Consider the following 72,089-nt stretch of genomic DNA (forward strand, 5'->3'; position numbering starts at 1 on the left):
ACTGTTTCTATTTCCTTAGGGATTATAGGTCTACTTAAATTGTTTATATGCTCTTTATTTAATTTTGGTATGTGGCACCTATCCAGAAAATTATTCATTTCTTTTAGATTTTCCAATTTTTGTGGAGTACATGTTTTTAAGGTATGACTTATGGATTCTCTGGATATTCTCAGTGTCTGTTGTTATATCCCCCTTTCCATTTCTGCTTTTGTTAATTTGCATATTCTCTCTGCCTTTTGGTTAGCTTGGACAAGGGTTTGTCTATCTTGTTGATTTTCTTGAAGAACCAGCTCTTTGCTTCATTGATTCTTGTATTGTTTCCTTGTTTCTATTTTATTGATTTCCATTCTCAATCTGATTATTTCCTGTTGTCTACTCCTTCTGGATGAGTCTGCTTCTTTTTGTTCTAGAGATTCGGGTGTGCTGTTAAGTCACTAGTGTGAGATTTTCCCACTTTCTTTATGTAGTCACTTAGTGCTATGAACTTTCCTCTTAGTACTGCTTTCATAGACTCCCATAGGTTTGGAAGCACATGCAGAGATCCACAGATAAATACTGGGCAGAGCTCCCAGAGTCCAGTTGAAGAGAGGGAGGAGCAAAGGTGGCAAGACCAGTCTGGGGATACCCACAGGAAACAGTTGACATAAGTTACTGGGAGCTTGCTGAATCTGGACTGACAGTGAGGGAAACTGCATAGGCCCTCTGAATGTAGGTGACAATAGTGTGGCTTGGGCAGTCTGTGGTGCCACTGGCAGTGAGACTAGGATTTATTCTTGGTGCTTGAACTTGCTTTTTGGAGCCCATTCTCTTTGTTGGCATCCTTGCTCAGCCTAGATATGAAGGGAAGAAGGGCCTTGGTCCTCCTTCGAAGTAAGGTGCTAGAGTTTTTTGACTCCCCATGGGAAGCCTTTCCTTCTCTGAAGAATAGATGGAGGTTGGGGTGGGGAGAAGCAGGAGGTAGCAGGAGGAGGGGAGGGAGTGGGAACCAGGATTGGTTTAAAGGATAAAGAAAAATTTAAAAAGAAAAGTAAATAAGAAAAAGAAAATATGGCATTGTAAAAAATATATACATTAAATATCTGTGTCCCCAAAGTTCTATGGACATAAATGGTCAGGTGGATCCCAATACACTAATATGGGGTAATTTTAATACCCTACTCTCATTTCAAGAGAAGTCATCCAAACTAAAAGTAAAAAAAAAAAACAGAGTTAAATTATACTATAAAGTAAATGGACTTAACAGATGTGTACAGAACATTTCATCCAAAAGAACCAGTATAAACATCTGTTTCTGGAGCCTATCAGCCTTCTCTAACACAGACCACATTCTAGACCACAAATCAAATCTTAGTAAATAAAATCTTACTAAAATAATATCTTTTATCTTACCAGAACACAATGCAAAAAGAAAACCCACAATTAAGTAGCAAGGGCAACTACAGAAATGCCACAAATACACAGAAATGGAACAGTACGTTACTGAATGACAAGAAGGGCTGTTGAAGAAAATACACAGAAACGGAACAGTGCATTACTGAATGACAAGAAGGGCTGTTGAAGAAATGTAAAAACCCTAGAACCAAATGAAAATTAAACTACATTATAACAGAGTTTTGAGTACTTTTAAAAACCAAAACAATCTAAAGTAATTTAAGGTACCTCAAGGTCCTAGAAAACAACAACAGTCCAAACTCTAAAGTAGTAGGTAAATAATAAAGATCAAAGCAGAAGATAAGAAAACAGAGATGAAAAATAATACTATATAGAACCAATAAAAAATTAAAAAAAGATTGACAAAACTCTGCCAAACTTGTCAAAAGAGAGAAGACACCTAAACTGTAATATTAGTTAAATGCAAAGAATCATCAAGGGGTACATTACAAACTTCTCCCCAAACTGAGGAATACAGAAGAAATAGATAAATTTTACCAAAATTCAAACAGGAAGGTACAGAGAACTTAAACAGAACCATAATAATAATTATGAATCAATTTCTCTGATGAATATTGATCCAAATAGCCTCAATAAAATTCATGCAAGCTGAAATGAAGACTATATTAAGAAAACCACATACCAAGACCAAGTTGGTTTCACACCAGGCATGCCTGAATGTTTCAATATAAATAAGTAAGTGCAATTCAGAATGTGAGTAGACTTAAAGATAGAAAGCACATAATCATATTAATCAATGAAAAGAAGATCTTGGATAAAGTCCATCATCCCTTCATGATAAAACCCCAAAGAAACTAGGAACAGAAGAAAAGATAATCTCAAGACCATAAAGACAGCATACAACAAATATTAGTGTTATACTAACTGGGGGAAACTGGGAGCATTTTCTCTGAAATCTACAATGAAAACTGGATGTACATTCCTTCCATTGTTATTAAATACAAAATCTTAGCTAGAGCATTAAGACAAGAGAATTAGAGAAAGGGAAAACAAACAGAATGGAAAGAAGGTGTATAGAGGCTATATAGGGAAAACAATATATTTATTTACCAGAGAGAGAGAGAGAGTCACACTGACCAGGAGTCAGAAGAGTGGCTGGCTTCCAGGAGAAAAAAGGGAAGGGCCTTTTCCTTTCGCTTCCTTTTTTCTCTACCTTGACCACGCCCTGTTGGGCGGATAGCTCACTCCTACAATTCCCCTTTTAGTCTAAATAGAAGATAAAAACACATACAACATATATACGTAGAGGGTGATAATTAAGTTATAATCTACTTATCCTAAACTAAACATATCCATTCCACCTAAATTCTAAACTTATCTGAAAGGGATGCCTAAATCTGAACACCTCCTTCCAATCCCAACCCTAAAATAATTGCAAAGTAACACTAACAGGTGTAAACTATCCTCTAATGTCAATAGTAGGGAGATGGGACGTGGAATTCTCAAATTTACTTCCTGCTGAAATTGTTTGTGTAACAAGAGTCTTAAGTAGGTCAGTTAGTCTCTGTTTTGCAGGAGAGGCTTGACTGAAGTTCCGGATTAGATTTTTTATTTTGATTGAAGCCCTTGTCTGAAGCTCTGATCAGATTGTAGAAGATGCACTGTATCAGTTCCTTGGCCTGACGATGTGTCGAGTGATGTAGTTCCACGCTGGTTTCAGTATGGTGCCTGTCAGGTGGGGTCGATGATGTGGGGCAGTTTAGATGTATCCAGTCGAATCAGGCGGAGTCGGGAAAGTGAATCCACATTCTCTTTCTGAAGCAGTTGAAGATCGCTGTCAATAAATCCCTTTGTCTCTAGAAAACTGAAATATTAATGTTAGCACAGAAATTCTTGACTTCTATGTGTATGAATACTGGGAAAGGCAACCCTAAAGAAGATAATACACATGAAGGAGATTAGAGTTTTAGAAAAAAAATCAAATATACACAGATGACAGTCCCCATATATGTATATCTTTTTTGATGTCGTTGTTTCTGAAATATAGAGGCTATATAGGGAAAACAATATATTTATTTATCAGAGAGAGAGAGAGAGTCGCACTGACCAGGAGTCATAAGCGTGGCTGGCTTCCAGGAGAAAAAAGGGAAGGGCCTTTTCCTTTAGCTTCCTTTTATCTCTACCTTGACCACGCCCTGTTGGGCGGATAGCTCACTCCTACAAAGGTGGATTACTGCTATTGGCAGACAGCACAACCTTATACATAATAGATCCTAACAATTCCACAAGCAAACTATAAGCTCTGACAAACACAGCACAGTAGCAAGATATAACAATACAAAAATAGTATCAATAGTAAACTCACTGGGAACAAAGTTAGGGGAAAATTCCATTAATAACAGCTTTTAAAAAATAGTTGGGAATAAGCCTATCCATGAAAGTAAAAGACCTACAATGAAAATTTAAGAAACTAAAGAAAGAAATTGAGGAAGACACTAGAAGTTAGAACTACCTCTTGTTCTTTTGGGTAGGCAGAATATTGTGTATGTGGATGGCTATGTTACTAAAAGTAATGTACAGGTTCAAAGCAATTCCTGTCAAAATGACAATAATATTCATCACAGAACAAGAAAAGACAATCTGAAAGCTCACATGGAAGCACAAAACTCCTAGTAACTAATGTAATTCTTAGCAGAAAGAATAATGCAGAATATGTCACAATATCCGATCTCAAATTGTATTACACAGTTATTGTGACAAAAACAGTGTGGTACTGTCACAACCCAGATATATAGATCAATGGACTAAAATAGCTGACCTTGGGGTAAAGCCACATAGCCACAGTCATCTGATCAAAATATAAATTGGAGACAAAATAGCCTCCCTTACAAATGACTCCAGGCAAATGATTTACACTGTAAAAGGATACAACTAGATCTCCATTTCTCACCCTCCACAGAATCAATTCAAAATAGATCAAAGACATTAAAGTGAGACAAGAAACTTAGCAAAAGTTAGAAGAAAATCTAAGTAAAACACCTGAAGACGCAGGCAAAGGCAAGCATTTTTGAAAAAGAACTCTAATACGTAGGAAATAGTTCTAAGAATTGACAAATGGGAGATTACATGAAATTAAAACAACTTTGCCCAGCAAAGGAAACGACACTAGAATGAAGAAACAACCTACACATAAGAAAAGTCATCAATTTCTAAGGCACTGTTAAAAGGAACACATAAAAACAAAGCACTTAAATCAGTAAATGGGCCCATGAACTGAATAGACTTTAAATGAAGAAACACAAATGGACAGTACGTACTTGGAAAAGTGTTCAAAATCATCAAGGAGACACAAAACTGTTTTGAAATTCCAATTCTACCCAGTTAGAATGGCCATGATCAAGAAAACAAATAAATGCATGAGAGAATGGGGGAGTGGTGAGGGGGAGGAAAATGCTTATTCGTTGCTGGTGGGAAAACAAACCTGTGCAGCCACTATGGAAATAAGTAAGGGGGCTCCTCAAAAAATTAAAAATTGAATGACCACTTCAACCTCCTATGTTACTCTTATGTATGTATTTGAAGGATGCTAAGCTAACACAGCACAAAAATACCTTACCTACACTTCCACATTTATTTCTGTACTATTTATAATTGCCTGAACTAGAATCAGCCTAGATTTTCATCAACAATAAATGGACAAAGGAAACATGATTCATATTCACAGAAGAATTTTTTAAAGATTTATTTATTATGTATACAATGTCTGTCTGCATGTACCCCTACAGGCCAGAAGAGGGCACCAAATCTCATTACAGATGGTTGTCAGCCATCACGTGGTTGCTGGGAATTGAACTCAGGACCTCTGGAAGAGCAGCTAGTGTTCTTAACCACTGAACCATCTCTCCAGACCCTACAGCAGATCCTGTAGATAAAAATGAAATCGTGACATTTGTCAGGAAAGTAGGTACAATTGAAATCATTAGGTGAAATAAACTGAGTTCAGAAAGTCTAATACCACACTTTCTCTCAGATGCAGGACTTACATAAATCTGGTTCTCATGACACCAATTTCCCTAGGATCCAAGCCACTAGAAATACTGTTGTCCAACCAGAAGACCTAAAATATAGATTTATCCATGTTTCTGTCCTATGTTAAACCTTTCAAATGTCCCTCTTACTTTCAGCTCACAATGCAGTACACAAAACTTACAACCCGGGACGCAAGGCTACTGTGAGCTGGACTCCCATCTCTTCTCTGAACACATCATCCATACACTGGAGGCCACACTGTAGCTCACCACAAAGCACACTGGTGAAGCACAATTACACACTTCACATGCTGCACTCTCCCATTGGTGACATCTTGTTTATCTACCTATAAAGCCAACTTTGATGCCAGTCTTCTCAGAAAAGACCCACACACACATTGTCTTTTGTATTATTTTGTACTGTGATACTCTACAGTTAGAATTTGTTGTTGCTGTTGCTGTTGGTTCATACAGTATTCAGATGCCTAGAGCCCAGCTCAGGACCTGGCATGTAGCAAGTACTCAGTAGAGAGCAATTGGCTTGGTACATAGCTGTCAATTCTCTTTATTTTGCTCTTTGCTGAATGTTTAGGTCTTGGCACTTGTAGAAAATTGCCCTCGAGAGACCCAGTTTCACTTGGTGTCACCAAATACTTCTGCTTCTTTGGCTACGTGTGCTCTTTGCCATTCCATTCTGGGCAGTGGAAATCCCAAGGCCCTCTACCACAATGACTTTAACATCCTATTTAAACAGGCCTACCCTTGTACTTCCCCTGAGATGATATTTGGAAGAAAAGAACATTTTCTTTTTTGCTTTGCTGAGTAAAACTTAACAGAAAAGCTAATATAGTTTTGGGTACAATATCAACCTGAGTTTATATCAGGGCATACACTAAATACTCAATAATGCTACAGAACCCAGTGAACATTTACTATGTGTTTTATATGTACCAGTTCCTAAGCCAGGCCTTCCAGAGAAATCAAAGGTGAGATAGTACCACTCCCGAGAGTAATGAGCTTGTAGCTCAAAGCGTACAGTAGCTGCACTGTATGACTGAGCACAACACCTGTTCTCTGAATACCTACTTCCATCTAGCACATATACAGAGGTTTGTTGTGGGATATTTGGTTGCACTGTGAACCCAGAAACTGTGCTAAGAAAATCAACCTTGTGTCAAGAGGTATAGCCAGCAACTAGTTGACAGGAATTAGCCAGGCAGAGTATGGGGGAGCAAGGAAGATGGATGGAGAGACACACAGGAAGTAGTAGGAAGACTGGAGGCTTTTTTGCAGTCTTCTTGGTTTGAGACAGCTGGAGAGATACTCTTTTGCTGGGTCTTCAGCCAAAGAGGAAGGTTAGTTGTTGCTTCTAGGCCTCTCTGAGCTAGCATGTTTTCACCCTGGTGTCTGACTCCCAAGTCTTTATTTGCAAGAATAATAATAGAGACTTAGTTAAAAACCACATTTGCTGGCAGTGGCAGAACAGGTGCCAACCAGCAGGACTGGAAGTATGGGAACAAAAAACCTTGGCCAGAGGCCCACTTCCCCATCAGCATGGGAGCAGGCAGCTGTAACCTACTACAGAGAAGACATGTTTACTAAAAACAATATGGTGCCCAGAAGAAATGTTTACCAGAGCAATAAGTTCCTGATAAGGGTTCGCCCATGGAAACACCCTGACCTTGACCTTTTCCAATGACTAACTGCCTCTTCCTGATCCTCCACTGCCGCCTCTGGTGTTAGGGCATATAGTAACCAGCCAGGGTAAGAATAAAGTGGAGCCTTCTTGAGGGGCCTTCTGGGAGCCTTCTGGAAGACTTCTTAAAGCTTTCTTTGCACCACCGACTGGTCTCTATGTCATATCCCGACATCCTCCCCACATTCTCAGACACATGTTGCGCAGTGGGCATGGCATGGAAGTCCCACCAGGACACAACCTTAGCAGAGAGGCACCAATTGTGGGGACACATAGAATAGCTAAAATAGCAGTAGGTTCAGATGCAGCTGCTAAGCCAACAGTAAAACAGTAGAGGTTTCCTGACTATATCCTTAAAGATAACCTCTCTCCAGGTTCCCATTCCTTGGTTCACTTCATACATTCTTTCCCCCTTTCATTTCCTTTTGCCTCCATATCCTTAGATAACATTTTACCTCACTACCCAGGATACACAACACTTCCCTGCTTTCTTAGGTATGAATCCACCTACTTAGGTGACAACTAGTTGGGTCTCTCAGAAACCATCTTGAGGCTTCCTCCTGAACATAAGAAGAAAATCAGAGGAACTCTTGCTTGCATTTGTGAACACAGGACAGCCTGGGGTTTAGTCTCCTTAGAGAGAAATACAACTTCTACCAGAAACCTTGTCACTCTGAACCTCTAGTTTATTTTTTAAACAAAACTAAAACAAACAAATAAAAACAAAAACGAAAAACTAATAACCCAGGGAAATGGGGAGATGAGTTTGTCTCCAGTGGATTTTTCTGACTGTGAAGGCCTGACCCCACAGGACAGAAGAAGGTCACAGAAGACACACCAATGGAGTCTTGTGCTTATTTTTCTCTTTCGTGCTTCAACTGTGTTATTAGTGTGTCAGGTCCAAAAGAAAATGGGGACAATGGATAACTGTGGTTCATATTAGCATACCAAGAATATTTTGACTGCCAGACTCTCTCAGCATTGAAAGTACCTGTTACAGAGTCCATGGCTCTTCTCACCCCACTCCTTACACTAAACTCCCGCTTTGATCTCTTGGTTCTGAGCCCCTCTCTTGGCCTTTTCTGAACTTTGCTCTCTCTTCTCTTCCTCTTGTATTCCTCCTCTCCCCATGGACCAGTTCAGTCTACTGGTCATGTTTAGCCTACTACTCTCTCTCCTTGCTCTGACCTCTTTCATATGCCTCTGCTTGTACTCTACCTCATATCTACAATGAAAAATTTTCCTCAATCTTACCTTGGAGGGGTCACGTCCTCATTTTACATAAGTGGAGACCATCATTCTTGACAGAGAATTTGTCTTGGTCAGGGCTTCATAATAGGGAAGTAGCTAAATTCAGAGGAGTGAAAGGGCCAAGAAGAGTGAGAGCTTCCGCATGCAACCTCCGAGGAAGCTTCAAAAAACCCAGCAAAATTTCAGGTTCCTCCTGTGGAGAAAAGAGAAGTCAACCTCAATAGTATCTTTTAAAAGCTACTTACTTTATCCTGCAGCTTGCATCATCATGGGTACTCATCAGCTGGGATGGTCTTGGAGTTATGTCCATTTGTTTCTTATCACAACTATTGCTTCTTCTTGGTCAGAAAAGAAAAGAGTCCCAACTGTTTTGAGTCATTTCAGCCAAGTTCTAGACATTAAGGAACAAATACTAGTTAGCCCTATTGGGTCTTGACAAATGTCAGGGTCATGAGAAACATAGACAGACAGACAGACAGACAGACAGACAGACACACACACACACACACTGGATTACTATTTTAAACCTTGAGTTCTGAGAGGGTGGTTTATTGTAAGCATAGACAATTGGATATAGCAGTATTTATGCAAGTGCAATGAAAATAATACATAAGGGTGTGTGTAAAGGGAAGCCTTTTCCTTGAGAGAAGCCTTCCCGCCAGCCTGGTTCTAGAGCCGCATTAGTCCCAAATAAACACACAGGAGGCTATATTAATTATGAAGCTGTTGGCCTTGCTTGTTTCTTACTGGCTAGCTCTGACTTAAGTAATTACCCCATAATTGTTAATCTAAGAATATCTCTTACCAGAGAAGTTTCCGGGCTTCCTACCCCATGGTGTTACATCTCGACTCTCTGTGTTTCTCCTTTCCAGAGTTCTCCTGGACTCCTAGTCCCACCTATCTTGGTTCCCTATTGGCCCAACAGTGTTTTATTGACATATACATAGGACTTCCCCCATCAGGTGTGGACACTAATAATCAAAACATTGACAGCAAAAACTTTGTACAAAAGATGAAGTTCTTAATTCATTATTAAGATGACACATATTCTTGTTGTTCTCAGTTCATTCAGTCCTGACTGGGCCACCAAGTTTCTCCAATAGAAGCTTCTGAATAAAACAAACATGAAGAAAGTTTTAGTGAGGCCATAGATGTGTTTCTTTCATATTTGTGTCACTGGGGGGTTGAACCTAGGCAAGCAAGATAACCAGCTGCCCTGCCACTATGATAAATCCAAGGCCCTAAGCCAAAGGGCTCTTCAAGTATAGAAACATTGAAAAATCTTTTTTCATCATTTATCTCCCCAATCAGCCTCCCCACCTAATTCACAATGGATAAAATTCAGATCTTCAGAATTATTGTACAACCTCAGACTACAACCACCTTAATGTGTAGTTCATCTCTATACTTGAACCTCTTCTAATCATTACTTTCAGCAGATTCTTGAACTATGTATGGCATGCTATGTTTATCCTCTTTGTAGGCTTGAAAAATTCTTTTAAAACCTAGTAAACAACAGTCCTGGTACATTGTTCCTTGGTCTACATTTATTGAGTAATATAATAAATATATGGTTTTCAGTTTCCTCTACTGACTGGCTCTTCAGTTTGAGGCTGTCAGACAAGCATGGCTGAAAGGATATAGTCTTCTGCATATATGTTTCTCTTATTGGTTGATGAATAAAATACTGATTGATCAGGTAGGAAGGATAGGCGGGGCTGGGAGACAAGAATTATGGTAGAGGCAGATAGAGAGGCCAGGATCAGTTGCCATGTAGTGGAGGAAGGAGTAACAGGTCCAGACCCTTCTCTGGTAAGGCAAGACCATGTGGAAATACATAAATTTACAGACATGGGTTAATAATTAAGACAGAGCTAGCCAATAAGAAGCCCTACCTATCAGCCAACAGTTTAATAATTACTATGCCTGTATGCTTATTTGGGGCAGAAGCGGCTGTGTCCTGGCAGGACAAGAAAGAAAAACAACAGCAACACATGGTTCCTCATCACCATGCATTCATCGGCTGCCTTTACTGCTTTGCACTTATGTGAAGACACTGAAGCTCCAACCCAAAGTCTGCTACTTTGCATTAGCCACTGATTTCACCATTTCCACCAAGCTCCTCTCAGAATTGCTACCAAAGCTCAAAAAATGAGAGGTTTGCTCTTAACTTCAAATTGTGGACTTCTGAAGTTCTATGCTTCCTGGGTCAGGAGATGCCTGAGAAGTCAAATCAGCACTAGTTCATAAAAGAATGAAGCGCAGTACCATGAAGCACCTGTATCTCACCAGACACGGTGACCGGCACAAGGCCATCTCCTTTAGTTTTACCTCAACCCTCAAAAGTCAGCCTAGACAGCTTCCTTTTACAAAGTTCAGACCATATCCCAGTAAACAGGAAGAAGACTTGTCTACAACTGAGATCAGGCATTGTGATTCTAAGGCCATTGCTCCTTCTAAATTCTCCCATGATTTCTGGCCCAGGTACAGGGTAATATATATGATTTAAGAATATGTATTAAGGACAAGAAAGGTGGCTCAGAAGTTAAGAGCACTTGCTGCTGTTTCAAGGGATCCCAGGTTCAGATTCCAGCATCCATACCAGGCTGCCTGTAACTCTAATTCTCAGGGATCCAACGCCCTCTTCTGGTTTCCATAGGTACTGTATGCACATGCATAAAACAAAAGTAGATACATATTTTAAAAAGAATATGTACTACGTTTGGATTAAAGCCAGATTGTTTCCTATCAGAAATTACAAATATGAGAAGGAAGGGGCTGACTTTTTCTCCTCTCAACCTACATCTACATCTCAAGTGTGGTATTGCCAGAGCAACTTTGAATGGGCCTCTAGCTCCCAGGAACTTACAGGAGTCTAATTTCTCCACATCCTCTCATTAAATACACTTAAACTGAATCATAAGAGGAAGAGGAAGTGGTGTTGCTCTGAAACATTTTCCTCCTTCACAGTATGAACTTTTGCTTTCACACACAGCCCACACAGTGAGCTACATAAAGAGAAATTCCAGCAGCCTCCACATATTACCCCTTCATTGTCAAACCATCTTTAGCTTAGCTGCCTCTTTGACCTCCAGGTGGACAGCTCCAGTTCTCCCTGCCAAGGATAAAGACTAAATATAAGTTCATGTACATCCACTCTCTGGCTGAGGACTATCTTCAGTATGTCCTGCAGGTACCTGCTTTTGAATTGGCTCCAAGCAAAATATCCAGTTTGCTACAAAGAATTGCTTTCTCAGTTCAAAAAGAAGTCAAAAAGATCTGAAGCTATACTTGGATGATTTTGATGTGGGATCCATAGATACCGCCAGAACAATATTCAACCAAGTTATGGAAAAAGAATTTGAAGATGGCATCATTAACTGGGGAAGGATTGTGACTATATTTGCCTTTGGGGGTGTTCTCCTCAAAAAGACTTCCACACAAGCAGGTTGGCTTGGATGTGGGTGTTTACAAGCAACTTTCCAGTTTTGTGGCTGAATTCATACTGAACAACACAGCAGAGTGGATACGTCAGAATGGAGGCTGGGTAGGTGTGATGGCATTCTTTTTATGTTTCTATACTATAAAATTGGAATGGAGAGTCTCCTTACTAATGAAAAAATAACTACAAGATTTAAGTCTGTTTGTATTCTTAATTTTGATGCTTTTAATTAAACGTAAACCAAGCAGAAATCTCCTGGGTCATTTCCAGTGGGCCCTACAACTTTTTAGTTGGCAAACATTTGTGTCTCCTGCTGTTATCCTTGCTTTTTGAACTGCAGTCATGAGGTCTGGGACTGAGAGCAGCAGCTTTTGACTGCATCTTCAGAATCGGCAGTGCAGACCATCAAGCATCTGCCTTTTGCTAGGGTTCTCATGACAATGGAGAATTAGTACAGAAAGAGCTGGTATTAGATCTTGTCCTTTGTATATGGCTGTGTTGTAGTCAGCTGCACAGTTTTGTACATTCATTATTTACACATTGACTTTACCATTTTGTAATATACAAATTATGGGCTATTGAACTTTTATGATAAAAATAATGTACTGCCTCACTGGAAGGAACTCATTTCCTTTTTTCTTTCTTTTTTTGTTGTTTAACAGTATCTAAAACATCCAGGACTGTATGGAGAGTTTTTGGAGATCAGATTATCCAGAAGCCTTTGCAGCTAGATTTACATGCTTCACTTTGTGTCCCAATATGCTTAATTAGTATGTGGACTAGACATGCAGTGCACATCTGTAATCACAGAGCTCATGAACAAAAAACAAGAGGACCAAAAGCTCAGGGTAATCTTAGACTACACAGCAAGCCAGTAGAAGGCCAGATTGGTCATATGAAGGCCTGCTTAATCTCCCCACCCCAAATAGTACATGAATTTATTCTGTAACTATGTTTTTCAACCCAGGGTACTTAAAATAGCATTTTAAAAGAATACTGTAGGAAATCAGGAGGTAGATCAGTTGTGGAACTCCTGTGTTGCAATCCCTAACACCACAAGTAAATAAAAATCGAAAGAATTCTTAGTATGTTCTGCTGGATATACATGCTGTCAAAGAGCTGGTCTCTTCTGAGTAATGTATATGTGGGTTATTTCCAGAGTTTTCTGTCACAAGAAATGTTTCTTTAACTATACCAGTATGTACTGTCTCCTGTGTTCAGGTGTTTTCTAGGGTGGATACTAAGTCATAGTATTATTCACTCATGGTGTGTATCCATTTTGAAATTACTACATTATTCTGTCCCATAGCAGTTCTATCAAAATATAATCCTGTCTGCAGCATTTTAGAATACCCAATGTTTCCTGGGTACAAGTAGGTCCTAGTAATCTATTACAATTTCTCCACTTGGTTACACTAAATGCACACAGTTATGTTAAATCATTTCACCCTTGGTTACTAGTACAGTTAAAGTTCTCTTCATGCTGAGCTCAAAGTTCATGTTTGTAGAGACAGCCTTTTCCTTGCCAGCTGCTTTGGTTTTTCCCCCACCAGTTGCCTGGACTCTGCCATGTTGTAATCCCCAAATAACACACAAGAAGCTGTATTGATTATGAAGCTGTTGGCCTTGCTTGTTTCTTACTGGCTAGCTCTGACTTAAGTATTTATCCCATAATTGTTAATCTAAGTATTTCTCTTACTGGAGAAAAGTTCCAGACATCTTACTTCTCTGGCAGGCTACATTGTGACTCCCTGTGTTTCTCCTACCCAGAATCCTCCTGGACTCCTAGTCACACCTATCTTGCTTCCCTATTGGTCAATAGTGCTTTATTGACATATACCCAGGACTGCACCATCATCTCCTCTTTTCTGTCTAAACAAAAAGAAAGGTCTTAACTTTAACATAGTCAAATCATATATAACAGAACAGTTATCAAGTAAGAACACAGTTACAATATTTTGTTTATCACCATTCAGCAAAATTTAAAGAAAATATCATCCATCCCATCCTTGTGAGTCCAAAGTCCTATATGTAGCTTATCTTTTATCATAACTAAGGAAAACTACAATTATAACTATCTGCCTTCAACTCTATCAAAGACCACAGAAGGATATATATATGTATATACATATATATATATATATATGTATATAAAGAACTCAAGAAGCAAGTCTCCAAAACACCAAAGGATCCAATTAAAAAGTGGGCTACAGAACTAAATAGAGAATTTACAATAGAGGAGTCTAAAATGGCTGAGAGGCACTTGAGAAAGTGCTCAACATCCTTAGCTATTTGGGAAATGCAAATAAAAACAACTCTGAGATACTATCTCTCTCTCTCCTGTCAGAATGGCTAAAATAAAAAACACCAATGACAATTTATGCTGGAGAGGATGTGGTGAAAGGGGAACACTCCTCCACTGCTGGTGGGAGGGTCAACTTGTACAGCCACTTTGGAAATCAGTATGGAGATTTCTCAGAAAAATGGGAATAAACCTACCACAAGACACAGCAACTCCACTTTTAGGCATATATCTAAAAGATCCTATTAATACAACAAGGATGTCCGTTCCACTATGTTCATAGCAGTATTATTTGTAATAGCCAGAACTTGTAAGCAACCTAGATGCCCCTCAAACGAAGAGTGGATAGAGAAAATGTGATACATTTACACAATGGAGTACTATTCAGCAGAAAAAAAACAATGGAATCCTAAAATTTGCAGGCAAATGGATGGCACTAGAAGAAACCATCCTGAGCTAGGTAACCCAGTCACAAAAAGAGAAACATGGCATATGCTCTGTCATACATGGATTTTAGACATAGATCTGGGGAGTGCCAGCCTACAGTCCCATGGCCAGAGAGTCTGGGAAACAGAACTTTCATTCAGTAGCTGATGGAAGCAGAGGCAGACTCCCATGGCTAAGCACTGAGCTGAACTCAAGAAATCCAGTGACAGAGAGGGAGGACTGATAACCAAAGGCATTAAGACTGGGTTGGTTTAAGCCCCAGAAACAGCTGACCTACAAGGGTTAGCTCTTGACTCCCAGACTGATGCCTGGGAATCCAGCATGGGTCTGATCAAGACCCCCCTGAATGTGGATGTCAGTGAGGAGGCCTAGGTAATCTATTGAGCCTTGGGTAGTAGATCAGTATTTATCCCAGGTATACAAATGGACTTTGGACTCCCATCCAACAATGAGAGATGCACTCTCACCCTGAACTCTTGGGGGAGGGTCTAGGCTCTGCCCTGGATGAAATGACAGACTATGGACACCCCCATGGAGGGCCTCACCCTCCCTGGGGAAATGGGGGATTGGTGGGAGGGCACAGGAGGAGGGGAGGGAAACGGAGAGGGACCTGGAATTGACATGTGAACCAACATTGTTTCTAATTTAAATTTAAAAATAATATATATATAAAGAAAAAAAAGAATTGCCTGCTTATTGCCCAGATTTCAATTATTTTATTAACAAATGAATTCTTTGAACAACCTGAATGTAAATTATTTTTTATATGTGGCAGTTTCTCCCAGCATGTTGTAACCTCTATGACTGTAGATGTTTTCAATAATTACATGCTTAAAAATTTGATGCAATTGACTTTGTTGAACACAGACTTTGTTCCATTTATATTTTGTTGAAAGTCTGCTTGCCCAGTGCTATGTCTTGCTGTAAAGCAGTTCTCCTTGGTATTGCTTTCAACTACCTGTAACTCTCTTTTTAAGTTGACTTGACTTGTGTCTAGGTGAAACATGCCAAATGTTTGGTTATGTTTCTTCTGGTTGGCTGTGGGAAGGGCTCAGGAAACTCTGTGATGCACTGTGTATATGTTAAGTGAAGACAAGTGTCTTCTAGTGCAGAGGCTACAAATGAGCCTGTAGAGAATAGTCTTACAAGCTTTATAGGTTTACTCTATGTGCCCATTGTCTATCACAGCTTGTGGAAGACACAGAATACATGTTACTTCAAAATATAACTTCTTCATAACATATTGTGTTAATTCTTAGAATTCAAAATGAATGAAGGAATGGAATGCCCTCTTTGAATTTCTAGAAATACGTTGGCTTGGAAATCATAGAGATATTAGCATGTATACAGTAGGGAAAACTTATCTTAATGGAGATATAAAAGTACATCTCATGCACCATACATACATACATACATACATATATACATACATACAAGCATACACCCCCACACACACACAACCTTCATAAAGCTCCTATGTGGGTTCTCAGGTATTTTCTTTTATACCTAGCACATTATGCTATAGACATATTAGAAGCACTCTTTAAGACCATTTAAAGCAATCTCAATACTGTATTCTAGCCAATAGTAATAACTTATTCTGATAATGGCAAATAGCGCTCTAGTGATCCAGTATACACAGGCATAGCAAACTGATACCTTTTTTTCACAGTGTCCTTTGACAAATCCACTTCAATGAATGAATTTACTTTGAATGATTCCTTTTGTAGGAAATACACTTGTCTATGGTAGCAGTCAGGGGTCCCAGTAGGAAGGAGAAATGGTTAGTTCATAATTTTTCCTTTTTTCTTTCTGAAAGAGAAACCTCTAAACTGACCATAAAACATGCAACATATGGTCTTGTTACATTTGAAATATGCCTGAAACTTTATGAGAAGTTTTGGACCAAGATATGATACAGAAGTAAAGTATAGATATTAGGAGCAACAACTCCAGGTGCTTTATTTCAGGGTGCAGTGCTTACCATCTATGTGACCAGAAAAACTTACATAACTTTTCTATACTTTGTTTCCTTGTCTCTAAAACTAGGCTACATTGCAGCCTATCTGCCTTAATCTGGGTTAAGGATCATGAGTTATTTACACACAAAACATCCAGAGTAACTTCTATGAATGAGTTGCTCAGTACAATTTTAAGACCATTATTATTACTAATAATCACTAATATTAATACTACTACTAATAATATTGCATAGTTTCCATTTAGCAAATCTAAGTATATTTAGACTTCAAAAGTTGTTAGATATTAATAACTCTGGACCTCAGGTGAATTAAAGGGAAAAATGTAAGACAATGCATTAGTAATGGAATGCATAATGTCATTCCTTTTTTAAAAAATCAGTTTGAATCTTTCCTCCTTCCCTGCCATTCCTTTCCTCCTCATTTTTCCTCCCTTCCTTTTCCTCCCTCTCATATTTCCTCTTTCTCATATTCCCTTTAGTTTCCCTTGTCATCTGTTTTTCTTCATCTTCTACATTTACTATTATTTTCTCCATTTCCCTCTGCCAGTTTGAAGTGCACAGTTGAACTTATAATGCCTGGTAGAAGATTTAATGTGATTTTTCTATTAATGATCATGGATATTTGGGAGGAAAAGATAGTTCCTAAAGCCACTGGAATACATTTTAGTAGCTGCTGTCTATAGTTTCAGCTACACAGAGGTGAAGGATCCAGGAACATTGCTTGAGCACAAAAGTTCAAGGCCACTGTGGGTCATACAGTAAGACCCTTTTTGAAAAACAAGGAATGTGCTTAAGATGAAACTTGGAAATCATACCTTCATTTGACTAAGGTGACTTTCAGGGTTAGGGTTAGGGCGACTTTCCTACTTCCATGCTCTTTAATGAGCACTTTTCTGGGTCAGGTTTGTGGAATAAAGAAGAACACTTGGTCATTAGCCCCACAGAGGGGGACTGTATCTTCTACACGCATCACTGTATCTTTCACGTTTAGCATAGGGCCATTGCACAGGAGGTACCTGACACATAGCTATGGATCTCAGGAAGTGACTCTGAAACCTGAGGACTGAACTTGGAATTTTCCTGCTTATTAGAGACATGACTTAGATTAAGTTACCTAGGAAGGACTCCAGAATTCAGGTTTCCTAAATAATACATATAACAACATAATATAACATAATGTAATAATGATTACATTATATAATATAATGTAATGATACTATAGCATAAACATAATAAAAATTAGGACAATGATATCTATAGGCAAAGACCAAGAAAGCTTTCTCTTAAAAGAACTTTTGTGAAAATATAAATAGAATTAAGCAAGTATGGGGGTTACATGGGAAATTCCAAGAAATTTAAATATATAATTTTAAAACTACTCCAAATACAAAAAGAAATCCCTTTAGAAGTGGGGATACACCAAATTGGCCCATTCCAAGTAACCAGAATAGTAAGCATTAAGCTAAGTAAGAGTGAGTAACTATTTAATAACTCTTTAATAGTAAGAGTTAAGCTAAGAGGTCCTCTCCTCTTCTCCCAGAATTGCAGATGTTTTGTTCCCACTTTAATAAATAAATTACCAATATTTGTTTCTGTATGTGTTTCATGCTTTAGTTTTTGAGTTTGCCTGTAACTTCACAATACTCAACACAGGGACAGTGCCAGTGACCATGCCAGTGAGTTGTAATTGAAGTTCCAGGTGTCAGCCCACCAGAAGGGAATCCTCTGATGGGCCAATCTCGTTTAGGCACTTCCACGGGACTGCAGACCCTGGAATGTCTTTTGCTTCTACTGTGTCTTTCCATGTTTGCTGCAGCTCTCTTTCTCCGGTATCTAGCATGGTGTGAGTGGATGTGGGGAGATCTTCACTGCCTATAATATAGTGTGCTTATCTCTTGGAAACATCCTGCTCTACTAGGCATTTTTACCTGTGGACTGTCAAGAAGATGGCACCTCTCTAATTTGTACTGTCTAATTTGATAATAATAATGATAGTTTATACATAGTTTTGGTTAATAAATGCAAGGCTATGTTTCACAGTCAAAGACTGAGTTTCACCTAAGGAGCTGCATGGATTGTATAGCTCAAGTTAAGGATTAATTACTGAGCCCAGATAGTTGGAGGAAATATGTTAGTTGGGATGGGCTTTGAGGTTTCAAAAGTACATGCCAACCCCAGAATCTCTCTCTCTCTGCTTATGAATCAGATAGAAAAGCTTAGCCACCAACTTCATGTATTTCTGTCAAAGCCCTGTGCTGCTGGTGGTTGCCCCCCTAGCAGTGGCAGGACAGGTACTGAAGTAAGGACTGATGATGTCATGGAGGGTAGTATATTTTCTACCTCTACCATGAGGTAGAAACTCTTCCACAAGGGTGTGCCTGTTATCCAAAGCTATGCTGTGTCACTAGGCTAAACCATATGGGGGTTAAAATCTGCTTCCTGACTCTTTCCTGAATCCACACTTTTCTATCCTCAGGGTCCCTGGCTGCTTACCCTTCCTCACTGATGCTCTCTCCTCAACCTTTTCTTTCTGACTTTTCATTTGGGCTTCATGGAGAGGACAATCACAGATTCAGTGTTGGGGTCATAAGTGGTGCCCTAAAAGGAAGGTCTCAAACTATTTTTCTATCTGACCTTCTCTTGTCTTCTGTTCTCTCACTCCACCCAGCCAGTTTTCTCCCAAGGCAAGACCCAAAAAGTAGAATTTACTTTCCCCAAGTCAAGTCATAGTCAACAGTCAGACTATATATGATCAGTCTGGCTTTCTAGCAGCCAGGAAGGGATCATGTCTCTTTCTGCTCCTACAGCAGGAAACTGGAGGGGTTTGAATAAAAATGGTTACATGAATATCAAGACATTTTTAAACGTGTGTGTGTGTGTGTGAAAAATTGTGTTTTGTTAGGCCATGTTCCAATTTTTAGATCAAGTTTGATGGCAAAATAGAAATCCTCTATTTTAGTTTATGTCACTTGCATTAGTGTTGGGGAAGTCCTGTGCATTTGTCAATAAAGAATAAAGCACTGTCTGGCCAATAGGGAATCTAGATAGGAGGGACTAGGAGTCCAGAAGGACTCTGGGTAGGAGAAACACTGAGAGTTCGAGATGTAACGCCATGGGGTAGGATCCCGGAACTATTCTCCGGTAAGAGACATACTTAGATTAACAATTATGGGGTAATTACTTAAGTCAGAGCTAGTCAGTAAGAAACAAGCAAGGCCAACAGCTTCATAATTCATATAACCTCCTGTGTGTTTATTTGGGACTGAAACGGCTCTAGAACCAGGCTGGCGGGAAAGCGGCTCTGGAACCAGGCTGGCTGAACGGCTCCTTCTCAAGGAAAAAGCTTCTCTTAACACATTAGATTTCCCTTGAGTCTAGTAATAGGTCCAACAGACAGAGCCCTTTCCCCCAAGACCATCTCAGTTGTCAATACTACCTCTGTGGTATGATTCCTAACTGAGGAAATGAAGACATTAAACACCAGATCCTTCTGTTTCCACATCCAGAGGGCTAGGATTACAGATACGGTTATCACCACACTCAGTTTGTGTGGTGTGGTGCTGGAGGTCCAACCCCCAGGATTTGTGCATGCAAGGCCAGCACTCTAGTGATGGTGCTTCATCCTAAACAGCATGTTCTTTTATTTTATCACCACCTTTAAACTGGAGAAGCAAAAAGGAATAAGCAAGAAGACCAGGTAGGGAGTTACTTAAATCCTACTGAGGTGAGTCAGAACAAGGAACCATCTTTGAGCCCTGCTGCCCACAGTGATGTGCTTGTTAGAAATGTTCCAAAGCACCCCAAAACAGTGCCACCAGATGGGGATTAAGTGTTCAGACTCATGAGACTGTGGATGGGGAATTCACATTCAAACAATGAAACTGTGTTTGTTTTACACAGTCTCCCTGTGCAGCTTAGGGTGACCCTGACACCACAATCCTTCTGTTTCAGCCTTCCCAATGCAGTGGAGGCATGTGCCACCACTTTCAAGATATGCTATGTGGGGCTGCTTTGATTTTGAGTCAGGGTCTTCCTACATACCTATGTATCTCAGAATGGCCTAGAACCTTCAAGGTTCAGACATTAGCCTGTAAGACCTTTAACAATCTCTTTTCTTTTCTTTTTCCTTTTTTAAAATTTAAATTAGAAACAAACTTGTTTTACATGTCAATCCTAGTTTCCTCTCCCTTCCCTCCTTCTCTGCCCACCAATGGCCCCCTATCCCATGCCCAGTTGGATCCCCATGGAGGGTGAGGCCTTCCATGGGGGAATATCTGTTTTCTACATGAACACTTGGTCTCTTCTTTTATTTCAGCTACCCTAGTGTCAAGTGCAACGTCTTCTCCTAGTATCCGACAGACACCTTTATGTTATTGAGTCTTCCTATGATTTTGATTTCTGATGGAAATAATGGCTCCAGCGTGTTGGAAACATTGGGGATACCAGTGATTCTGTCCTGGAGCCTTACCTGCCAGAGGACACACAGAGACCACTGAAGATTCACAACCCTAAAGAGCTGTAACCTATTTTGCAAACATTCACAGGTGCAAATATATTCTTGATGAAATATACACATTGAACTAAAGTATTTTTTGTCAAAGACTGGGATTGAGTAAAGAAAATGCTTTCTCCCATGCCAAACTGGACAAAGCTATTATTATTTTTGCAGCACTGGTGATCAAACCACGAGCCTTGTGCATGCTAGGCAGGCACTTCACCCCTCAGTTATGCTGTCAGACGACCTACTTATTACAGACATGAAACCACATAGAACAACCATGGATACTCAGAAAAAGCCTGCCTCTAGAATTCAACAGCAGCAATCTATCAACAGTAACATATACAATTAAATCTTTTTCTGTGTGTCTGCCATAAGTGAGAAAACCTAGGACCACATGCACGCCAAGTTTAAAGCTCTTCCTGAAGATTAATGCTTGCTGCACACAATGATTTACGGTAGTAATATGGATAGAAATCACCGGAGGACCATTTGGACTCCCGGGATGGCTCAGGATTCTCCATACTTAACATGCTTTCAGGGAACACCGATCCACAAAGTGCATTCATGTTCAAGTATTGGTAAAGGCATATTACGTGGCCACACTGACCTGATTTGCTAGGTCTATGAGCATAAAGATGAGAGCACAGATGTCAATGAATTAATTCAGTGCTTGTTTTACTGCCCATGCTAAGAACTCTGTTCATCTTCGCTCTCCCTCTTCCACATTCCTTTGTCTTAGGCCCTTAGATCTTACGGAAATGAACTGAAACCGTTTTCCATGGGGGCTGGAGATCTGAACTCGGCTCCTCATGCTGTCGTAGTATTTTACCAAGAAAACCATCTCCCTGGCTCTGAAAAATTAACTCTTAAAAGTCAGTCCGCGGCTACTGAGTGGCAACATGGGGATGATGGGGAGATCTGTATAATCTTAAAAGTCAGTCCGCGGCTATCTAGATACTTACTTTATTCTTTGCTCCCCACTCAGTCAAACGTCCTGTTAGGGAAAGGCATTATCTGTCTCTGAACAGCAGATTCCAACAGCAGCAAAGGCAGCTAAACTCTTCCGTAATAATGAACAGGGTGACTAAATCCTGAATTCTCCAGAGATGGGACATCCATCTCCAGAAACGGCCTGCCATAGCAGCCCTACAAGTTTATCGGAAATGAGCCAACTGACTGGAAAAGGGAGAGGAGGGCGCTTTCTGGAAAAGCAGACTTTCCCCCGTTGACCTGGAGGAGTCAAGTGTCCACCGGCAATGACGTACGTGCATCTGGTTTGCTTGGCCACAGCGGAAAGGCGGATGAGTACTGATCCACCCTCTGCAGAAGCACGGCTACCTCCACAGGCTGTGAGGGAGGGCTAAACGGACTGGGCTGCGTGCACAATCCTCAGCTACCCAGCGGAAAAGGCCAAGGACGCCACAGCCCGCTGTCATTTGCTGCCACTAAAAGGGGGCCGCTCACAGACCTAAGCGGCCGCTGCGCCGCCGTGCACGGAGGCCACGCCCCCCGGCGGCCGAGGGCAATGGGCGTGGCCGGGGCGGTGCCTGACACGTGATGGCGGCGGTCGCAGCAAGTAGCGCCAAGCGGACCCTGCGGGCCGAGCTGAAGCAGCGTCTGCGGGACTTAAGCGCCGAGGAACGACTGCGCCAGTCTCACCTCCTCACGCAGAAGGTGCGAGAAGGCTGCGGGGAGTTAAACGCGGGGAAGCTCGGGCTCGGATCCCGTGTCTGCGCAGGCGCACCTCTCCCCCTTGCGCGCGCGTCCTCTAGGGCGCATGCTCGCAGCTCCAGTCTGGCCCGGTAGGGCGGGCGGCAGGCTCTGCAGGTACCCCGGGGCTTCTCCAGCGAGGCTGGGCACGTTTGCTCACTCGAGCCGAGTTATTTTGTTATTGTGAGGAAAGACGTTGCCACGAGCTTTAGTAGACGTGGAGAATATGGAACCACACCAGCACTTTCCGGTTTAGATTTAATTCATTCACATGTGTGTAACACCCAGCAGTAAGCCATTCTGCTGTGTATTGGGTTACAGAGATGACAAAGATGATTGTCACTTCTAAAGGCAGAGGAAGCAAGCGAATGAAAAATTTAGGGTTGGGGATATGGCTCAGTGATAACAACTATCTTTTATTTGTACATATTTAGAACATACACTTAATTTGGGTCTGTTTTTCTACTTTCAAATTGTGTCTTTGTTTTTGAGTTTATCTATGGGTAGATTAATTTTCACGTTGTGAGATAATTGCATTCGCACAGTCACCCCTTGGGTTTCTGCTTCTGAGTTAGGGTTGTTTATCTGGAACTCGTTGCCTTCTTATGTACTTTTTCTTGTCAACTTTTTTAGAGTACATCCTCAAGTTTTTTAAAAGGAAAACACCTATGTGATTGTCAACCTTTATTTTATTTTTTGCATGCATGTATGTGAGTGTCTTTAGAGGTCAGAAGTGGGTGTCAGATCCTTTGAAACTAGATTTAAGGATGTTGTAAGCCCCAGTGTAGGAACTAGAAATTGAACCCAGGTTGTCTGCAAAGAGCATTTAGTGCTCTTAAACTGCTGAACCATCTCTTTAGACCTGACTGTTTAATATATTTTAAAATGTTTTCAATTCCCATTTGACCAGTCAATCGATTTCAAGTTTTTAATTAGTTTTTTCTCATTCTCTTCAACACCTATGACTTCAAATGGAGAGAGTGATTTTATTTATGTATTATATCTTGTGGCTTAGTTACTGTTATACTGCTCTAAAGAGACGCCATAACCAAGGAAACTTATAAAAAGAAGTATTTCATTTGGGTCTTGCTTACAGTTTCCGAGGCTAGCCTGTAATCACCATGGTGGGAAGCATGGAGGCAGTCAGTCACCATGGTGGGAAGCATGGAGGCAGTCAGTCACCATGGTGGGAAGCATGGAGGCAGTCAGGTAGGCATGGTGCTGGAGAAGTCGCTGAGAGCTTACATCTTATCCATAAGATGGAGGGAGGGACGGAAGGAGGGATGGGGACAGAAAGAAAGAGAGATTTTGAACCCTCAAAGCCCACTCTGGGGTCTCTGTGATCATAGAGGTCTGCAGAGTATCAGTGTGAAGCAAGAAGGAAGTCCAGCTCAACACGACTCAGTGGCTGGTGTTAGTTCAAACTTCTAGAGTCTGACACAGGACATTTTAGATGTATTTAAGCACAGCGCATTTTGGAAAAAAAATTTCCTGCTGATAACTCAATCCTGTGTGTACAACAAAACTTAAGACACAGTTACATTGAAATTCTCTCCAAAGTATATGTGTATTCTCCCATAAAGTTGGATTCTGTAGATTGACTATATGTTAAGTGTCTGGGAGAAGATCTGGTATGGTATGGTACAGTTAATGCAAAAGTCCCATTTGTACAGTACATGTGACATCACCACAAAGATAGGCTCTACTGACTGAGAAACCATGGGTCTAGGGAGGATGGCTGAGACAAACGTAAGAATATGGGAGAACCTTGGTAGTCTAGCCACACAGATAGTTCAGAGGTCACTAGGCTACTAACCAAATCCATTGCCAGCCTTCTGGGCAGAAAACAGATGATACATCTCTTCCTTTGAAGAGACAGTCCTTAGTGTTTAACATTCCTGGTTCCCCTAGTGCTTATCTATGAGCACAAGGACTCTGTCCTCTACAGCCCACCCTGAGTGACACTTTCAACGTGAAGGTACACACCTCCTAATCCCTCCTAAATAGTTCCTCATCTGAGGACAACACATTCAGATGTGTGAGCCTGTGATGTCCATTCTCACTCGTACCACCACATCTTGAATTCCAGTTTTCCTTTGGATCGTGCAGGAATTCTTGTTAATTAGATAGTAAAAAGTCTAAACTGATCTTCTATGTCTCTTAACATTTTTTTCCTAATTTGTCTCCCCACTCAGAATTTCCTACTAGATTGTTTTCATTTTGCTTACCATGGTTTTAGTTTCCAATAATTATTTCTTATGTCTCTTACTGCTGCCTTTTTATAGCAGTCTATAAGATGTTTTATCAATTCAGTTCTTGTTTTCAGTTTGTGTGAGAAAACTAATTAGAGTTTAAAAATAATCTCCATTCTTTGTATTATCTGTTTTGTGCTGAATTATTTTTTTCCTCCCATTTGTCATTTTAAAAATCTTTCAGTTTTGTATTTTGGCTTTTCAAAATGGTTGAGAATCATTTATTGGTTATTCATATTTATATCCGTTGGGAATATTGGGCATCACCTGAGGACATTGTATGTGGTAGTGAAGGCTTCCACCACACAATGACGCCCTTGTCTATTAATGAAAGTGTGTTAGCTACAAGCTACAAGATTCCCTCTGTTTTTGTAGACACTGGTTGGAGTTCTAACAGAAGAATGGGCTTGGTCTACCTCCTGTGTTCGTGTTTTAGTGCCACTTTGTCTATAAATACTGTCTCACTGGGACTTAGTCAAATTTCTGCCTTATTGTCTTCTTTTTTATGATGGGTTTCCCTTTTCCTCCCTTTTTAACAAATAGCATGTAAATGGGCTTGAAGGAAGGCAGGTGAATGTATATGCATAGTCTCACACTGAATTCAGCTCTTGCTTTTCTATACTCTGCTTTAAAGAGATTAAGAGAAATAGTCTCATATAGTAAGTGCTGTCAAAGCCTTAGGCCTGCTCCAAATCTGGGTTTCCCCTTTCCATTTGCTTCACTTATGTCCCTAACAGCTTTACAGCGTTTCAGAAACCAGAGGTTGGCTTTCTTCCGTAGCCTGGGTTTGTAAGCTTTGTTTAGCTTATCTCTTCCCTTTGTACTAAGTGTAACTTGGCTTTCTTTACCTGTATCTTTTTCTGCCAGTCATATTTGTAAGCCTCCTTTCTATTATCCTTTTCTTCTTAGCTTGAAGGACAGGGGAGAACAGAAAAGGAATGGAGAAAATAAAGGGAGTTAAGGGCCAACTTCTGAGTCTGGGTAAGTTCCTAGGGTTATGAAGAAACTTAGCCCTTTGCCTGATGAGCGATTCCACTAAATAAGGATTCTTACACCAGGAGCCCCTTGGCCCCACGTCAATGAACTTTGTGAACACCCAGTTGAATGGAATAGTGTTAGTAGAGCTAATAGACTGTAATAGGGCATGTTCTCTATGGGAGCTTGTGGACTGATGCAGAATCCTTCATTTAGGACACATAAGCAGTGACTGGCTCACCTCATACAAACTGAAGTGCTGAGTTGTGTCTCACTCTAATGGAGTAAAGGTTCTGCAGACATCAGGAAGGTTAGGTCTTGGTTGGCCTTACATAGGCAAAATTAATGGGAGAAATACCCAACAATCCAAGGACTGGAAAATTGGTGAGATTCACGTTTCCAAGAGAAAATAACGCAAAAATCCTTAAGTTTCTGATGTGTACTGAAAACTGGGACCACATCTGGAATTCTGGAGCTTTCCTACTTTATGTCTTTTTAATGAGTTTCCATATAGGCAATAGGCCTACCAGAGAGGTAAAGGGATCATTAAATATGCAAATCCTGAAAATGAAAGCCAAGTATCAGGAGGTAGCATTAACTCACTGTATCACTCCGAGAACATTGTGACAAAAGGGAAAAATTGCTAAGAGGAGTTTCTAGTTTATGAAAAATATAGTCTTAAAAATTATAATTGTCATCATTTCCCACTTAGGTGATTGCTCACAGTCGGTATCAAAATTCCAAAAGAATTTCCATCTTTTTGAGCATGCAAGATGAAATTGAGACGGAAGAGATCATCAAGGACATTTTCAAACAAGGCAAAATCTGCTTCATCCCTCGGTACCAGTTCCAGAGCAATCACATGGACATGGTGAGATTAACATCACCTGAAGAGATCTCTTTACTTCCCAAAACATCCTGGAATATTCATCAGCCCGCTGAGGGAGATGTTCGGGAGGAGGCCTTGTCCACTGGTAAGGCATCATTTCTCACCTCAGAACACTTACCTAGATGCAGCCTATTTCATCTGATTTTGGATGCTAAGTGTGGTCAGGCTTGGCTAGTTTGGGAGAATTAATGTCTTTGAATGTTTGGTAATTTCATCAGATATTTTCCTCCACAACACCTTTGTGTATGTGTGTGTAAGACAGGGTCTCACTATGTAGTCAAGTCTGGCTTCTAACTCTCAAACTCCTGCATCTCCAGTGCTGAGCTCATAGGCATACACTACCTCTCTGACTTCTCCCAGATAGTCTCATCTATTTTATGTCATATCTATTGTATGTATAGGAAGATAAGGACTCACACTGTATCTGGGAAGACAGCAATTTTGTACTAATAAAGCATCCCAACTTGTACTATACATCAAATGTAAGTATTAAATAAAAAGATATTGAGTATTGAAAACATTAAAGTTCAGGGGTTGGTCTTGAAAAATGTGCATTCTCAATACTTGTTTATTCATTTTCATCCTCTGCTCTTTATTCACACTTTGTTTGTGTCCTCGGTGGCTTTTGCTCCCATGATACTTGCAAACCAAGTTGCAGTGGAATGAAGTATGACACTGTAGATTCTCTCAGTCGTGGTATGAGACAGAGATCCCTGATGTTGTTGGAGGAAATGTCTGAGCAGGCTGGCTCGTTGTCCGTTACCTCCTAACACCACATCCTCCTGGTGCAGTTTCACTTGCTTCAGCAGTTTAGAATGCAGCGAGTTTGGTGCTAAAGCATCAGTCAAGCTTCACAGGGCCTGAGACCAGCTGACTGGAGCTCAGATTGTCTTTGCCACAGCCTTTGTGGTCTATGCATCTTCCTGGTTGGCTTCTCAGTTTAGAAGGCAGTAAGCTTGTGTGCCCTCGGTTGCAATGACAAGTTCTCAAGCAAAAATGTCACATAAGGCATTCTTGTTTCACATAACAACCCAGCTGGTAAATGAAATAGAGGGGCTGTTTTTTAAATCTTTACTGGATTTAAGGTGACACCTGCCTAGACAATTTGATCAACTGGGAGTCCTTCCATTGAGAACTTACAGTCTGATTAAACCTTAATCAATTTGGCTTAAGCACAACTGGGATAATACTGGTACGGACATTGAAGACTGCACAGAACAACCGGTCTTAAATGTTAGTGTCCTTAGGACTCAGTCTGTCTTTGTTGTGATTCTGTTTGTATCTGTGATGGCTCTGTGTCTACTGTGGCCCATGGCAGCTTGGACTTAGACATCATCTTTTCTGCTGGAAATTCTCTAACAGCCTCAATAAAATTCTGGTCCCAACTCTCATTACCCCTATTGGTCATCTCTGAATTAACCACTCTGGCTAGATACGGAAGCTCAGGCCTGGGTTGTACATGACCATTTCTAACTGATTTTCTTTGTTCAGGGAAAGGACCTGTAGCCACCTTTCCAGCCCTCCTCAGTCACTGAGCTGAATTGTGGGGCTGAGGTGAGAGTGACATGTGCTGTTCTAGAACAAAAGAGAATGGATAAGATAATGTCAAAAGTCAAACTCTGCTATACTATTAGCCATTTCTGAGGTCCCAAAGAACAGACTCTTGCCTATAACTTCTAATGATAGTTTTACTGTTTGAATTTTTTTTGAGACGTCTTAAGAATTCATGTCTATGTAAGAGTACCCAAGACACAACTTAAATAGGTGGCTGCAATGATTTTACAGTGCTCCACTGTGACACTTTACAGTAATTAAAGAGGCCCCATCAAGGGCAAGGTCTTTGACTCTACTCCTCAAGGTTGAGCAGCTCAGTGCTTTGGGTGAGGCAGAATCAGTTCATTGAGTGTAATTCACATTTATTTGTCCCATTTCCTTCTTTACTAGGACTGTGTAGTATCTACAAAATTATGGTGAAAACTGTGGGCATGGCTTTCATCGATGTCTTTGACCAAGTCTTTGTTTGTGTATAATATATATAATATATTATGATATATGATATATATTGAGAACTTTATTATAGAATACTTGCAAGAAAAAAATACCACAAAGTCATGATATCCTTAACAGTAGATCGAAGAAATTTGAATTGTGTCACAAAAAATTTGAAAATGTTCTATCTTATTTATTTATTTATTTGAGATGGTGTGGTGATTTGAAAGAAAGTGGCCCCTAAAGGGAGTGGCACTGTTAGGAGGTGTGACTTTGTTGGAGTAGGTGTGGCCTTGTTGGAGGAAGTGCGTCACTGTAGACGTGGGCTTTGAGATCTCATATATGCTCAGGCCCCACACCCATGTCTCAGTCCATTTTCTGTTGCCTGTGCAAGATGTAGAACTCTCAGCTACCTCTCCAGCACCACATTAGCCTGTGTGCTGCCATGTTCTACCATGATGATTATGGAATAACCTCTGGAAGTATAAGCCTCCTTTATAAGAGTTGCTATGGTCATGGTGTCTCTTCGCAGCAATAGAAACTCCAACTAAGACAGAAGTTACTTCACTGTGCAGCCCAGGCTGGCCTTGAATTCACAATCCACCTGCCTCAGCCTTCAATGGTTATAGACCTACATAGCCATCTGTCTGGTAACTATTTATTAAGCACTTAATCCAATGTTGTCACCTTCCTAATGAAGTTCCTCATGGTGTGTTGACCCCAACCATAGAATTATTTCCATTGCTGCTTCATAATTGTAACTTTGCTATTTTATGAACTGTTATATAAATATCTGATATGCCAACCCTGTGAAAGGGTCATTTGACCCGAAAAGGGGTCACTAACCAATCACAGGCTGAGAATGACTGAATGTCTGTGAGCAGTGTGGTGGAGACCTAGTTCCCATAGTAGTGGCGTTAACTGGCCTGTTGTTCTCACAGAGGCAGGTTTTGCTTGCATGTTGTCATAGTTCCTCTTCTTTGAGCTGTCCTGTTCAGCTTTGTGTTAAACAGCAAGATGTCCCACCACGCCTTAATTCTACATTTCTAAATTTATTCTTTTTAGTGTATTTCTGTTTGTAGCTAGCTTGTGCCCATAAAATTACCCTTGTCTCTCCTTCTTAACCATCCAATTATCAAGTATTACCAGGATTTTCTTTGTAATGTATTTGTATGCAGTGCATGTGTGTGGTATGTGTATATGTGTGTGGACAGGTGTGTGTACCATGTGTTGGAGTAGAAGCCAAGGGAGCATGTTGCATGTCCTGCTCTATTGCTTTCTTGTAATGTGTTTGTATGCTGTGCATGTGTGTGGTATGTGTATATGTGTGTGGACAGGTGTGTGTACCATGTGTAGGAGTAGAAGCCAAGGGAGTGTGTTGCCTGTCCTACTCTATTGCTTCCTTACTGCTTTGCCATGGTCCCTCACTGAGCCTGGAACTAGGCTGGCATCCAGCAAGCGAGGTTTTTAAAGTAATGAAATGTCAGTAAATTAAAGTTTGCCTTCACCTCTGATGATCTTAACAGATACTGAATTCTTTTCCATGGGGTACTGAAGCCTACTGTATATGCTTTTCTTTAAATATTCTTGCAAATGGCACCTTACCTCAACCACATAGCATCACTCTACCTGTGGAAGTCGTTTTCATTGCCTAGAAAATAATTCTAGATTCTATGGCAAGGAAGAAGAAAAGGAGGGTTTTATATTTTCCCCATCCTTAGTTTTGGGGAAGGTCTCTGCCTTCATTCACCTGCTTACCTCAACTGAATGTCACCTTCTTTCTGTGACTGCTGGAGGCTTTCATCTTTCGTTTGTGGGGAGTCTGTATAACCTACCCTAGTCTTGAACTTGCCATATTGTCCAGATTGGCCCTAAACTTATAATCTTGAGCATCAGCTTCCAGAGCTGAGACTGACTGAGAACCACTCTGCCCAGGTCCTGCTCAAATCCTAACCATTGTTGTGGCCTTAACCTTATGGATTTCTGATTCTTTGTTTCTACCTAGAAAACACTTTGATTTCAGGTGTGTACAACTATTCCTTGTTTATGCCATACTGGGGATCAAACTCAGGTCTTGTCTTCATGCATACCAGGCAAGCACTCTTCTAACTGGGCTACCAGCTCAATATTTTTTTAAAAAGAATATTAGTTGTTGTCATGAAGTACTAACTGTATATGGCGTTTATTGAATGATCTCTTCTTCTGGTAGAGTCACAGCTTGGTTTTATTCCTAACATGGTATGATAGGCAAGCAATTAATGATGCCTAGCTCAGTGGTTCTGAACCTTCCTAACTCTTCAACCCTTTAATACAGTTCCTCTTGTGTGGTGATTCCCCCAACCATAAATTATTTTGTTGCTATTTCATAAATATAATTTTCTACTATTATAAGCCATAATATAAATGTCTGATATGTAAAATATCTGATATGTGACCCCTGTGAAGGTATTGTTCAACCTCCAGTTTGAGAACCGCTAGACTAACTCTATAGAACATTGAAACATCTGTGCTTTGTTCAATAGATTTAGTTTCTTAACTTCTTGCTGTGGTCAGTACGCTGAGGGGTTAAGGATGTAGAGGGCCAGGGTCCAGTGGATAGGTGGGCTGGGGAGTAGCAGCGTTGGTAAGGGTGAGGTGAAGGAAGAAAGGACTGGTCAGGGATTAGCTGAGGGAAACACAGGCCTTGAGCATTCAGAGCCAGGGCCAGGGACTATAAGAAATTCCTCATGTGGACAGGGATGTGGAGGGCACAGGTGATGCCCAGCTCTTCTCCCCTCCCCAGGGATCATCCTGTTCTCTCTCTTACTATCTCCTTTGTCCCTTGTTTTTTTTTATCTCCTTATTATCTATGTATTACCTACTGTTTTTACAAATCATTCAAACAGTCAATAGTTTTGTCTTTGTTATTACCTTGATATTAGTCTGTAATTATTTCCTGATTCCTTATTCATTTATTTTCATTCCTCCCTGTATATTAATAAAAAGGTAATAATAGTTAACATTTTGATATAAAATGTTTTTGATCTCATTGTTATCTGATTTATCTTAATAGTATTAAGTGTTTCATTGACACAAACAGTATTGAACATTATTAAATGTCCTAAACATTTTCTTATGTATTCCCCTTGAGTAAGAGAATATTGTCACAAATACTTTAGAACTTTTGGAATTTATTAAAAATTTCTTTGCAGGTTAATATATTTGATTGCTGCAGTCTGGTTAGTAATGGCATTGGAGTATAAAAAACAATAATCTTGTAAAGTACAGTTTAAACATGGAAGGGGCTTATTTATTACATGTTTTTATGCAATGAGAATAGAATTTCAATGGTATGTGATTGTTGACATTGGCCTCTCAGTTTAAGGATGAAGAGAGTGTGGGCTACCATTTTCTTGGCAGCTCTTTCCTACTTGTAAAATGGCTTCTGCAGGTCCAGCCATCATATCTGTAGTGAGCAAGAAGGAAAACAGAGCTGATGGCAAAGAGTGAATGTTAGCTGCCTCTACTGTAAGAAGCTTTTCTGGAAATCCTTACATCTCATTGGCTTTAACTATAACAAACCTAAAAATAAGGGGATTCAGGACTTTTCCCTTATTTATTTATTTTATACAGATTATAGAATGATATTGTGTCAGTAGACAACAGTTCCTATCAGCCAGAGTTCTGTCACTTGCAAAAAACACTGTGTGTTTTGTCTAGGGGACAAAGTAAGCTTTGGAGGAAGTGCGTCACTGTAGACGTGGGCTTTGAGATCTCATATATGCTCAGGCCCCACACCCATGTCTCAGACCATTTTCTGTTGCCTGTGCAAGATGTAGAACTCTCAGCTACCTCTCCAGCACCATTCTGGGCTTATAAATGACATCACCTAAACTGGCAGCAGCCACAGGAGGAAGAAGACACAGCCTTGTTGTGGCTCTGCCTAAGGATTTCTTCTCAGAGATCTCCATTCCAGTGAAGCCAGTATTCTTGACTTCATCACAGATACGATTTAGAGGATGAACAGTTTGAAACAGAGTTGTTGGAGTTTATTAGAAAAGTTTTTAATATACAGTTAAGCACTAATATTGAGAGAGTAGGGTGGAGAGGAAGAAGGGGAAGGAAGTCATAAACAAACAGACTCACTTAGGAAAATGATAACACACCCCCAAGTATGGACATGAACATCCAAATGGAGAGTTGCCCTTAATGTATTAGTATAGCTGTGTAACATTCTGGTGGTTTTTAAAGTTACATTATTCCAGGTCTAGAGAGATGACTTTGTGTTAAGAGCAGGTATTACTCTTGTAGAAGACCTGAGCTCAGTTTCCAGGTTCAGTTTCAGGCAGTTCCAGCTCCAAAGGGTCCAGCTCCCTCTGCTGGCCTACACAGGCATCTGTACTCACATGCACATACCCACACAAAATTAAAAATTGTAAAATAAATCTTTAAAGTTAACTTTTCAGTATTCAAAGAATTTAGAGAGTAAGTAAAGATGTTTTGGTATATTTGGTCCCCTGTCAGAAACTTTTTTTTTCTTTTGTAAATAAAATGGTTTCTGAGGTACAATGAACAGGATTACTGGCTGAAAAGATAAAGGGAAAAGTAGATCCAAAGAGTCAACAGAATTTTTAGCATAGTACTCTCCACGTGTCCATGTCCCCTTAACCTTGCTTCTGCACATTTTCATTAGTGTATTGTTAAATGTATTTTAACCAGTTTATACTTATTACTATTTTATGTGGATTTCCTCCTTTTTATATAAGGGATATATGTACATTCAGCGAGAGGGAGATAAAGTGGTGTGTGTGTGTGTGTGTGTGTTAGTGTTAGTTTTTCGGTTGTGATTACACATGTGCATCACAGCTAGTTATTCTATATTTTAAAGTGATTATTTCTATTTTATAGCAAATCATAGCATCATAGACTCTAATTTTCACATAGGATCAGGAGTCTCTGAAAGAATTTCAAAAATTATTAAATCTTTTTTTTTTTTTTTTTTTTTTTTTTTTGGTTTACGAGACAGGGTTTCTCTGTTTTGGAGGCTGTCGGTCCAGCCTGGCCTCGAACTCACAGAGATCCGCCTGCCTCTGCCTCCCGAGTGCTGGGATTAAAGGCGTGTGCCACCAACGCCCGGCCAAATTATTACAATCCTAAATTACTTCTCAAGTTTGAAAACAAACACTGAAGCTTTGATAGCGTAAGATGTGTATCCTTGCTGAACTGTTTTCAAAGCGAGGTGTGGGAATTATAGTTTTCACGACTGTGTCTTAGATGAATTGCATACTCTTCTCCAAGTCCAGCAGATGTCAGTGTTTCACAGAAGGATTAGTCTGAAGCAGTGACTTTGTTCACTTTTCTACGTCCCTTAGTCATTTAATAGTGCAGTGGGAATCACTCAAGTGGGAGTCAGCTAGAGCCCATCCAAGGCAATCTTCTACATTTCACAGGGAACGGGCCTCTGTGGGAAACCATTCATCAAAGTCGCAAAGTGAACAGTGAAGCCCAGCCAGGTGGTTTTGTTTCTAAGAGTTTCCATGCTCAGAAATTGATTAAAAATAGGTACCAAAATCATGGAAAACAACAATGTAAAATCCAGAATAAAAGCCCCACTTTGCAGGAAAAAGAGACAAATGCTGTTCCATTTGTGTGGGTGTAGAGACAACAGTTCAGTTGGGATGAATAAGATACTAGATTCTTAAACTGTGTAATTAGGTGGAGCCATCTGAAAACAGCTGGTTGAATATGGAATTACTGGATGTGAAAGTGACCTTTGAAAACCATTTTGTTCTTCATCTGATTCTTATGACACCAGTGTTATTACTTGTCTAATACCAGTAGAGTAACTCCCATATTCTCTCTGCACATAGCCTTATCCATTGCATTGAACCAAAATAATGCAAACCATTTAGTTCTACCTGTGTTGAAAACACTATTGAAGGATCTATTATCTTTTACATAAATGCATGGGATAATAGGCAAACTATGGTATTTTCCTTCTGTGTTATGACTAGAAACAAACCAGAGCAAATAAAGGAACACTTACACAAAGTCATAGAAAGGATGATGTCTATTTTAAGGAAATACTTCAACTTCAACCAGCCCACAACATCTTTTCAAAATGTAATTGCCAGGCTCTGGAAGGTTCTTCCTCATGTGATAAGCACCCGCTCTACCCCTGCTGACCCAAATTCCCTGCAGGGGAACTCCTTTAAGCTTCTAAGGTCTTGAAAGTGTCTTTAAAGGAGTCGTTGTCTGGTGGGCTACATGGGGGTACAAGTTACTGGGGTCTGATTACAAACCAGGGATTAGCCAATGAGGACCTTCCCGAGCCTTCCTTCAGAGTGCTCTGGGAATGTGGGAGTGCTATGCAGGTTAATACTACATTTTCCTTAGGAGTGAGTTTGCTTATGTAGGAATATGTTAATGTAGCATTTTTAAATGCCAGGAATGTTTCTAGGCTGTTTCTGTGTAGTCCCCAAGATGCTTCCCACTTGCCTCAGGCTTTCTCCACCTTGCAGTGGAGTTTAGTTTCCTTGGAGATTCAGTTTGGCCTCCCATGGCCACTCATGTTCCCCTGGTTTTCCTGTCAAGCTGCCGTGGACTTCACTGGTTCTCTCTATGGAACTTAGTGGTTTCTTTCCTAGGCACTGGAGGCACTTTTCCACATGGTTGGCATGTACGCCCCGGCTGGCTTGTTTTCCATCACTATGGTCGCCTGACCACATGCCCAGTTCTCCAAATCTATGCTTTTCTTATTTCATTTGGATGTCACAGGCTATTGCTGTCCCTAGTCCAGATCCCTGAAAGTGCTTTTCTTCTAGCACCTCCGTCCTTAATGTCATCTCCTGGACTTAACCCCTTTGCCAATGGGATACTATTATCTGCTTTCTGTTTATTGCCTTGGCACCTACACTGCTCCATCCTAGTATAGTTTAGGTGTTTCCTTACAGTCAACTTCTTGGGTGTGTTTTTAGCGGAGCAAGTTGTTAGCCCTTATTGGTATATATCTTTCCCATGCTCTTTGTAGTTCCTTGGGCAGAGCTGACTTTATATTTATCGAGTTAATAATGGCTGTTTATTGACTTGATTCCATTGAATTTCTGATAGAACATAAAGCTTTGAGAATTGTTTTTTTCTGCTTCCCCCTTCCTGTCAAGCTAGTTTTAGGGTACATTATGGGTTTCAAGATAGAGTTTTTTACCCACCAGACAAAGACATAGTGAAGCAGAAAAGCAAGGCTAGTTGGAGTGAAAAAAAATCACCCCAATTCAGACCCAGGTGATACTGTTTCATAGCCTTATCTTACTTTAACTTAGGTTTTGTAGCAGGAGAAGTCGTTCTGGTGGCACACGACTCACATCAGGTGAGCTATAAGGCTTCCTCTACTGTAAGTCTAGTTACATTTGCTGAGCCAGAGAGACTGCTGGGCTTTCAAGTGTCTGTTAAGCACTTGGGTAAAACAAGTGATGGAAGCCAGTTTCTATTTTTTGCTAAAGTCTTGAGGCTGAAGAAATGGGCAGGTCTATAACTAGTTAGGATAATGACTTTGTATGTTGATCATGTACAAAGTAAGATAGACAGCAAGAAGTTCAAAGACACTCTTACCCTACAGCTGGAAGAGATGTTCTTCATTACTCTGGAGCGGTGGTTTCTCAACCTTCCTAATGCTTCGAGCCTTTAGTACAGTTCCTCGTGTTCTGGTGACCTCCAACCATGAGCTTATTTTGTTGCTACTCCATAACTAATTGTGTTGCTGTTATGAATTGTACTGTAAATATTTGTGTTCCCAATGGTCTTAAGTGAATCCTGTGACAGAGTCATTTGATTCACTAAGGGATTGAGACTCACAGATTGAGAAACACTGCTTTAGAGTAAGCCACATTTTAATTAACTCATTAACGATGCTGGTAGCTTTCACATGCCAGGGAAACACTCTCCCAGCCAGGCCCCAAGCCCTTCTCTTCTTTCTTGTGCTACCTCTCCCACTGTATTTGTTTCTCTTTATTAATGTAAAGGAGCATATAGTATAAATCCACAGCTTTGCCCTTCTGACACACTCCATTCAGCAGGGTTAAGTTTATTGAGTTATGCAATATGGAGCAGAGGCAAGTAGATCTCTGTGATTTTGAGGCCACCTTGGTCTTCAGAAAGTTTCAGGGCAGCTAGAACTAAACAGAGAAACCCTGTCTCAAAAAACCAAAACCCAAAAAATTCATTTGGGGACCTGAAATTGCCCACTGAAAGATAACACACGCACCAGATGGCCATCCCCACCCCCGCATCCCACCCCACCCCTCCCACCTCCCCACCCCTGCTCCAGGTCCTAAGGAACCATGGTTCTCCTTTCCATTTCTGAGATTGACTGCTTTAGATACATGTAAGTGGGGTTGTATAGTATTTTGTTTTTCTGTGGTTCTCTTATTTATTCTTTGATTGTGTCACCCAGAGAACGAGTTCTAAGAGTCATTAGCTTAGACTGAAGAGTTTGTCTTCCTCTTTTTTTTTGTTTTGTTTTTTAGAAAATCACATGACCAGAGGTTACCCAGATTAGAGAAAAAGCATAAGAAAATTATTCACTGATTTCTTCCCATTTCTGTTGTCCCCTTTGGGCCCATCTGACTATGAATATCAGCAAATGTCTCCCAAACTCAGTGTCAAAATAATACTTAGGAATGCTGTTTGGATTAGAGAATATCGCTTCTCTACATTATTTTGCACAGTGAAAACAATTTAATCTCCCTGTCCATATTTATTTTAGTCAATATCGTCTAAGATAGGATGGACTGAAGTTTGATTTTCTGTGCCCTTAAGCCCTAAGGGAGATGCCCAAATCAAGGGCTAGCAAGCTTTCCTTCTAAGGAGCAGGTAATATTTGGGGCTTAGTGGCTGGTACTGCATCTGTTTCAGGGATAAAGTGTGGCTGGGTTCCAGTGAAACTTTATAACCGTATTTGACTGGCAGGATGTGGGTTGCAAGCCGGTGCAGTTAAAGAATTGGGGGTGCAGAGATGGCTCCGTAGGTAAGAGTGCTTGCTGCACAAGCATGAGGACTGAGTTTAAGGCCCCAGAACCTGAGCAAAAAGCCAGGCCTGTTATTCCAGTGCTGTGGGAAGGTGGAGACCAGAGGATCTCTGGTACTTATCTCTACGTCTAGAGGAGACAAAACATGGGGAGGCCTCCTCAGACCTTCACGTGCCTGTATGGGTGTACACCTACACACATGCACATGAGCACACACGCGCGCACACACACACACACACACACGCGCACACACACGCACGCACACACACGCATGCTCATGTGCCATACGCACACTGAATTGGCTCTCCTATTCCCACTTTGGTTCTTGGTAACTAATTTGCTATTTTCATGTATGGTTATGACTGTTGTTCATAGGGATAGCAGTGATGGTCATGATGTCTAATACAATAATGTCAGATAATTGCTACCTGTTCCCTGTTATCTTACTATTTGAGGTATATTTTCTAGATGAGGTGTTGGTCAAAGTATAATTAAGTTTTTAAGTGCTTAAGAAAATAGCTAACATGATTTGAAGTATGTCTCCTGGTATAGACTAGAATTATTTTAGAGTACACACATACACACACACAGTCTTATAAAAAAAATAGCTGTGCCCTATTTTTGCATTAATTTTGCCCAGGAAGATGTAAAAAGGCATCCAACTACCCCAGATGTAGCACTAACAACAACCAAAGTGAGGATTCCACCAAAGTCCAATGTGGTAAACCATTGAGCTTGTTTATTAGACTTGCCTATAAGAACATGGGTAAGGTGTTACTTATAGGAGAGTGGGTGGCCCCCAAACAGCTACATCACTGCAAAGTCCCACTCCACCATGTATGATGATGTCATGAAAGTCGTTTCATGGATTCCCACTTTTCGTACTCTTCCTCTTTTCATATACTGTAGCATCTCCCAAGAGCACTCATAGCTGGTTTGCGGGAACAAGTGATGTCTGGGATCCCAGATGAGGATCCTGTGGTGTCCTTCACCTTTTTCTATTGGGGGGTGGTATTCATAGCTTGGCTACCATGACCATATACCTAGCTTTCAGTATGTTTTAGTTCCTACTTTGTTAATGTGGCTATGGGACAAAGTTTTCTGTACTCTTTACTCCATTATAGCACTGGGACAGTAATTTTATGTCTAGATAAAACAAAAATGAATTCAGCAGTGTTTAATCATAAAGATGAGACATAAAGTAAAAACTAAAATAATCCAAGTCTCCATGCCCAGAAGCAACCACTGATAATAACCATGTGTAAATCTGTTTGTTAGTTTCCACTAGACTCACAGTCTTTTTCATTTTTCACTCTAACATGTGGACACATTAGAAACCAGAGGATACTGAAGTGTTAGAATTCAGTATCACCGAGCAGCTCCCACATTGCTGCCCAGCAGCCCATCTAGCTGCCATTCTGCTGATACCAGAGACATCCTCTCCCTACTCCTGCCTCTTGTATTTCTGTAAATGGCCAGTGTTCCCCGGTTACTACCTAAGCACTGTCAGCCCCCTAGCTGTCCCCCTTATTGAACTTCTTCCCTTCTCCCGGTCTGTGTGTCGTCTGTCCACACTGTGGCCCAGGCCTGACAGTGCTGTATTCAGTGTTACGGAGCCTGCTTCCATGGCAGATTTAGCAGAAGCTCCCATTTTCCCCAGCATTGGAGTTTCAGTGTCACTGTCTATATGACTTTGTCAGATTATATCATGGTTTTCCCATTTGGAAAGAGCAGATGATAATGTGTTTTGTGGGGTTTGTGGGCAGGTGATGTGAACTGGATAGCACAGCTGAAAGTGAGCATCAAAGACTCTTCTTAGAAACAGACACTGCCCAGAGGGTCCTCTGTAAAAGGAAAGCTGGTTTATAACCAGAATGCTTTCTCATCACATCTGGGCAGGGTCGCAATCGCCTAAGTCTGCTCTGCCCCTGACTCCAGCATCTCTCATGGATGGCTCCTGCCTGCATATTTCCAGCTGACAGCAAATTGAGCCGATTAAAAAAAATCTAAATAACTCTTAAAAAAAACTTTCAGAGCCAACAGAGAATAGAGAGTAGGCATTTTCATATCTATAAGTATAAGAGAAGCCTGCATTTACTGAATACTTTACTGGGTTTTGACATACCTCCTTTATGTATTTACTTAGTCTCTCTGTAAAGTTGGTTGTATTGGTCCCATCTTAAGAAGTTGGGTTTCAAGGAGAGCTTCAGTTACTTAGAAGGTTCTTAGCTATACACGGTTGTTGTGGAAGCCAAAGCAGTGGTCATCTGGAAGCCAGTACATTTGACTGAACGCTAGACTATCTTCTAGGCCCTTGCCTTCACACAGAAGGTTGACATTTAAGAGTAGAATTTTGCATTTCTAGTTCTGTGTGCTATGTGATAAAAATTCACAAGGAGGTGTGTGGAATGTAGGGTCTCCTTTTTATCCAGGACCTTCCTGTGTTCCACAACTTTTCATCTCAGAGGCAGCCACTTCTGTGTCCTCCCCAAGATGGACATGTCGCACCTGCTGTGCGGCCTGCATCCGAGAATGTAGCGAGGTGGTCGGGATAGATGACACAGAGACCGGTCTGTTGCTTTAAGAAAAACTTTATGCTTCCCAAGTCAGCTTTAGGAGGAGATTCCAAGTCCGCTTAGGAGAGAGAAGTCTCTCAGGAGAAGTCTCTCCAAGAAAAAAGAGCTTCCCTTTTTAAGGACTTCTGTCATCCATCTACATACAATTCTTTCCAGACTTCTCACCTTCCTGGCTGGTGGTTTAATCTCCGGCCGGCCCCAGAATCGGGGAGACACAGCAGGGGAACAGGAAGAGGCATCTAGCCGTAGGGGGTGTGAAAGTCATGGTATCTCAGTGAGGGAGCCCTTATCTGAGCCCTATCAAGAGCTTTATAGCACTGAATTGTTTTCAGTAAACATCTCACAGCTGCCTGCTCCCAGGCCGAAGGGGAAGTGGGTTTCTGCTCAAGGTCTGGTGTCCCCACATGGATGCACAGGAATGCACAGATATCATAGAGAGAAGGGCAGCTATCTTCACAGGCCACCTTAGTTTGACTTTTCTAGGGTGGAGGCTGCTGTGCGGAAATACTCAGCAGTTGGTACCTTATGAACTTCAGGTTTCTTCTTGTTTCAGCTTTGCATAGAAGATTCTAAATTCCTGTCTCCTTTGACTATAGAGGAAGGTTAGGGCACAGAGAGGATCAAAGTTTACTTGAGAGAAGTGATTTGACAGAAGCACAGAAATTCTTCCCATCAAGGCTACATGTAAGGGACAAATGTACAAAAATGAGAGAAGGTAGGTGCTTTGGAAGTGACCCATAATGGGTAATGGCATTAATGGCCCAGGGATTTTGAGCTGGGTAGTTGTCCTAGTTGTCTGGCCTGCTACACTCAGTAGTGTTTTCTTTCTTAAGAAATAGCCTCATTCGCCGGGCAGTGGTGGCGCACGCCTTTAATCCCAGCACTCGGGAGGCAGAGGCAGGTGGATCTCTGTGAGTTCGAGGTCAGGCTGGACCGACAGCCTCCAAAACAATACAGAGAAACCCTGTCTCGTAAAACCAAAAAAAAAAAAAAGAAATAGCCTCCATTTCTACCACTATCCATATATTCATGACCTAACTCTTTGTTCAGTGGCAAAAAGATCTGAAAACCTCAGTGGGTGCCCTCTGAATTCTGATCTGGTCTGTGACTACTTCTTTCATTTAAACACATAGTGTTCATGGGGTTGAGTCAAGCCTCACACTTATAATATCCTTGGTTTTGAATGCAAGGCATAGATAGGCTTCTTATGCTGTGATACACTGGTCAGCAGAGTGCCCTGTTACACCCAGGAATGCATTGTACCAGGTGTTGTGTGCTTGGCCCAGCGCTCTGGTGATAAGTGTCGATTCTGTATTCTGATGCACATTGGTGTCCATGTCAAAGCAAAGATTTTGTAGTAACAATGATGAAACGAATAGTCAGGGGTCATCCTGTCTTCAGATGTGTATGATTCTACACTGACATTCCCAGTGTCCAAAACATGTTGGGACAGAGTGAAAATGCCCTTATGATGTAATTATTTTTTAAATTACTGGTTTTTGTTAGGCTATCTTGTTGATTAGTTCTTCATGGGGGTTTCCAGGTTTCTTTTCTTTTTTCTTAAATTTTTATCTTGTGTGTGTGTGTGTGTGTGTGTGTGTGTGTGTGTGTGTGTGTGTGTGTGTTGTGGAGTCAGGGGACAATTTTAGGGAGTCAGTTTTCTCTTTCTGTCATGTGACTTGTTGGCAAGCACCTTTAATCAGTAAACCATGTTGCTGGCCCAGAAAAAAATATTTTTTCAAAACCATTTATATATATAATCAGAAGTTGACTATGTCTTATGGTAACACATAATTGGTTTGGTTTATTACCTCTTGTTTTCTGCATTGTTTTTCTGCGAGGAGTAAGCATCATGCGTCAGTCTGCTCCTAACACAACTGTGATGGGTTCAAAGTACTGATTTCTGAGCCTATCACAAGAGCAGTTGTCATGAGTTACTGACCCTGCGTTTTGTTTTGGGATTTTGGGTTCTTTGTGCCATGGACATGATTGATGGATGTGTCTGAGTCTCTGCAGTCAGTTAAGGAGTAGGCATGCAGTAGTTAAGTTGACATTTGATATTAATAGTTCAGGGAAGCTTTACATCATAATATGCTTATTCATTCAAGGTTTTAGGTGAAGGTGGTTTGGATTGATGTTTCATAGTTAAATACACGGCAGTGCTGAGATCTCAACCTGGCAGCCTGTCCAAAAGCCTGCACAGTCCATCTTTCAGTAAAATGTTGTGAAGTCCTTCCTACACACATGCGCGCGCGCGGGCACACACACACACACACACACACACACACGAATAGCCTCACCTATGTTATGAATTCTAGAAAACTTTCTAGGTTTATGTGATTGTGGAGAGTTGGAATGTTGCAGGTCTGTAACTAAATTATTATGAGCTGTCTTTAGCACACCTGTAGCAATTCATTGCCAGCTCTGTGTTATATCCAGCATCCTTGTGATTACCAGGTGAAATCCTTTTGTGATGTGTTCACAAATCACTAATTCTCACCAACCCAAAGGCTAAGAATGCCACCAGATGCTACCTGAAGCTTATAACTGTGATTCCCTTGTTTTGCTGTCACTGACCTGTCTGGTGTTCCCACCATGTATATGAAGATTGTCTTGATTTATGACTTTTTGTTCTGTAAGTATAAAAACTTCACAAAACTGTTACCACTCTGAGTCTTGGTGTTTGGAATAACTGAATCCATGTTCCTAGCCCATGATCACTAATATTTGGCTTTAGAATAATTTACCCCTTATCCCTTTTGAGGTGAGAGCTGTGTTCTTATGCTGCCATGGCCTCTAACATAGTTGGCCTGTGGCTGTTTCTTGCACTCCTTTGCTCAGCCACACTTACCTGTTAGCAGTGGGAACAGTGTAGCTGCTGACTCTTACCCTCCTGGGATAGCTTCCTCTTTAAACTGAATGACCTAAGAGTTCTTCGAGCTCTCTGGATGGCTTCTCATGTGTGCAGTGAAGAGGAGTCTGCCCCCTCCTGCCTGCCTGGAGATGCAGCACTTTTACTCACCCCTTTATTCCTAATGCTGGGCATTGGTGATACTTATTTACCTGTTTTAGTAAACAAGCATAGCCAGTTATCCATGTATATATTGTCTATGGCTGCTTTCACAGTACAGAACTGACTGCGACCCACAGTGTCACATAGCCTAAATGATTTACTATAGGGTCCTTTACAGAAAACAAAACTCATCAAACTAACTCTAGTTCTTTACCTGCACTTCCCTCAGTGTCTTGCTCCCTCTTTGCCTGAGCCCTGGGGAAGAAAAAGCAGGAACCGGTTCTAAGGGAAGACTGGAGTAAGTGGGTGTGCTTGACTTCACTGGGAGTTCCCAAAGAACACCATCCCTTTCCGTGCCTTGGATTTCTTAATTCACAAGAGGAAGTCTCACAATGAGTATGATTATCATAGACAGTACTTCACCATAGAGTTCATAAGCTTTATCTAATTTAATGTTTGTGACCAGCGGGGACCAAGCAGATTTGCAGGTGGTAATTTTGAAACCCAGACTGGAAAGTGACTCGCCCTGGATCCCACAGCTAGGACAGAGCATGGTCCTTGCACCTTACCAGCTGCCTTCAGAGGTGGCTGCTGTTTCAGGGCAGCACCAAACAGTGGGAAAAAAGAAAGTTTGCAAATAAACACAGGTGTAAGGCTGGGGCAAAGGTAAGTGTTACAGTTTTGAATGCAAGAAAGCATAAACAAACAATAAACTATGACTGTGCAGAAGGATTTAGCTATCCCCAGAGACCCCTTCCTGAAGTTCCTGTTGCAATCCTGATGAGTGGAGCTCTTTGGCTGTCTTAGGTACATTCTGCTCCAGTAGGGCTTGTGAAGCAAGAGCCTGAGGGGTTAAACAAAAGCAGGATTGTGGGCTGTGCTGATACCATTGTCCTCTGTTAATGAGACTCTGGTGACTGTAAACAGGGCCATGCCCAAGCTGTAGGAAGAGTATGTGTGAAGAAGGAAGGCTTTTCTGTTTTCCTACAGAATTTTGACATTAGGGAGTGTCTAGGGTATCACTCTAGTGTGTATGGCATGGAAAGCTTGTTGAGCCCATACCTGATTTTCTTGTCCCCATTGGGGAAAGGGGCATCCAGAAGTAGTATTATGGTGTGGGAATATTCTCAGAGGGATGTGTGTGTGTGTGTGTGTGTGTGTGTGAGTGTGGGGGGGAGTGTGTGTGTGTGTGTGTGAGTGTGCACCTGCGTGTGTGTTTCAGGTGGGGAAGAGGAAAGAAGGGAATAAAGGTTGGTGGCACAGGAAGAACTGAGACCACAGATGGATGAAGGCGAGTGAGGGCTGCAGGATGTTTCCATAAAAACACTCAGATTCACCAGACAGCAGAAGTGGGAGCCTACCAGAAAAGACTTCCTAAGTAACTACTGGAACCAAGGGCCACAGCCCACGAATGGTAAAAGGGTGTTAGTGAAAGACCCCAGAGGAGTGCTTTCTCTTCAGGGAGACCCTTCCCAAGGATCAGCCGAGACCACGGATTGGATGCAAACTGCAAGAGGCTTTATTGCTCACACACGGGTACCCGGGCGTCTTGGTCTCTCGGGAACCAAGCGCCCCGAGCAAGAAAACGGGGCCCTTTTTATAGCAACAAGCACGGTACAGAAGCGAGGTGCACGGTTACAGAGTCCCTATTGGTTAGTTTAAATGAGGCGAGGGGTGAGCTTTAGAACAGCCAACTCGGGTACAAGGAAGTCAGATAAGGCTGACTAGGCTCAATCTAGGATACACAGTGGTCGGGACATTCTCGGAGCTACCCGCCCTCATCACCAGGTGGTCAACCATAGATATCCTGTTTGATAATTACTCTGGCGCCAGGGCCCCTGACCTGAGTCCGAACTCCCTCAGCACCAGGTGGCCAACTACAGATATCCTGTTTGGTAATCACTCTGGCGCCAGGGCCCTTAGCCTGAATCTGAACTCATGGTTACTTTTTAGACAGATGTTTCTTGCAGTTGGGGTCTTTCATTCCCCCATTTCTTTTGAGACTGAATGGGATCTTTCATTCATAGGAATTAACTATTTCAGGGTCCAGCTGTTTGAGCTGTTGGTACTGCTGTGTCAGGACCATAGCATGAATCACCGAAAACCTATCTTTTACAAACTGGATTAAGCGATTGAGGATGTAGGGGCCCAAAATTAAAATAATAAGGAGGACCAATAAGGGTCCTGTAATGGCAGATAGAAGAGTTGTGGACCAAGGGGACTTGTTAAACCATCCTTCAAACCAGCCCTGCTGAGCGTCTAGGACTCTCTGCCTCTGGTCTAATCTCTGTCTCAATTTTGCCATGTTGTCTCTTACGACCCCAGTATGGTCGGTGTAGAAGCAGCACTCTTCTTTTAAGGCAACACATAACCCTCCTTCCTTGAGAAAAAGCAGGTCTAAACCCCTTCTATTTTGTAACACTACCTCGGAGAGAGATTTGAGTGATTTTTCGAGGGCCGTGACTGATTCTTCAAGAATCCTTATATCCGACTGCGTGGCCGTTTGCAGTTGGTGGTACTGGGTGGTTTCTGAGAGAGCCTTAGCCCCGGTGCCTATACCGGCAGCTATTCCCCCGATCCCCAGCAATAGGGCCAGTGTTACTGACACCAGCTCCCTCTTAATCCGTATCTGTGGCCTGTCCTCAAACTGACTAACAAAATACTCGGAGGTGTGGTACGTAATCCTAGGCCATAGCTGGATCAGGACACAATAATCTTGGGACATGTTCATAACGGTGGCGGAAACACAGGGGGTGAGGCCAGTACTGCAAGCCCAATAGCTGCCATTGGGGGCGGACAGATAGTACGTCCCTCCCCAGTTCAAGGGTTCGGGTGGAATTGCAGAGGGGGGTGTGAGAGGCAGGGACCTTCCCGATGCATGTACCTTGTCCTGATACCTCAGTCAGGGTCAATTGGTGTGAGGACCCTGAGGCACATGAGGATGGTGGTGAGGTATGATTAGAATAGTTTCCCACCACCGCAGTGCCCTCATAATAAGGGGGGCTTGACACTAAGCAGAGCCAGCAATCTTGGGTTCTGTCGGGCTGTGTCTCATTTAGGGCTAGGTAGGCTCCCTGGATTAAGTCTACAAGCCGGTCCCCAGTGCCAGAGGTAGCAGGTTCTGTGGAGTTAGGGGAGGGCAGGCCTGTGCTACCCACGAAGGAGGGGGTCGGCTGCGGGGCAGATTGGTCAGAGGGGTGTCTCTGGTCAGTCAGCACTGGATTCGGTCCAATAGGTACCGGATTGGTTTGGACGCTCAAGCGGATCTTAAAGTTTAAGCCCTTGTCTTTTCCATCCATGTACCACCTTAGTCCCCAAGTCCTTCCCGTCAGCCATTGGGTATAGTCCGTTTTACCCTTTTGAGTGAAAATGATCTTCAGGGGAAGACAGGTGGCTGTGTCGCAGGACCAGGAGCCCCATTTCCCGTCCTTCCCGTCACTGCAGCCAAATGCTCCTAAGGGGGGGCATGAAAAATTGTGGCTCACCGTGATCCAGTCCCATGAGGAACTGGGTTTCCAATAGGCATCCCCTGTGGTCTCGCAGCCCCATGAGGCGCAGAAATATGCCTCATACCCTCCACATTTTAAGGCTTTAGATTGTCCTTCCCGGGGGCAGACATAGAAATCCATTTGTGCCAGGTGACACCTGGCTCTCGGGCTGCTACAACCTATTGGCCAGGTCGGGGTCCCAAACCCATATAGATTCATTTCCACCGCTGTTAAAGGAGTGGACATGTATTTTTGGAGCTCATTGGCACCGTACGTAGAGATGTCCCAGGTATCCAGTCCCGCGGCCAGCTGGCAAAAATCGGGAGTGAGAGCGGGCCACCAGGTACCAGGCGTGTGATAGCCCAAAAGTGACCAGACAACCTCCCCCTGGGAGAGCACTTGCCAGGTTAATTGCTGGGGGGTGTGAGGACTTCCCTCGATAGGGGAAAGGGAAAGCATCAAGCATAAGGAGGCGATCAAACAACTCGGGAGAGTCTTATCTTTAGAGGATTTTGAGTGTGTTGGGCCTTCCATATCGGTTGTGAGTCTCCGGGCTGGGCTGGCTTCACGTGACTGGCGTGGATCCAGGCAGCAATCCCGTCCACCTTGACCGCGGTTGGGGTTGTGAGCAAGACCAAATAGGGCCCTTTCCAGCGGGACTCCAGGTTCTTAGCCTGATGTCGTCTGACCCAAACAGCGTCTCCTATCTGGTACTGGTGAGGCACGAGTGGGTGGTCCCTCTGGTCTCGATACGCCTGGGCGAGGGGTCTCCACACTTCCCGCTGGACCAGTTGGAGGGCATGCAGGTGGGCTTGTAAAGAAGGAGTGGTGGCATAGTCAGAAACATCTGGGCTGAGGAAATGGACAATGGGCACCGGGACCCCGAACAAGACCTCAAACGGGGTCAGCCCATGGGGGCCTGGCGTGTTCCTGGCCCTATACAGGGCGAGTGGTAGTAAGAGGACCCAGTCTTTAGTGCCAGTTCCAAGCGTTAATTTGGTCAAAGTCTCCTTGATCGTTCTATTCATCCTCTCTACCTGTCCTGAACTTTGGGGTCTATAGGCACAATGTAATTTCCAATCAATCCCCAATAAGGTGGCCACAGACTGACTTACCTGGGAGACGAAAGCAGGACCGTTATCTGACCCTATTACCTGTGGCATCCCGTATCGGGGAAAGATCTCCTCCAGCAGCTTTTTAGCCACCACGGCGGCGGTCTCATACTTCGTAGGGAAGGCTTCTGGCCACCCTGAAAATGTATCTATAAAGACCAGTAGGTATTTATATCCATACTTCCCGGGTTTTATCTCGGTGAAGTCCACTTCCCAGTGGGTGCCGGGACGATGACCCCGGGTTCTCGTCCCGGGAGACAATTTGATTTTGGAGGCATTAACTCGGGCACATGCATCACAGCGCTCGGTGATCTCCTTAAGGATTTTGTCCTTTTGGAGGAAAAGGTAGGTCTCCTCCTCCCGCTCCAACAGTTTCTTCATCTTCTGATAACTGAGGTGGGTGAACCGATGCAAGTGGGAGATTAAGTAGCGGCCTTCCTTTACGGGTATCACTACCTTCCCTTGGTGAGTCCGTCTCCCAGTCTCGGGGTCTTCCTGAGCTCCCATTTCACGTAGGCTGTGGATCTCCTCTTCTGTGTATGTCCAGCTGGGGTTTTCATGGTTATGGCCCGGTGTAGAGCATGTCATCAATTCTTTAGCTTGTTCCCCCTTGTTAGCTGCCGCCTTGGCGACCCAATCAGCCATCCTATTGCCCCTAGCGACCAGCGAGTCCCCTTTTTGATGTCCAGGGCAATGGACAATGCTAAGGGCCTGCGGCAAGTGTATGGCCTGCAATAGGGCCAATATTTCGGCTTTGTTTTTAATGTCTTTACCCTCCGAGGTAAGTAAGCCCCTCCTCCTGTAAATTTCCCCGTGGATGTGAGCCGTGGCGAAGGCATACCTGCTGTCAGTGTACACAGTGAGTCTCTTACCTTTGGCCAATTGTAAGGCTTGTGTTAGGGCTATGAGTTCAGCCTTTTGAGCGGAGATTCCTGCTGGCAGGGCTTGGGACCATACCACCTGGTCTTCCATAGTCACTGCGGCTCCTGCTCGGTGTTCCCCGTTCTCCAGGAAACTGCTTCCGTCAGTGAACCATACATGGTCAGGATCAGGGAGCGGTAGATCTGACAGGTCTGGACGGGTCCCATGGACCTCGGCCAAGATCTGCAGGCAGTCATGAGGTTCATGTGCATCCGGGAGGGGCAGGAGGGTAGCGGGGGTTTAAAGCTACCGGAGCTTCCTACCGGATCCGATCAGAGTCCAATAACAGGGTTTGGTAGTGGGTCATCCTGACATTGGTGAGCCACCTGTCCGGGGGCTGCCGGATTATGGCCTCTACAGCATGCCGGGCCAGGATAGTGAGCGGCTGCCCCATGGTCAATTTGCTGGAGTCCTTGACCAAGACGGCTATCGCCGCTACCATGCGGAGGCATGGTGGCCACCCTGCAGCAACCGGGTCAAGTTTTTTGGATAGGTAGGCTACTGGTCTCCTCCATGGTCCTAGTCTTTGAGTCAATACTCCCTTCGCAAAGCCCTGTTTCTCGTCCACATACAGTTCGAAGGGCCTGAGCAGATCGGGTAGTCCCAGTGCTGGGGAGCTCAAAAGGGCCTGTTTGATATCTGCAAAGGCTTGTTGTTGATCCTTTCCCCATTTAAACGGTACCCCTGTTCGGGTTAAGGGGTACAGGGGGGCAGCTAGTTCAGCAAACCCTGGGATCCAGAGACGACAAAAGCCCGCGGTTCCCAGGAATTCCCTTAATTGCCTGGGGGTCCTGGGAGCGGGGATGCTCAAAATAGTCTGTTTCCGGGCCTCAGTTAGCCATCTCTGTCCCTGTTTTATTTCATAGCCCAGGTAGGTTACCTGTTCCCTGCAGAGTTGGGCCTTCTTGGCCGAGGCTCGGTATCCCATGCTCCCCAGTGCCTGAAGCAGGGCTCCCGTCCCATGGCGGCAATCTTCCTTTGAAGTAGCTGCCAAGAGGAGATCATCCACATATTGGAGCAGGACCAGGGAGGGGTGCTGGATGCGGAAGTCAGCCAAGTCGCGGTGCAGGGCCTCATCAAAGAGTGTGGGGCTGTTCTTGAATCCTTGTGGGAGCCGCGTCCATGTTAGCTGTCCCGAAATCCCCTGGGCCGGGTCTTTCCATTCAAAGGCGAACAGTAATTGGCTGGTGGGGTGGAGTCTCAAGCAGAAGAAAGCGTCTTTGAGATCCAGGACTGTATACCAAGTGTGGGTGGGCGGCAACCAACTAAGGAGGTTATAGGGATTTGGCACTGTAGGGTGTAGATCCTCGACCCTTTTATTAACCTCCCGGAGGTCTTGGACCGGCCGGTAGTCTCCTGTTCCCGGCTTCTTAACTGGCAATAAGGGGGTGTTCCACGGAGATTTACAGGGGACTAGGATCCCTTGTTCTAAGAGTCTATTAATGTGGGGCGTGATGCCCTCCCTAGCTTCCTTAGACATTGGATATTGCTTGATGGCAACCGGCAGGGCGTTTGCTTTTAAGGAGACGATTATGGGGGGCTGGTTATCAGCAAGGCCCATTCCCCCGGTTTCCGCCCATGCCTGAGGATAGCGTTGCAACCAGGTTTCCAAGTCCGAAGGGGCATTTTTAGCTTGCTCATGTAACCTATATTCATCCTCTATGGACAGAGTCATCACGTGTAAAGGCCGCCCCGCCAAATCAGTCACACTAATTCCAGCCTTTTCAAAATGTATCTGAGCCTTTAGTTTGGTTAAGAGATCTCTCCCTAGCAGGGGATAAGGGCAATCCGGAACGTGGAGGAAGGAGTGAGTTACCTTACCGGTGGCCAACTGCACCTGTCGGTTGGTAGTCCAGTGGTAACTCTTTCCTCCTGTGGCTCCTTGGACCCAGGCTGTGCGGCTACTCAGCGTCCCCGGGGGATCTTGTCAGGACGGAGTGTTGTGCCCCTGTATCTACTAGGAAGGTTACTGGTTGCCCCCCTACTTGTAGGGTTAACCTTGGCTGGGGGGGGGCTCCTGGCCTCGACCCTCCTAATCCTCTAAATTTAGGAGAGATACCGGGGGTTGGGGTTTGGCGTGCCGGTTTCGATTTTGCTTTCTCCGGCATTCACGCGCCCAATGTCCTTTTTCCTTGCAATAGGCGCATTGATCCTTCTCCAATCTAGGTCCTCTTCGTTCTCCCCCCTGTCTATCCTGCCTTGGTCTTTGTCCTGACACTACTGTGGCCATCAGCCTTGTCAGTTCCCTATGCCGCTTCCTGTCCCTCGTATTTTCTCTCTCTTCCATCTCCTTCTGAAGTCTTTCCTCCCTTTCCATGTTTTCCCTTCTCCAGCGCTCCTCTCTTTCCTCTGGACTTTCTCTCTTATTGAAAACTTTCTCTGCCTCTTTTAACAAATCTGACACTGTCTGTCCTTGTAAATTATCCAGTCGCTGCAATTTATTTCGGATGTCCGGAGCCGACTGCCAAATGAAGGCCATGGCGAGGCCCATAGCCTGCCCCGGATCCTCGGGATCGTACGGGGTATACATACGATAGGCGTCTTTCAACCGTTCGAGAAAGGCTGCCGGTGTCTCCTCTGATTTCTGCAACACCTGCTTTACCTGGGCCAAATTAGTGGGGCGCCTAGCGGCCCCCCGGAGACCCGCTATAAGCAACTGGCGATAAAGACGCAGATGGGTCCTACCTGCATCGGTGGTGAAGTCCCAATTGGGTCTAGTCAAGGGAAAAGCAGCGTCAATCTCGTTAGGGAGTTGGGTCAGCTGGCCATCTGCTCCCCTCACATTCTTACGAGCCTCGAGGAGGACTCGCTGCTTCTCTTCAGTGGTGAGGAGTACCTGCAGGAGCTGCTGGCAATCATCCCAGGGCTGATGTGTCACCAAAACTGATTCTAAAAGAGAGGTTAACTGTGAGGGGTCCTTAGAAAAAGGAGGATTGTTATTTTTCCAGTTATACAGATCGGAAGCAGAGAATGGCCAGTACTGGGGTTGGCCGTCTGGCCCTGTCCGCAGTGGCAGGGCGGTGGAATCGGCGGGGGCTTGTTCTCTTCTTCCTCTCAGGCGGCCGGCGACGGGTGACGAAGCGGTCCTCTCGGGAGGTCGAGCCGCCGCCGGTTGCCTGGCTGGCTCAGCTTCCGCCTCGTCCGGTCGTTGTCCCGCAGCTAGTGGTGCCTCCTGGTATGGAGGTGGACCCTCCGCCAGAAGGTCCATAAGCAGGTCATCTCCATCTGGAAGAACTTTCGGTTTAGACTTCTCGGGTGAGGGGCGCACGAGGGCAGGGTACAGATTGGAGCGGGAAGCGGCAGGGGTCAGGAGTGGGTTTAAGGGAGGGGGGAAGAGAAGGTGCGGACGGTTTAGGGGGTCGGGAGTGGGAGGAAAAAAGGGGGGTCATTCCGGGGAGGAATGGCTTGACCCATGCGGGTGGTTTCTGGACTAAAGCCTCCCAGGTGATGATGTAATCCACCTGGTCAGGGTGTCCGTGTGGTCCAGGATCCATGACTTTTCCTTTTACAAGACTAATAATGTTAGGACTGAAGGTACCATCTCGTGGCCATCCGACATCAAGGGTGGGCCATTCGGAGGCGCAGAAGGTGACCCATTTTCTCTTATGCACATCGGCCGATTGATTATGTGCGTATTCCTGTACTTTCTTCCAATGATCCAAGGTTAGAGAAAGAGGGGTGGTAACCGACTGTCCCATTTTTTCTAAACTAAGAACAGCACAAACTCCTACCACGAATAGAAAACACAGAGACAGACAACAAATTTTCGCAGCGCGGCTTTGGCAAAAAACCGAAAGTGATCTTTCTGAAGGGAGAGGGGCCCTCCTCTCGCCTTCCCAGAGCAGGACCAAAAATCCTTCTCCCTGAGGGGGAGGTCCCGAACAGGGCGGGAAACTGCCCAAACATAAACCTGCGATGTCAGTCGTGGAATCTGTCACCGCGCAGTATCCCCTGGGACGTCCCCCAGGGCCGCGGTCGGGAGTTCTGAACCCGTCGGTTCCTCCTCGGCGTGCCAGCAACCGATGTACACAGCTGAGTACTACAGACGCGGGCGCAAACACAACATAGAACAACAACAGACATACAGTGGATCCACACAAGGCTTACCTCCCAACGGTGGGTCGGTGGTCCCTGGGTGGGGGTCTCTAATCCTGGACGAGCCCCCAAATGAAAGACCCCAGAGGAGTGCTTTCTCTTCAGGGAGACCCTTCCCAAGGATCAGCCGAGACCACGGATTGGATGCAAACTGCAAGAGGCTTTATTGCTCACACACGGGTACCCGGGCGTCTTGGTCTCTCGGGAACCAAGCGCACCGAGCAAGAAAACGGGGCCCTTTTTATAGCAACAAGCGCGGTACAGAAGCGAGGTGCACGGTTACAGAGTCCCTATTGGTTAGTTTAAATGAGGCGAGGGGTGAGCTTTAGAACAGCCAACTCGGGTACAAGGAAGTCAGATAAGGCTGACTAGGCTCAATCTAGGATACACAGTGGTCGGGACATTCTCGGAGCTACCCGCCCTCATCACCAGGTGGTCAACCATAGATATCCTGTTTGATAATTACTCTGGCGCCAGGGCCCCTGACCTGAGTCCGAACTCCCTCAGCACCAGGTGGCCAACTACAGATATCCTGTTTGGTAATCACTCTGGCGCCAGGGCCCTTAGCCTGAATCTGAACTCATGGTTACTTTTTAGACAGATGTTTCTTGCAGTTGGGGTCTTTCATTAGGTGGTGGTAATCCTGTGGGCAGGGACCCACAGCCAAAGTCCTAAGAAGAATGCCAGGACCCCTGAAGGGTGAGTTCAGATCCCTGAGTTACTCAACAGTCCAAAGGACCCCTGAAGGGTGAGTTCAGATCCCTGAGTTACTCAACAGTCCAAAGGCCATTCTCCCTTCTGCTTAACAGCTCTCCCATTCACATCAAACTAGCAGGCATGCTGAGACAAACTTACTCGTTTTGTTACTTCTTTAATCCAAATATATGTATTTAGAGTTATTAAAGTGGGGATGTCATGCCACGATTGATCTATCTGAAGATAATGTACTTGTCTTTCAGGGTCTTTGTGCTCTGGAAGTCTATTGAAATTCAAGCTTGAAGGATGGCTTGGAAAAAGTTATGGCCTGCAAGGAAATTTGCTGTCCAGTGGAGTTGACAGAGACATACACCCTCAGCTCTACGAAGTAGACTCCAGGAAGAGCAGCAGACCAAGCACAGGGAGGAGCAGGGCAGTGGCAGCAAGCTTGGCTGCAGCCTGAGGGCTGAGGATGGCTTTCCTTGCCTGTTTCCTTCCTCCATTCCCTCTTCCACCAGCATAATGTGGCAGCTCCAAAATTCTGCCTTCTGTCCTTAGGAGTTGGCACTGGTGGATGTCCCAGCTGCTCTGTTGCTTTCCCTTTTTGTTGCTTGGCTTTTATAGTTTTTCTTATGTTATCTAGTATCCTCTAAGATCTTGTTTTAATTTTTGTGGATAATCCATAGGAGCAGGACTGCTAGGTTTTATGGTAGTTCTATTTTTAATTTTGTGACTAATCTGCACACCTTTTTAAGGACGTCTATGGCTCGTGCTGGAGAGAGCTGGTCTGTCGTCTTACTCTCTACCCCGTTCTTCCATCTCCAGGAAACAGAAGTGCTGCCTGCCGCTTCTTCAGCACACTGCTCCTGCTACCCCCCTTTTGGTTTCCAGGATATAACCTGACCCTTAACTTGTTCTTAAAGATCCATGTCAAGTCAAAATACCCCATGACCTGGTCTTGTCACCTAGCTAGATTTACTTGCTCTCTGCTGGAGTCTCTAGAGCTCCTGTCTCTGTTGTTTGGGACACATGATAGAGATGTTGTCTTGGCCTTGGCCTGAATTTTTGTTTTAACTGAACTACCATCTCTTGAAGGCAGGGACTCTGTCTCCTCTGAGGACTTTGCAAAATATGTTTCTTACCATGAGAGGCAGAAGTCATAGAAACTGTATGTGTGTTACAGGTTTAGAAGACAGGAGCTTTAAGTCAGTTGCTCTGGAAACATAAAGAGGACCCTAGGGAGTAAGGTCCAAGTGCACAGGGCACTGTTCATCCCTATAGAGATAAATGAATGGGATGGGGAGAGAGAAAAGGTCAGTGACACCACCATTCTTAGCAAGCAGGGCTTGTAATAGGCAGGCTTAGAGGTTGGATCTGACTGCACCTGAGCTGTTCAGTGTGGGATATTTACGGGTAGGGTCGACAGGTACATGCCAGGAACAGGAAGTGGAGCTGACCTCAGAGGAAGTCAGCAGCTGCTTGAAGCAGGGGCCAGTCTAGCGGCAGTCTGAATAACACTGCTTCTAGCATCCTGTGCTGGAGAGCCCTTGGCTTCCAACCGTGGTATGCCTAGCCAGCAGTGCTGTCTGAGTGGTTAGCCCACAGCGAAGATGACAGGCTGAGCCTACCCTTGCCTGTCAATGGGAGGAAAAGGAAGAGGAGTGGGCTTCTCAGTGCTCTTAGGAGCTATGAGAATAGCTCCATCCGTCCTGCTTTTCCCTTACCCTCTCACACCTCTCCATCTCATTGTCCAGGCTGCTGCCTCCCAAACTGGGCAGTGCGTGGAGGGAGAAGCATGCTAGAATTAACGGAGGTTCTGAGGCTCTGCCCTGGAGAACCCTCTGGCTGGTGTGGCCAGGGCTAGCAATCTGCCATATCTCTAGAGGCCCACCAGGAACTGCGGAAGGATGGATGCAGGACTAACTAAGTAGCTGGAGAATTAGCTCCTTTGTCCAACTTGATTTTTTCATAATTTCACAAAGGTCGGCTCTTTCTTTAGAAATCAGAAAAAGGATTATTGTTATAAGAAATAAAACACAGCTGCTATCCTGAATTGATCTTGCAATAACCATATACATCCCTATTTCCACAGGTGGACTTGACCTCATCTTCTTGCCAGGCCTTGGGTTTGACAAAGATGGCAACCGGCTAGGGCGGGGCAAGGGCTACTATGACACCTACTTGAAGCGCTGTATGCAGCATCAGGAAGTGAAGCCCTACACCTTGGCTTTGGCTTTCAAAGAGCAGATCTGTCTCCAGGTCCCAGTGGATGAACACGACATGAAAGTAGATGAAGTCCTTTATGAAGACTCCCCGGCATCTTAAGTCACATGAGGACAGCCACCCTCACAGTTGTGTACCAATGTGAAGAAAATCTGTGTATTTTCCTCTTGTCAAAAATGAGTCAACATGGCACATTAAAGTGAATATGTATTGTGTTTCTTTAGTGTACATATAAAATATCTAACACAAAACCATCTTTAGAAATCAGTAGAAGTAGCCGGGCGTTGGTGGTGCACGCCTTTAATCCCAGCACTCGGGAGGCAGAGGCAGGCGGATCTCTGTGAGTTCGAGACCAGCCTGGACTACCGAGCGAGTTCCAGGACAGCCTCCAAAGCCACAGAGAAACTCTGTCTCGGAAAACCAAAAAAAAAAGAAAAAAAAAAAAAAAAAGAAAAAAGAAATCAGTAGAAGTGTGAATACCAGGATATTAATTCAAATGGAGGCAAAAGCTGTATGGCTTCAGCTTAGCTTCCTGGTGTTAAGATGGTAAGCTGACCTCTCTGCCTTGCAGTTTAAATTAAATATTTATGAGTATTAGAGAATCATAGAAATTGGGGATGACGGCTCCATTCCCTAATGTCCGGCCATTGCTCTGGCTTATGGAGACTCAGCTGTTATTAATTTGTTTGGCAGTACTTGGTATGGATAAAATATTCCCCAAGAATAATATACCACCTAATCATGACTTCAGTTACTCACCTCAAGGTTTAAAGGGCGATACTTTGTAGTTCCACGAGAGGAACCTTTGGTGGTTTACATACTTTGATTCAGTTGATTGGTCTCTGGCCCTTAGGACTTTAAGATCCGATATACATTGGGAATGATTTCTGTTGGTTCGTGGATTCCATTTGGAAATGGAAGCTGCCATGGCTGGACATTGCCAGATGGCCTCACAGCCAGAGAGAGGTGATTTTGTTGCAAGGAGTATCTGGTTATCACAAGATACTCAGGGGTCTCCCTGGCCATGACTACTTGCTTTCTTGCTTTGGTCCCACCTCAGCCTGTCAGTGGCTCCTGCTGGCATTGCCTCTGGGATGCCTTTTACACCTGTTCTCCCCTTCCTCTCATCTTACTGCTGTTTTCTTCAGCCCGCAGTGTTTCTCAGCTGAAGTAGGCCGCTTCATGCTCAGCTTCTTTTACATCCAATTTATTTCAGGGATGGTCTGATAAGATGTGACTCTAAAGCTCCCAATTGGAATATTTTGGAGACTTAATAACAGTTAGATGTTGGGAGCACTTCACGTACCTTAATCTTTTGGAGCCAACCTGTACTTTCTTTTTTTTTTTTTTTTTGTCTTTTTTTAAATCATTTTTTATTTTAATTTTAAATAGCTTGTTTTACATGTCAATCCCAGTTCCCTCTCCCTCCCCTCCTCCCGCACTCCCCTCCCCCCCCACCCTCCCACCCTATTGCCAAATCCTTCCACATAGGGGATATCTAGAGTCTGTCATTTTACTCTGGGTAGGGTCCAGGCACTCCCCTAAGAGTCCAGGCTGAGGGAGCATCCCTCTTTGTTCTATAGGCACACGAAGACTGTTTGTATACCAGGGATAGACACTGATCCACAGCTCAGGGCCCCATAGGTTGCCCAGGCCTTCTCGCTGACACTCACATTTGGGGGGTCCAGATCAGTCCCATGCTGGCCTCCCCACTGTCGCTCTGGGGTCCAAGAGCTCTCCACTGTTCAGATCAGCTGTCTCTGCTGGTTTTGCCAGCCCATTCTTTGCCAATTTGCTCATCACTCCTCTCTCTCTGTCACTGGGTTCCTTGGGTTCAGTTCAGTGATTAATTGTGTGTTTGCCTCTGCTTCCATCAGTCACAGGATGAAGGCTCCCGGATGGTTATAGACATCAAGTTCATTATCACGAATGGGCATTTGAGGTGGTCTCTCCACTATTGCTTAGCTTGCCAATTGGTGTTATCCCTTTAGATCACTCGAGGTCGCTCTGGTGCCTGATCTGTGTTCAATCCTATGATTCCTTCTTCCCCCTATTCTACCCCACCCCCTCAACTTCCTTTTCCCCCATGACCAACTCTATTCCTTTTCACCCCCTCTCTTCTTCCCAGGTCCCACTCCCCCCCACTCCTCGCCGTGTTCCCCATCCATTCAGAGGATCTTGTCTCCATCCTCTTCTCTTGGGTACTATGCATATATGCATATCTTTTAGGTTCTTTCCTGTTTCCCAGACTCTCTATCAGTGGAAGTGCAGACTGGCACTATCCTGATCCATGTCTAAAATCCATATATGAGTGAGTACATACCATGTTTGGCTTTTTGCGACTGGGTTACCTCACTCAGGATGGTTTCTTCCAGTGCTATCCATTTCCCTGCGAATTTCAAGATTCCATTGTTTTTTTCTGCTGAATAATACTCCATTGTGTAAATGTACTACATTTTCTCTATCCACTCTTCAGTTGAGGGGCATCTAGGTTGCTTCCAGGTTCTGGCTATTACAAATAATGCTGCTATGAACATAGTGGAGCAGATGCCCTTGTTGTATGAACTTGCCTCATTTGGATATATGCCTAAGAGTGGAATTGCTGGGTCTAGTGGTAGATTAATTCCCATTTTCCTGAGGAATCTCCATACTGATTTCCAAAGAGGCTGTATGAGTTGGCACTTCCACCAGCAGTGGAGGAGTGTTCCTCTCTCTCCACATCCTCTCCAGCATAAATTGTCTTCGGTGTTTTTGATTTTAGCCATTCTGACAGGAGTAAGATGGTATCTCAGAGTTGTTTTGATTTGCATTTCCCTGATGGCTAAGGATGTTGAGCACTTTCTTAAGTGTCTCTTGGCCATTTTAGCCTCCTCTAATGAGAATTCTCTATTTAGCTCTGTACCCCACCTTTTAATTGGATCCTTTGGTGTTTTGGAGACTTGTTTCTTGAGTTGTTTGTAAATTTTGGAGATTAGCCCTCTGTCAGATGTAGGGTTAGTGAATATCTTTTCCCATTCTGTGGCCTGCCTTTTTGTCTTTTTGACTGTGTCCTTTGCCTTACAGAAGCTTTTTAGTTTCAGAAGGTCCTATTTGTTAATTGTCGATCTCAGTGCCTGTGCCACTGGTGTTATGTTTAGGAAGTGGTCTCCTGTACCAACTCGTTGAAGAGTATCTCCCACTTTCTCTTCTAAAAGTTTCAGGGTGGCTGGATATATGTTGAGATCTTTGATCCATTTGGACTTAAGTTTTCTACAAGGCGATAAACATGGATCTATCTGCAGTCTTCTGCATACCAGTACCCAGTTATGCCAGCACCATTTGTTGAAGATGCTTTCTTTTTTCCATTGTACAGTTTTAGCTTCTTTGTCAAAAATCAAGTGTTCATAGGTGTGTGGGTTAAAATCAGAGCTTTCAATTCGGTTCCATTGGTCTACCTGCCTATTTTTGTGCCAATACCAAGCTGTTTTCAGGACTATAGCTCTATAATAGAGCTTGAAGTCAGGTATGGTGATGCCTCCTGAAGTTCCTTTATTGTATAGGGATGTTTTAGCTATCCTGCGCCTTTTGTTTTTCCATATAAAGTTGATTAATGTTCTTTCCAAGTCCTTGAAGAATTGTGATGGAATTTTGATAGGGATTGCATTGAATCTGTAGACTGCTTTTGGCAAGATTGCCATTTTTATTATGTTGATCCTACCAGTCCAAGAGCATGGGAGATCTTTCCATTTTCTGGTATCTTCTTTGATTTCTTTCTTTAAAGACACAAAGTTCTTGATACACAGGTCTTTAATTTCCTTGGTTAACATTATCCCCAGATATTTGATGCTGTTTTTGGCTATTGTAAAGGGTGATGTTTCTCTGATTTCTTTCTCAGTCACTTCATCATCTGTATATAATAGGGCCACTGATTTTTTTGAGTTTACCTTGTATCCTGCCACATTGCTGAAGGTGTTTATCAACTCTAGGAGTAACCTTGCGGAGGTTTTTGGGTCACTTATGTAAACTATCATATCATCTGCAAATAGTGAAAGTTTGACTTCTTGTTTTCCTAATTGTATCCCCTTTATCTCCTTTTGTTGTCTTATTGCTGTAGCTAGAACTTCAAGTACAATATTGAAGAGATATGGAGAGAGTGGACAGCCTTGTCTTGTTCCTGATTTTAGAGGAATTGCTTTGAGTTTCTCTCCATTTAGTTTGATGTTAGCTGTTGGTTTACTGTATATTGCTTTTATTATATTCAGGTACATTCCTGTTATCCCTGAACTCTCTAGGACCTTTATCATGAAGGGGTGCTGGATTTTGTCAAAGGCTTTTTCAGCATCTAGTGAGATGATCATGTGGTTTTTCTTTGCAGATTGTTAATATGGTGGATTACATTGATAGATTTTCTAATGTTGAACCATCCCTGCATTCCTGGGATGAAGCCTACTTGATCATAGTGGATGATTTTTCTGATGCATTCTTGAATCGGGTTTGCGAGTATTTTATTGAGTATTTTTCCATCGATGTTCATGAGGGACATTGGTCTATGGTTTTCTTTCTTAGTTGTGTCTTTGTATGGCTAGTGTATCAAGGTAATTGTAGCCTCGTAGAAAGAGTTTGGCAGTGAGCCTCCTGCTTCTATTGTGTGGAATACTTTGAGGAGTATTGGAATTAGCTCTTCTTTGAATTTCTGGTAGAATTCTGCACTGAAGCCATCTGGGCCTGGGCTTTTTTTATTTGGGAGACTTTTGATGACTGCTTCTATTTCACTAGGGGTTATAGGTCTGTTTAGATTATTTATCTGTTCTTGATTTAGTTTTGGCAAGTGATATCTATCCAGGAAATTGTCCATTTCCTTTAAATTTTCAAATTTTGTGGAGTACAGATTTTCAAAGTATGCCCTGATGATTCTCTGGATTTCCTCAGAGTCTGTTGTTATGTCCCCTTTTTCATCCCTGATTTTGTTAATTAGCATGCTCTCCCTCTGTCTTTTGGTTAGTTTGGACAGAGGTTTATCTATTTTGTTGATTTTCTCAAAGAACCAACTCTTTGTTTCATTGATTCTTCTCAGTATTTTTCTGGTTTCTACTTGATTGATTTCAACCCTCAATTTGATTATTTCCTGGTGTCTGCTCCTCCTGGGGGAGTTTGCTTCTTTTTGTTCTAGAACATTCAGCTGTGCTATTAATTCTCTAGTATGACTGTTCTCCAGTTTTTTCATGTGGGCACTTAGTGCTATAAACTTTCCTCTCAGCACTGCTTTCAAAGTGTCCCATAAGTTTGCGTATGTTGTGTCTTCATTCTCATTGAAATCGAGGAAGTCGTTAATTTCTTTTTTTATTTATTCCTTTACCCAGGGATGGTGCAATTGTGCATTGTTCAATCTCCATGAGTTTGTAGGGTTTCTGCGATTTTTGTTATTGTTGAATTCTAATGTTAATGCATGGTGGTCTGATAAGATGCAGGGGGTTGTTCACATTTTTTTGTATCTGTGGGGATTTGCTATGTTTTCTATTATGTGGTCAATTTTAGAGAAGGTTCCATGTGGTGCCGAGAAGAAGGTATATCCCTTTGTATTTGGGTAAAATGTTCTATAGATGTGTGTTAAACCCAGTTGGGTCATAACTTCTATTAGCTCTTTTGTTTCTTTGTTAAGTTTCTGTCTGGAGGTCCTGTCTAGTGGTGAGAGCGGAGTGTTGAAGTCTCCTACTATTAGTGTGTGAGATTTTACGTGCATTTTGAGCTTTAGTAATGTTTCTTTCACAAATGTAGGTGCCTTTGTATTTGGGGCGTAGATGTTTAAAATCGAGACTTCGTCTTGATGTATTTTTCCTTTGATGAGTATGAAGTGTCCTTCTTCATCTCTTTTGATTGATTTTAATTGAAGTCTAATTTGTTAGATATTAGGATTGCTACACCCGCTTGTTCCTTGGGACCATTTGATTAGAAGATCTTTTCCCAACCCTTTACTCTGAGATAACGTCTGTCTTTGGTGTTGAGATGTATTTCTTGTATGCAGCAGAAGGAAGGGTTCTGTCTTCGTATCCATTCTGCTAGTCTGTGTCTTTTTATAGGCAAGTTGAGGCCGTTGACATTGAGGGATATTAATGACCATTGATTGGTGATCCTTGTTTGTGCTTGATTTATTGTTAGTGAAGTTATTTTGTGTAGTTTCGCCTCCCTTTTTCTTTGGGTGTTTTGTAAAGTGTGATTATATATTGCCTGTGTCTTTGTGAATGTAGTTATCTTCCTTGGGTCTAGGTTTTCCTTCTAGCACTTTCTGTAGAGCTGGATTCATGGATATGTATCGTTTAAATCTGGCTTTCTCGTGGAATATTTTGTTTTCTCCATCTATGGTAATTAAAAGCTTTGCAGGATATAGTAGTCTGGGCTGGCATCCTTGTTCCCTTAACGTTTGTAGGACATCTGTCCAGGATCTTCTGGCTTTCATAGTTTCCTTTGAGAAGTCAGGTGTAATTCGGATAGGTCTGCCTTTATATGTTACTTGGCCTTTTTCTTTAGCTGCTCTTAATATTTTCTCTTTCTTCTGTAGGTTTGATTATTATATGGCGAGGTGATTTCTTTTTCTGGTCCAGCCTATTTGGTGTTCTGTAAGATTTTTGTATTTTCATAGGCATATGCTTCTTTAGGTTAGGGAAGTTTTCTTCTATGATTTTGTTGAATATGTTTTCTGTAACTTTGAGCTGTATTTCTTCGCCTTCTTCTATGCCTATTATTCTCAGGTTTGGCTTCTTCACGGTGTCCCATATTTCCTGGATATTTTGTGTTAGGGATTTGTTGGTTTTGAGATTTTCTTTGGTTGACGACTCTATATCCTCTAATGAGTCTTCAACACCTGAGATTCTCTCTTCTATCTCTTGTATTCTATTGGTGATACTTGCATCTGTAGTTCCTGATCGTTTACCCAGCTTTTCTATTTCCAGCATCCCTTCATTCTGTGTTTTCTTTATCGTTTCTATTTCAGCTTTCAATCCTTCAACTGTTTGAGTTGTTTCCTTCATTTTTTTGGTTGTTCTTTCTTGGTGCTCTTTAGATTCTTTGAGAGATTTGTTTATTTCTTGAATTTTTCCCCCATTTCATGGATTTTTTTTTGTTTTTTCTTCTATTTAAGGGATTTCCTCGTTTCTTCTTTGAGGGTCTCCATCATCTTCATGAAATAATTTTTAAGGTCTGTCTCCTTCATCTATGTAGTGCTTTTCGGGTCTTGCTGGTGTTGGATCCCTGGATTCTGGTGGGGTCATGTTGGTGTTTCTATTGCCGAGTGATCTCTTATTCTGTCTTCTTCCCATCTCTTCTTTCAGTGGGTGCTGGTGGGGTCTTTCTGTCTCCACTGGTCTCCTTCCTTCCTGCAGCTGAAGCTGGGGATGCTGACAGGGAGTTTGGGTCCTGGTAGGGCTGATGTCTTTCCTGAAGCTGGTCTCACTGGGGTTGGGGTCTTGGAATTGTTGACTTCTTTGCTGTGTGGGCAGGTCTCCTGAAGCTGTACTCGCTGGGGTTGGGGTCTTGGAAGGGCTGATGTCTTTCCTGTGTGGGCGGGTCTTCTGGATGCCAGGAGAGGCCCGGAAGATCAAGGGGGATGGGGGATGGGCGGGCAGACCCCGCCGGAGACCCAATCTCACCTGAAGCTGGACTCGCTGGGGTTGGGGTCTTGGAGGGGCTGATGTCTTTCCTGTGTGGGCGGGTCTTCTCCCAAGCCTGTACTTTCTAAAGTGTAAAGATTTACGTAATTGGCCTTCAGCCTTAACAAAGGAGCCTTCTGGAGGTACTCAGAAGAGAAACAACATAGGTAGAACATAGGAACACCATGACCCAGAAAGCTTGTCCAAACTCAACCAGCCCTAACCATCACCTGGACAACGGCCATTAGCCCACCCATTCCTCTCCCTCCTGAACTTTTTACCTTGCCAATATCCTGCTCTATGTGCTTAAACAATACCCTGCTATGTGCACCCCTGGTACCCAAAACAACCCTCTCACCCCCTCTCATCCCCTCACACCCCTCCCGTTCTCCTGCTCTACCAAGTACATTAACTGCCCTGAGAAAAATAAAAATTGCCATTTGATCTGCTGCTTGTCTTGTGGTCATTCCTTCGTGTCTTCTTGTCCCTATCCCCGGTCCTTAGGTCTCTTGATGGCCTGCAGGTTGACGTCCTGCAGGTGGGGGCAGTTAGATGCCTTTTACTGTGGAAGAAACCTCTTGTAAGTGTCCCCTACCCTTCTGTCATCTTTCTCCCCTTCCTATATCATCTTTCTGCGCATGCCGTGAGTATCACAGGCTGTTCCTGCCCTCTGCCCTGGGCAGGCTTGTTTTCCTGCATCTCAGTGCTGTCGTCTTTTGCCTGGGAACTGGTCTACATCTTTAGGGCTCTGCTTCTGCCTTGTTTCTAGGTCTTCCTTGGCTCCCCCACTGCTCCTTTCATTTCCCCTCCATCCCTTGCTGTGGCCATACTCCTGTCTGTCACATTGGCCTACATAGCAGTTATTAGTGTCCATGTCTGTCCACTTCATGAGGCTATTAGTTCAGAGTATTTAGAAACAATTTTAGAGAGTAAACAGATTTCATGTACATTTATTTCATTTAAAACATCTTTTTTTACATAATATATAGTTTACATAATTTGTAGCTTGATATTTTATGCACAAAAGTAAAAAATACTTTAAAATGCCAATTTGGTTAACAGTGGATCTATACAATTTAGAATATACAATGAGAAATGAGAGACAAATGGAATTCTTACAAGCTATGATGACATTATTATACTGGTGAATCTTGTTCTGTGCTACTTCAGCTGCAAGTTAAGGTAAATGTTAATATAGCTGACATGACTGAGAAATAGCTAAATCATAAAATTACTGAGCTGCTGCAGATCTGGAAAGCTTTTCTTTCTTAACCCAACCTATGTTATTCTTGTATCAAAAGTAGTTACAGAAAAAAAGGCCAAAAATTGCTGGGTATCCAAAATTCAGACAAGTAAAAAAACCACAGCATCTCTCCCTGTAATGATTAATCTTGTCAACTTGTCAGGATTTATAATCCCCAGGGAAACACATCCCTGGGTGTGTTTATGAGGGTGTTTCCAGATAGGTTTAACTAAACAGTGGAGACCTGTTGGGGAAGTCCTGTTATTTGCCTGTGCATTTGTCAATAAAGTACTGTCTGGCCAATAGAAAACCTAGATAGGAGGGACTAGGAGTCGAGGAGGATTCTGGGAAGGGGAAACACAAGAGAGTCAACATGTGATGCCATGGGGGTAGGACGCCGGGAACTATTCTCCGGTAAGAAACATACTTAGATTAACAATTATGGGGTAATTACTTAAGGCAGAGCTAGCCAGTAAGAGACAAACAAGGCCAACAGCTTCATAATTAATATAGCCTCCTGTGTGTTTATTTGGGACTCATGCGGATCTAGAACCAGGCTGGCGAGGCAGAGCCCAGGCAACTGGCGGGGGATAAACCAAAGCGGCTAGCAAAAGAAAAAGCTTCTCTTAACAGAGACCTACCTAAAATGTAGTAACTCTGTCTCATAGGGTGGGGCCTGGACTGAGTGACAAGGAGACAATGAGCTTAGCACTAATATTCGTTGCTCTCTGCTTCCGGACTGTGGGTGCCTCATACTCCAGATGCCATGATGAATTGTATATTGCCAAAATAAACACCTCCCTAAGTTGCTTCTTAGCAAGTATTTTGGTAATAATGAGCACAGTGACTAATTCACACCCCAAAAATGACAGCCATTCTTATGTGACCAACCATGTACCATGGTTTTTCCTGTTGAAGGTATTGAAAGGAAGAAACTCCCCACCCCCGATGATGTAAAGTATGATGACACTGTAATTGTGATTAGAACATCTATGACCTAGAGAGTGAGCCCCACAGTGCAGGGCATCAGGTGTTATGATTTGAATCTGAAATGCCCCTCATGTGGGAACAACAGATCTTGGCCAGAGGCCCACTTCCCCATCAGCCTGGGAGCAGGCAGCTGTAACTTCAGAGAAGACATGTTTACTAAAAACAATATGGTGCCCGTAAGAAATGTTTACTGGAGGAATAAGATCCTGATAAGGGCTCGCCCACGGGAACACCCTGACCTTGACCTTTTCCAATGACCACCTCTTCCTGACCACCCCACCACCACCTCTGGTGTCAGGGCATATAATAACCAGCCAGGGTAAAAATAAAGTGGATCCTTCTTGAGGGGTCTTTTGGGAGCCTTCTGGAAGCCTTCTTGCACCACCGACTGGTCTCTGTGTCATCAATCCCGACACATTCCACACATTCTTGGCCAGGCTGTGCAGTGGGCGCAGCACCCACAGGCTCATGTTTTGAGCAGTTGCCCCCAGTGATGCTATTGTTTTGCAGGAAGACCTGTCATTCTTACATTAATCAGAAGATGTTGCCCATCTTCTCTTTTGTCCTGGTCTCACTGTGGAGCCCTGGCTGGCCTGGAACTCACCATGTAGACTAGGCTGGCCTTACACTCACAGAATTCCACCTGTTTCTGCCTACTGTGACTAAAGGCAAACCATCTACATTGTTAGTATGTAAATTGGTAGCTTATTGCATTTTTTAAAAAGGTGTTAAACCAAGTTGCAAAGATATGCTTCCAGTTTTACTTGTGTAGATATGAAAGTATATGGACATCACACAGATTTTACAGTTCAATTACACAACATACAGTCATGTCAAATAAGCACTTTCAGTATGCCCTATTGCTGTTACTCCCTCTCTCTCTCCCCTCCCTTGCTTCTTTGCCTGGCTTCTACCCTCCCTTCTTTCCTCTCCTTTCCTTCTACTGCCAGGAACCAAACTCAGAGCAACACTTGCTAGGCACACATTCTACATGAGAGCCACATCCTCAACCACAAGCCCTCTTTGCAAGTAGTTCCCATTTCTGCCATTGATGGAACATGGACACTTACGTGGAAGGTTCAAATTATTCATACTCATATTTTGAAAATATTTGCTTAGGTAGCAATCTACCAGTTACCATGACAGTCTAGAAAGGTCAGAAAATTTTAACATATCACAAAGAGTTGTAAGTATTTTACTTATTTTAAATTGTGGTTTTATAACCACATCAGTGAAGCTTGCCTCATGTGAGGCATTTCTCACCTGTAAGTTATGTGTTAATCCTTCATGTGGAAGCCATTATCCATGTCAAGGATTCCAGTCAAAGAAGCCATTGTATCAGGGATTCGAAACTTTCAAGGTATTGTGAGAAATATTTATTTTATTTCTTGTGCATGTGTATTTTGTTCATATGAGTACACTTGCATATGTATGTACATGTATGTGGAGGTGAGAGGTCAGCTTCAGATGTCTGTTGTTCCTCAGGAACCATCCATCTTCTTTATTGAGACAGGGTCTCTCACTGGCCGGGAGCTTACAAGCTTACCAGTGAGCCCCAGGTAATTGCCTCTCTCTGCCTTCCCAGTCCAGGCATTACAGGGAGGCTCCTCTGTGGGCAGTCACTTTACAGACTGAGCTGTCCCCCAGCTCTACCCTGTCTCCGCTATAGTTTCTAACAGCCGCACTCCGAGAGGAAACATTTGTTCTTTTACTCAGCCTCCTGCCCTGTACAATTTATGCTTCCATTGAGGTCTTCAGCTTGTCAAAAGTGTTTTCTCCAATTTGGGGGAGTTTGTTTTCATTATCCGTCTTGTTAAGGCAGGCAGGGTACAGGCTGTCTGGCCTATAAGCTTCTGGGCCGTTCTCTCTCCACCTCTCACTCGTTTTGCCGTATGGGTGAGCTGGGGTTGCATTCCGGTTTTTGGCAGTTCTAGCGACTAAACTCAGATCTTCAGGCTAGCACGGCAAGAGCTGCTACCTGCACAGCCATCTCACTGTTCCTCCTCCTCCTTTAGGGTTCCTCCTCCGCGTCCCTGGCTCCAAGAGCTGCCATCTCACTGTTCCTCCTCCGCGTCCCTGGCTCCATCTCCACGATATCATACCTTTGCATAGTCTTTTGTTCCTTTCTTTTTCTTCAGGTAATTCACACAGCAGTTCACTTGATATGAATGCCCAAGTTCTGGATTCAGCTGAGGACTGAAAGTATTTTCTGTAGAACTGTGTTCACTAGAACAGGAGATCTGGTTCAGTAGTTAAAAGCACTGCTTACTCTTCCGCAGGACCTGAGTTCTATTGCCGGCACTCACATGGTGGCTCCAAACTGTCTGTAACTCCAGTTCCAGCAGACCCAAAGCCTTCTGCTGGCCTCCATAGGCACCAGGCCTGCATGTTGTGTACAGATGTACATGCAGGCAAAATACCCACACCCGTAAAATTAAAATAAATAAATCTTTATTAAAAAGCCAAAAAAAAAAAGTATTTTCTCTGTGTCATCCTGTGAAGCTTCCTGACAGAAGGGTGCAACTGGCTCTTCCATTGCTTACTCACCATTTCACTCCTATTTCTTTGGTGTGAAGACTCTATGCTTTTTAAATGGCATGCTGCTTTTTGTCTTTTTCTATTACGTGAGAAAACTTCTAAAATGCATAAATATTTGCTGTTGTATTTAGTGAACATTGTTTCACAGCCCTTACATTTGGCACCTCAGGCTGTGATACACTGCTGAACAGGTGAGTTAGCCTTCTCTGTCTTCCTTTTCTAGCTTTTCCAGTCACGATGACTTCTCAGTTGTTGCTGTGGATGTGAGATGCGAAAGCCCTCATGAACCAGAGGGGCATGAATCCTCACTTGGGAAAAACCTTGTGATCATTTCAAATTCTTCAGCTGTCTTCTTGGCAAATCATTAAGTTTTTCTTTGTGAGGCTTGTGAACAGCTTGTACTAGGAACAGAAGCATCAGCAATTGTTGCTCATCTGTGCCCATGTGATTGAAGACTTATCTTTGGTCTGCTGTTGTCTCGTAGGAATCTTTAAGCACTTGTCTATTTTGGGAAGGTTGGTCTAGTAGAAGCTACATGGTATACAGTCCTTGTTTGGGGATCCAAGTAAAAGCTATTATGTTTAATGGACTGAAAGTGGCTAAATGCTCCTCCCACATCTGTGTCCATCAAGCACAGACCCTACATAGTACCAGACATAACCTTCAAAAAGGCAGAGCGAGTGGCTAATGTCTAAGCTTTTATGAAAACTCAATTTCATTTCTGTGACTTCTACTCAAGAGACAAAGTGCTTTAAAAAAGCTGTCCCGGAGGAAACAATAGGTCCTTTCTGTGGGATTTAATTCTTTCCCTTTCCTGACTGAGACTTCCTATCTGAAGTCCATCAAAGGAGTCTCAGAACTAGAGTAGAAAAACTGGAATTTTTTAAATAAAATCTTCTCCCTTGTCCTACCACGAGTCACAGCTACTTTCTGTTTTAACATTTTTGGTTTATTATGACAACAGACTACCTGATAAAAGAATACTAAATATGCTTATGTGTCAGTGATATGCTTCCAAAGTAAATGATGATTCAATATTGAATGAAAATGCAAGTACTGTACTGTAAATGGTGACTACTTGGTTAATCACAGAGAACTACTTTCTTTCGAATGCAATTCGAGGGTGTGTTTCTTTCCTCCCAAGCCTAGAGATAAAGACTAACACATTATTCTGTAGATCAGAGTTGATAACACCCATGGATGCTGACTGTGTAGAATAGATGCACTGTTGTAGTTCCTAAATATTTACTATCCTTCAAATCTAGAATAAGATGATATAAACCCCATTTCCTATAGATATACATAATGTAAGAACCAGTGGAATGTGGAGACTGCTTATCAGTATGACCATCTCCTCTAGGCTCTCTTCCAGGCTTGCAAGCATTACATCCGTAAAACATTTCCTGCCTGCTTCACAGCCTTTATTGTTTCTCTGTTGCCTACAGAATAAGACCCAAACCCTGGCTCTCATACACAAAGGGCATTTTCCAACCAGGTTGCAATTTTCCCAACCCCAATGCCAGACCAGTAATGTCAGTTATAGTCACATCTAATATGCTTGTGAGAACTCATTTTCCTACAACAGAATGTGAATGGAACAGAACAGAATTGTTCAAAGAGGCACCAACATATTGCAGAAAGTGGACAGTGACTTTATTGGTATGAGGTTCATAAGGGAATCACTTTAAAAATGTGAATGCTGGTCCAGCTGCCTTAAGGTGTGACCTGAAATTCTGCATTTTCCACAAGATGCTACTGCATGTTTGCTTGCCCCCAGTAGCCAGATTCTAAGCCATACTCACAGCATAGTTGCTCTAATCCCAAGTGACTTTAAGTAAATTTTTAATTTAAGAAATCGTTATTTGAAAACCACCTTCCTTGGTCCCATTAGCCACATGGTAGCCATGACTGTGGCCCACTCTTGAATAGCCTGGAGATAGGACATTTCACCAGGTAGGGCGTTCTGCCAGGGAACATTTTTCTAGAATACATTTTCCAAGCAGCTTTTTGTAGATTTCCTGTTAAGACTGTAGGGTAAGGTACTGGAAATATCCATTTTAACAACTATCCTTTGGGCATTCTTGTACAAGTTAAAGTTAACAGAACATTTCTACAAGGATCCCAAATGTGATCTCTAGATGTTAAACTGATGTGCAGTTAGAATGTCAGTGATGCAAGACCCAGCAATACCACTCTTGAACATATACCCAAAGGGTGCACAATCACACCAGGATATTTACTCAGCTATATTCAAGACAGCATTATTTGTAATAGCCAGAACATGGAAACAAACTAGATGCCACTCAACGAAGAGTGCATAAAGAAAATGCGACACATTTACACAATGGAGTACTACTCAATAGTAAAAAAAAGAATGACATCTTGAAATTTGGAGGCAAATGGCTAGAACTGGAAAAATAACATACTGAGTAAGGTAACCCAGACACAGAAAGACAAACATGGTATGTACTCACTCATAAGTAGACATTAGACATAAAGCAAAGGATAACCAGCCTACAGTTCAAAATCCCAGAAAAGCCAGGAAACAGGGAGGACATAAGAGAGACCATACATGGATTCCCAATCCCCCAGGAAGGGGAAATAGACAAGATCTCCTGAGTAAATTGGGAGCATGGAGGGAATGGGGAGGGAAGAAGAGGAGGAGATAAGAGAACATGAGGGATCAGGAAGTAGAGGTGGAGGCAGAACCGAGGGAGAGAAAGGAAAGAGACACCTTGACACAGGGAGCCATTATGGGGTTAGTGAGAAACCTGGCACTAGGGAAATTCCCAGGAATCCACAAGGATGACCCCAGCTAACAATCTAAGCAATAGTGGAGAGGTCACCTTAGCTGCCCTTCCCCCTATAATCAGATTGATAACAACCTTTATCCAGTAACTGATGGAAGAAGATGTAGAGATCCACAGCTAAGCTAAGCACTGGGACAAACTCCTGGAGTTTGGTTGTAGAGAGTGAGAAGTGATATGTCAGCAAAGGGGTCAATACCATGACGGGGAAACCCACACACACAGCTGACCTGAGCAAATGAGAGCTCACTGATTCCAGCCTGACAGCTGGGGAACTTGCATAGGACACCACCAGGCCCCTGAATGTGGGTGACAGTTGGGTGGCTTGGGCAGTTTGTGGGACCACTAGCAGTGGAGCCCAGTATTTCTCCCTGGTGCATGAACTGGCCTTTTTGAGCCCATTCCCTCTGGAGGGATACCTTGCTCTGCCTAGATACAGTGGGGAGGGCCTTGGTCTTGCCTCAAGTGGTATGACAGACATTGTTGATTCTCCATGGGATGTCTCAACCTTTCTGAGGAGTGGATGAGGGGTGGGGTGGGGAGAAGGTATGGGGAGTGGGAGGATGAGAAGGAGAGGGAACTGAGATTGTTTTAAAAATAAAAAATAAATAAGTGTCACTTTTTATCATGGAAAAAAATGTCAGAGATGGACAGGGAGTGGTCCTGCTTAAAAACTCCCCTGGCAACCATGAAAATCAAAGCTAGTTGTTTACAGGTGCAGAGGATTTTGTTGGTGGAGCTGGCCTGTGACAACAGAGCTCTATAGCATGGAGGAAGTCTAAGCCAGCAGGCAACAGCATTCAGCTGGCATGCAGTTGCTTCTGGAAGTATTCTCTGCTCACATGTGCCTCTGGTTCTCTAGTTGCTTGTGTGAGGATCAGAATTTGTATCTAGTTTCAAGGATACAC

The 72,089-nt window shown here is 43.0% G+C and overlaps 1 protein-coding gene and 1 pseudogene across 3 annotated transcripts; both read left to right on the forward strand.

Moving 5' to 3' along the window:
- Window positions 1-10,636: 10,636 nt before the first annotated feature.
- LOC121139153 lies at window positions 10,637-22,598 on the forward strand (annotated as a pseudogene).
- Window positions 22,088-56,196, forward strand: LOC121139104 (5-formyltetrahydrofolate cyclo-ligase). 3 transcript variants are annotated; one of them, XM_040742011.1, is made up of 3 exons: window positions 22,088-22,714; window positions 26,690-26,951; window positions 55,851-56,196. In XM_040742011.1, the coding sequence occupies exons 1-3, from the start codon at window positions 22,598-22,600 to the stop codon at window positions 56,081-56,083; spliced, it is 612 nt and encodes a 203-aa protein (XP_040597945.1). In that variant the 5' UTR covers window positions 22,088-22,597; the 3' UTR covers window positions 56,084-56,196. The 3 variants fall into 3 exon arrangements, with proteins under 3 accessions (XP_040597945.1, XP_040597946.1, XP_040597947.1); XM_040742012.1 differs by lacking the exon at window positions 22,088-22,714 and adding an exon at window positions 22,752-22,867; XM_040742013.1 differs by lacking the exon at window positions 22,088-22,714 and adding an exon at window positions 25,926-25,983.
- The last annotated feature ends 15,893 nt before the right edge of the window (window positions 56,197-72,089 follow it).

Source organism: Mesocricetus auratus, unplaced genomic scaffold (genome assembly GCF_017639785.1).
Source record: "Mesocricetus auratus isolate SY011 unplaced genomic scaffold, BCM_Maur_2.0 Super-Scaffold_6731, whole genome shotgun sequence".
NCBI lineage: Eukaryota > Metazoa > Chordata > Mammalia > Rodentia > Cricetidae > Mesocricetus > Mesocricetus auratus.

Bases quoted from the DNA above. Each gene is read 5' to 3' on its own strand.
- LOC121139104 (XM_040742011.1), top strand. From the start codon at position 22,598: ATGGCGGCGGTCGCAGCAAGTAGCGCCAAGCGGACCCTGCGGGCCGAG. The intron at 22,715-26,689 runs GTGCGAGAAGGC...TTTCCCACTTAG, and splicing joins CTCACCTCCTCACGCAGAAG to GTGATTGCTCACAGTCGGTA. The intron at 26,952-55,850 runs GTAAGGCATCAT...CTATTTCCACAG, and splicing joins GGAGGAGGCCTTGTCCACTG to GTGGACTTGACCTCATCTTC.